The 71,886-nt window shown below is 32.3% G+C and overlaps 8 protein-coding genes and 1 long non-coding RNA gene across 10 annotated transcripts; 2 read left to right on the top strand and 7 right to left on the bottom strand.

Moving 5' to 3' along the window:
- Positions 1-8,033: 8,033 nt before the first annotated feature.
- On the top strand, positions 8,034-11,461 carry LOC116033578. Of its 2 annotated transcripts, XM_031276329.1 has the most exons (4): positions 8,034-8,318; positions 10,047-10,121; positions 10,287-10,427; positions 11,070-11,461. In XM_031276329.1, the coding sequence occupies exons 1-4, from the start codon at positions 8,139-8,141 to the stop codon at positions 11,391-11,393; spliced, it is 720 nt and encodes a 239-aa protein (XP_031132189.1). In that variant the 5' UTR covers positions 8,034-8,138; the 3' UTR covers positions 11,394-11,461. The 2 variants fall into 2 exon arrangements, with proteins under 2 accessions (XP_031132189.1, XP_031132190.1); XM_031276330.1 differs by lacking the exon at positions 10,047-10,121.
- Positions 11,462-21,359: 9,898 nt separating this feature from the next.
- LOC116031661 (thioredoxin O2, mitochondrial-like) lies at positions 21,360-25,802 on the bottom strand. The gene is made up of 6 exons (XM_031273923.1): positions 25,493-25,802; positions 24,433-24,498; positions 24,146-24,196; positions 23,877-23,956; positions 22,659-22,703; positions 21,360-21,682 (listed from the first exon to the last, which is right to left on the bottom strand). The coding sequence occupies exons 1-6, from the start codon at positions 25,722-25,724 to the stop codon at positions 21,584-21,586; spliced, it is 573 nt and encodes a 190-aa protein (XP_031129783.1). The 5' UTR covers positions 25,725-25,802; the 3' UTR covers positions 21,360-21,583.
- Positions 25,803-27,583: 1,781 nt separating this feature from the next.
- LOC116032983 lies at positions 27,584-28,439 on the bottom strand. Its single transcript, XM_031275737.1, has one exon. The coding sequence runs from the start codon at positions 28,378-28,380 to the stop codon at positions 27,754-27,756; it is 627 nt and encodes a 208-aa protein (XP_031131597.1). The 5' UTR covers positions 28,381-28,439; the 3' UTR covers positions 27,584-27,753.
- An 8,152-nt stretch (positions 28,440-36,591) lies between these two features.
- Positions 36,592-39,884, bottom strand: LOC116032672 (phosphoribosylformylglycinamidine cyclo-ligase, chloroplastic/mitochondrial-like). Its single transcript, XM_031275348.1, has 9 exons — positions 39,687-39,884; positions 38,369-38,721; positions 38,133-38,227; positions 37,948-38,049; positions 37,790-37,849; positions 37,526-37,698; positions 37,296-37,398; positions 37,052-37,210; positions 36,592-36,955 (listed from the first exon to the last, which is right to left on the bottom strand). The coding sequence occupies exons 2-9, from the start codon at positions 38,703-38,705 to the stop codon at positions 36,785-36,787; spliced, it is 1,200 nt and encodes a 399-aa protein (XP_031131208.1). The 5' UTR covers positions 38,706-38,721; positions 39,687-39,884; the 3' UTR covers positions 36,592-36,784.
- Positions 39,885-45,646: 5,762 nt separating this feature from the next.
- On the top strand, positions 45,647-46,293 carry LOC116033608. The gene has a single exon (XM_031276365.1). The coding sequence runs from the start codon at positions 45,695-45,697 to the stop codon at positions 46,280-46,282; it is 588 nt and encodes a 195-aa protein (XP_031132225.1). The 5' UTR covers positions 45,647-45,694; the 3' UTR covers positions 46,283-46,293.
- Positions 46,294-53,341: 7,048 nt separating this feature from the next.
- LOC116031627 lies at positions 53,342-53,836 on the bottom strand. Its single transcript, XR_004100629.1, has 2 exons — positions 53,599-53,836; positions 53,342-53,502 (listed from the first exon to the last, which is right to left on the bottom strand). It is a non-coding gene; the product is annotated as an uncharacterized LOC116031627 (long non-coding RNA).
- Positions 53,837-53,848: 12 nt separating this feature from the next.
- On the bottom strand, positions 53,849-55,773 carry LOC116033334 (zinc finger BED domain-containing protein RICESLEEPER 2-like). Its single transcript, XM_031276086.1, has 5 exons — positions 55,035-55,773; positions 54,826-54,942; positions 54,445-54,771; positions 53,930-54,359; positions 53,849-53,882 (listed from the first exon to the last, which is right to left on the bottom strand). Exons 1-5 carry the CDS (start codon positions 55,771-55,773, stop codon positions 53,849-53,851), a joined length of 1,647 nt encoding a protein of 548 aa, XP_031131946.1.
- A 2,112-nt stretch (positions 55,774-57,885) lies between these two features.
- LOC116032808 (polygalacturonase QRT3-like) lies at positions 57,886-60,110 on the bottom strand. The gene is made up of 3 exons (XM_031275527.1): positions 59,869-60,110; positions 59,499-59,735; positions 57,886-58,969 (listed from the first exon to the last, which is right to left on the bottom strand). Exons 1-3 carry the CDS (start codon positions 60,094-60,096, stop codon positions 57,953-57,955), a joined length of 1,482 nt encoding a protein of 493 aa, XP_031131387.1. The 5' UTR covers positions 60,097-60,110; the 3' UTR covers positions 57,886-57,952.
- A 4,443-nt stretch (positions 60,111-64,553) lies between these two features.
- On the bottom strand, positions 64,554-68,822 carry LOC116033478 (C-type lectin receptor-like tyrosine-protein kinase At1g52310). Its single transcript, XM_031276219.1, has 5 exons — positions 68,620-68,822; positions 68,397-68,433; positions 66,847-67,272; positions 66,001-66,556; positions 64,554-65,356 (listed from the first exon to the last, which is right to left on the bottom strand). The coding sequence occupies exons 1-5, from the start codon at positions 68,692-68,694 to the stop codon at positions 64,828-64,830; spliced, it is 1,623 nt and encodes a 540-aa protein (XP_031132079.1). The 5' UTR covers positions 68,695-68,822; the 3' UTR covers positions 64,554-64,827.
- Positions 68,823-71,886: the final 3,064 nt, after the last annotated feature.

Here is a 71,886-nt window from a genome sequence, read left to right as displayed (position 1 = left end):
TGATTGGGTTGGGGGCAATGGTTTTTATAAAGCTAATATAATACTCCGTACATATTTTAAATTATATTTTCGACTGTATCAAAAGAAGCATCAATTACTTCATTTATATAGAGTTTAAATACGCACCACTGTGGTACGGTCGTCATTACATAATAATGATGATGAAGATACAAAGTAATAATAATAGCAATAGCAACTTTCAAGTATTGCACCAATAATAGAAGCTCAAAAGTTTAAGTAAAATGGTAAACAAATAGTGTATGAGGGCAAATCATTCTGTGGACCCGGGTCCACCTTGCAAGGTGGACCTAAGTCTAAAAATACACTATTTATATATGCATGTTCATAATTTACCTATTGAATGTTTACAATTTGTATATTGAATATTCACAATTTACATATTGAATGTTTACGATTTATATACTGAATATTTATAATTTATACAATTTACATACTAAATGTTCACAATTTTATATACTCAATATTCACAATTTACATACTGAATTGTGAATTTTTTATTTTTTTTTTTGAAGAGAAAAACGATGCTGATATTAATAAAGGTCCATGTCCAAAGCGCAAACAATGGACGGGAAAGGAAAAGAAAGACAATTCTCACAATCAGACTTGGACAAAGCCTCCCTAGCTAACAAATGGGCGACTTTGTTCGCTAACCGTTTAGTAAACAAAAAGCTAAGTCTAGAAAAACTTTTAGCTATTTCCTTAACATCATTAAGTAAAAGATCAAAGTACGTAGAAAGGGCTTGATGCTTGATGTTGTTGATGATCTTCATGCAGTCTGTTTCAATTTGGACACCATCTATATGATTCTCCTTTAGCCATTTCAGGGCCTCCTTGACACCCATTACCTCTGCTTCATCCGGTTTGAGTGCACCTGACTTGGGAATTTCTTTAGCTGCAATGAATACTCCATGCTCATCTCTCAGCACAAAACCAAACCCCAGTTTCCTGTTAACAATATCTAAGGCAGCATAAATTGTGTATATAAAGTATATAAATACTTTATATGAAATTGTGTATTTTGACTCGAGTTTATCTGGGTCCTTGACATAACTATTGGTGTATGAGAGGTGTCAACCAGCAGGTTGGACCGGCTCAGTCTAGCCCGGCATTGATCAATTTATTTTTTGGACTTAATTCAGTCCAAAAATAAAAATTAAATTCCGACTCAGTGTATAATTCAATTTTAAATAATGATAAATATTAAAAATTATATACTGACTCATTTAAGTTAAGTTTCTGGAGTTCTTGATTTAATTTTTTTTTTTTTTGGCTTTCTCAACTCGCAGTCGCTCTGAGAGCGGCACAGGAGCTGGAGCTAGCTCAGGGGGAATCGTCACTTGGATTCTCTCGAAATTCTTCCCCACAAAGAAAACTCACTTGTCACTTGAGCTACCCTATTGGGTTAAAAGTTCTTGATTCAATATAGTCTTTTTTTCCCTTCAAAAAAAAAAGTTAAGTTTCTTTCTAAATTAGCTTTACATGTTTATATGGTCCTGTTTGGTAAATAATCAGCCTATCAGTCATTTTTGACTTATTTGACGTGTATTAGTTGTTTGGTTAATAAGCTTTTTGTAACTCTAAAATACTAAAATTTAAAAGACTACTCAAAGCAGCCTTTTCAATTAATTTTTTTAAAAAAGAAATTATACCAAATAACTATCAGCTCAATCATTATTGCATGAACCATAAATAAATAAAAAGTGCATTTTAAATATGAATTGTTTATTACAAAACTTATAATTCTGGTCAGTAAAATTTATTAGTTCGGTACCATAAAGGCCCATTTTGCAAAAATCTGACTTTCTGAAAGGTTTACATTGGGCCTAGATATAATGCGCGAACTTCGTACATTCATTTCCGGGCCGTCATGCCTTCTTAATGAAGGAGGCTCTTATGAGTCTTCCCTAAAACATTTTCAATCGTTATATCGTGGATCAGGTACACTATGATTCCTCCTCCAATACACAGTATTTAATTTCATATTACAAATGATTCTTGTTCATAATACATAGACATATAAACACAATATAATAAACATGAATTATGTGCATTATGGACATGAATTTTGTACATTATAATAATGAATTTTATACATTATGAACATGAATTCTGTGTATTATGTGAAGTGTTTAATTCATGTTCATTATATTGCGTATATGTGTATCTGCTTTATGAACATTAATTTTGTGTATTATGAGCATTAGTTTTGTGTATTATGGAGTCAAATTTTGTGTATTAAGTCTTAGAGGGCTTTTGGTAACAATAAAAGTTTAAAATTTTTTGAAAATTTAAAAAATGAGAAATTATTATCACAATATTACGTTTGGTGTAATATTTGACTCAGAAAATTTTAGGTAAATGGGAATGTAATTCATTGATATCAAGAAAAGTAAATCCTATCTAAGGGGATGTGATTTTTTTATTTTTTTATTTTAGAGTAACTGTGAATATACCAAATTTATTCAATTACATATTTTTCACCATTACAAAAAACAATAACACTGTTTGTTGAAGAAATTTGTCTCTCTCATCGCTTTTTATATATGCACTTTTTATATTTTGAAATTCTTATTGCAGGCTTGGTTTTTTTTTTTTACATATAATTTATTAATTTACAAGTGCTTTATTAAACTCTCAATTATTCATTATGTTTTATTTGTCTTTAATATTTTTTTATAGTAAGGATAATATTTGATGCTTAACAAAATTTCCTATGAAAACTTAAACAAACCAAACATTTTAATTAATTTCTAGATAATTTAATTCTTATGTTTTTAGGGCAACACCGAACATGTTAATTAATTTTTCTTGCAAACTTATTCCCATAAAATATATTAGAAATATTTTTTCAAGAATTTAATTCGTAGGAAAGTACCAAACGCATCTTTACCAAAAAAAATTATTATAAAATTTTTTAAAAACCTACCTCATTTAAGCTTATTATTATTATTATTATTATTATTATTATTATTATGTAATATTAGAAAACTTTTTTTTTTTTTGGAATTTCTGGAATAGGGGAGATGGGCAGAGTTGATTCCGGGGTGGCGAGTTATCCCGACAATTGGACAATGTTACAATTTCCCAGATTCTTCATCTTATCTGCAATTGCGCATTGCTGTTACTGTTAGGAGAAAAAACCAATGTAAAACACTGTACATTTTTGTTTTCTTTTTAAAAACAATCTTGAAGGACGATTATAATTGAATTTGACCGACAGATCTATGAATTTATTAAAATTACTAGCTAGTAACAATAGTCTATTTTTCCGTGATTAAAAATCTAATATGAAAATAGCAATTAAATAATTAGTATTATTCAAAGTTCAAACAACAAGATTTATTAGCCAACAATATTAATAATTACTTACTAATGTTTTTAAGAGAACGAGAACACAAGATATATGTGAATAGTATTTTTTTGAAAGAACCAAAATCAATTAATCAGGTGAGAGATATAACGGGGGAACTCCAACCCAACTACAAAACCAGGTGTGAATAGTATTTACAACAACTTTTATGTGTGTTTAAAAAAAAATTACGGTAACAATTTCAAACTTTAGGACTGTATGTGTTAACGAAGATAATGACATTGTTTGGTAACATAGTTAGCTTATCAGTTAATTTTGACTTATTATTTGATCACTATTAACTGTTTGATTTGGTTAAACAATCAATATAAGTGTTTAATTAATTAACTTTTTGTACTAAAACACTAAAATTCAAAAAACTGCTCAAAACAATTTTTTCGATCATCTTTTCGAGAAAGTCATTTTGCATGTAATCCGCTATCAACTAATAGCTAATTTATCAAACATTTTTGTACAATCAACTAATTCTATCAACTAGTCAAACTACTAACACAACTAACTAACAACTATTTACCAAACAGCCCAATAAGAAAGACAAACTTTACAAATGATCGCATGTTATGATTTTTTCCCCTTTAATGTTTTAATTAAAACAAAGAAAATACATGAAATCAGAAAAATTGATTTACAAAACGTATAGTGATTTTTAAGGATTAGATATCAAGTGAAAATATATCTAGTTAGGAAATTAATGTAGTCTGATCTCCAATTTCGTTCAATTGAAAAATATTATAACATTATAGAAACAACAAAACTAAACAATAAATCCATATGTCTACAATTATTCAAAAGCTACTAGACACACTCACTCAGTCACCTTTTTCAGTTGATTATGTTGTGTATGACCTTCTTAATGCGATTTATATTTTATGTGTAGTTTACTGGTTATTAAACATGAACAATTTTTATCTAATATACATATTTAAATAGTGACTGTAAATTTTTATCGTCCTTTAAAAAATACTACTTTTAATAATTTAAATGAAAAGGGGAAAAAGCAGTAAAGGTAAACACACATTTTGACCTTTGTACCATTCTAGTTGCACGTTCTCTTGTACAAATCAACATTATTATCATTATAGAAATTACAGTTCTATGCATAAAAAGTACATCTGAACTAATGCTGGAATTATTATTATTTAAAAAAAAAATTAAACACACTTCCCAAAATTTAAAAAAGGACAAGATTTAAACACAACAATTTGTTGTTTCGATAAAAATGAGGAGGTTGTTTTAGTTTTTCAATGAACTTAAAATTTTTAATATTAGTAAAGTACGTACAAAGTATAAATAAATAATTAATCATTAAAAAATAGTTATATATATATATATATATATATATATATATTAAAGGAAGAAGACAATTTCATTGCATATCTTTGTACTGCTTTTAATTACTTCCATTATCGAGTTCCAAAACTCAAGAAAGGAATATTGTAATTAACAAATTTATTAGCAATGGCAATGCAGAAATATATATTGTTAGCACAATAATGCAAGGTGATGCAATTTTATAAATTTCTGATTGATACATATAAATTGATTACTTGTATTATGAATTAATCAAATTAATTCATGCTTATATATAAAAGTTTGTGCATTTAACATTAATTAATAAAAGAAATATAATTTGTTAAATAAATGATCGGATCATGTTAGATACCCTTAGTCATGTTTTGACGTGTCATTCTTTATTGAAAATATTTCTTATTAATTTATGGTAATATCAGTCAATTTACTAAGTAATTCAAACAGTTAATTTTTTAATTTTTTTTTATCTAGGGGTGGTAATTGTAGATGTGAGAAACATTTTCCATAAATAAATGTGTAATGTTATATATCCCACATTTAGGACGACATTCTATCTTATTTATCTTTATTTGAATGTTTGTAAATTAGTTGAGACACATCACATGATTTACCTCATCTACTTGTACAATCTCCCTGAGAAGAGCGTCGACCAGCTCTTAAATTTGAGCTTCAAACTTATCTTCATTTAATCAATTTTGAATATTTATACAATAGAAAGTTACCTAAGTTATCATGCATTCTATACCCAAGGCTTAATATAATAGTTTTGGATGTTGTGGGGTGATTAAAGCTTCATTTAAGCTTGTAGAACATTTAACAACCTTGGAAATAATATGAAATGACAAAATTGAGGGGATCTTAGATAGGTGCATAGCTGAACATGCATCAATTATGAGATTGGTGAATTAGTAAAAAAAAAAAAAAGATATTTTAATATTGAATTGACCCTGAACCAATTTAAAGTTTATTGATTTTGCAATAGTGCTCAATGCACATTGAAATTGTTCTCAATGTGCTATCATCTTGGATCAACATACCAACTAATTTAGGATATGCTTAATTTTTACACTCATATAAGATTTAGATGGTTTTTATAAGTTAATGATAAACAAATTATTGATTGATGGTAGTCCATCTAGATACAGTGCATTAGTGTTTCAATATAGCTTACATAAATTTATAAATGTAAGTAATGAGTGCATAGTATAACTACATTCCCTAGTTATATTATGGAATATGGTCACATTGCAAGGTGGATCATAGTGTAAAAATTGAAAAAATTACATGTTTTTGTCCTTGAATGTTGTTTATGCTCACTTTTAGTTCCTAAGTTATCATTGTGCCAAGGACCTTGTGGTCCAGTGGCATCAAACCTTTCCCTTTATACGGGAGGTGGTGGGTTCGAGCCTCAGTGGAGGTAATAATACTGATTCTGCATTGTAATAGAGTCAGTTGGTGTTGCACTTTTTGTCCCCGAGTTATACTTAAATTGCAAATTTCGTCCCTAATATTTTATTAGTAAAGGGACGAAAAGTGCAACGTCAATAATAGCTTAGGGACAAAAAGTAAGTATGACCAAGACTTATGGACAAATTCTACAATTACCCTATAACTTTGGGAAGAAACGTGCAATTTTCCCCAAAAGTTTTACCTCATTAATTGTTTCTTTTTCTTTTGTACAAATAATTAATTTTATTTTTTTTACCTCAGCTCATAGTACAATTAATTTTTTTTAAAATTAAAAAAAAATTATTGCCAAGTATATTGTGGTCTGATAGCATCACCATTATCATTCCAAATTAAAGGTTACATGTTTAAGTCTCATAGGTTTAGATTGTACTCACAACAAAAAATAAATAAATTCATAAGTATATAAAGTCATTATTTTAATTATATAAATATGGTTATAAAAATTATTATTGTAAGTACATAAAAGTTAATTATTGTAAATACATAAATTCATTACAATTAATGTTATTTTTATATAGCTATAATATTATTTTTATGTCTTTAGATTGTGAGGTGAATTCGGTGCACAATATAAAGTGCAGTTAGGATTAGAGTGTGAGGTTTCTATTTTTGGTGAGGGAATATATACGGAGTGTTTGAAAAGGGGTGGGGATCGAAAAAAAAAAAAAAAAAAAAGTTGAAAGGAAAACGTCTTTAATTTGCAGTGCAAAGTACCCAGCGGTATCTCCGTATTTGATAGGCTGTCCAATCCCCCAAGGCCCCCATTCTGCCACTGCCTCCTCTCCTATCATTTTTTTTTTTCCTTTCAATTTCTCTATTATTATTATTATTATTATTATTATTATTATTATTATTATTATTATTATTATTATTCATGATATGACTAGTATTGTATTTGCAGAAATTTGCAGAGCTAGATTTCTAGGGTTTCTTTACTAATAATTTAATTTCATTCAAATGGTAGGGGTGATGTATCAATTATCATTTGATTTGTAATTCAAATTCTATTGAAAATTTCTTTTTAAGTAGCGACATAATTGTTTTGAATTGAAGTGTTTTTATTGTATGAAAAATATTAATTAAACGTGTCCATAATTAATTGATACTGATATTATATTATATAGCCATTATTTTAAGAAAATAAATAAATAGATATTGATTTGTAATATAAAGAAGTTGTTGACAGCAAATTACTCTGGCAAAAAATAGGGGAAAATAGAAAAAAATGTAACTATTTAATTAAATTAACAAATTTTTTTTAAGGGTAGGTATTGTGCCCTAAAAGGGAAAGAAATTTATTTACATTTTTTTTATAATTCAAAAATTAGTATAATAAAAAAGGAAAGTCAACTAAACTAGAGTTTAAATTTTGCTTTTCACCCCAAAGCATCGAAAGTAGCTAGTTAGTTTCTATTATGATCTTTAAAAGATGATGAAAAACCACTTTATTCCAAACAAAGTGTATACCTTAAATTAGTTAAAAGATTCATACTCATTATGTTCTCAATCTTAAATTAGAGTTACTCGTTAAAAAAAAAGTGAACACTATAATTAGACACACTAATTATAAGTGTACATAATTAAGTTGTTAGATTATGCTATAATAAAAAACACCAATATATATTATCAGATTTTGATTCTAATAATAAAATTGTCAAAAGATATTTGTTATACTAAAGCAGTAAAGCATTGTCAATATTCACATATTGATTTCTTTTAAACACGATCAATACTCTTTAAATTGTTTTAATTATAGCGTCACGCTATTTGAATATAACATGACAAGATAAGTGTTATATACATATATATGTGTGTAGACAACTTCTTTATGTGCCCAATTAAACAAGCCAAGAGACACAGATAAGGAAGGAGAGAGTTCAATTTCCCATTTGAGAGGCTGCAGTAATCTTTATCTGTTGAGCAGTGTAAGTAAGAAAGAAGAAGAAGAAGAGAGGAGACAGTGGTAATGGAGGGGTGTGTGAAACCTGCATGGCTGGAGCGGCTGATGGCGGAGGAGTCATTCTTTGCCGGCTGTGGGCTCCACCAACAACGTAGGAAGAACGAGAAGAACATTTTTTGCTTACTTTGTTGTCAAAGCTTCTGTCCTCATTGCCTCCCTTCTCACCAATCTCATCCCCTTCTTCAGGTACTGCTAGCTTCAATTCTCACCATCTTCTTCTTCTTTGATTTTTTTTTTTTTTTTTCATTTTCATTCTCTTTCTCTCTCTCTCTCTCTCTCTCTATATATATATATATAGATACATACACGCAGAGAACTGTGTGTTAATTAAATAATCAGGATCTTTAGTTTCAAGTCTAGCTGCAGATATATGAATCTATCTATCCCTCTATATCAAGCTCTCATGTTAATTTTCTTGTTTGTTCTGAAATTTTAAGGATAAATTAGCTGAAATTAATGTTATGGTGTTCTTGAACTTTCGATTTTTGGTCCACCAAAATATGTATGAGTCATATAAGTTCATTAATTAATTCAGGATAAGAATTTCCCATTTTTGGACCATCAAATTGTCCCAATTCAAACAAGTGTGTGTCTATATGTATATAATTTGTGAAAATTAAGGAGTTTTAAGAAGGTTTGGTTAACAGTATTCTCAACCATCTCTCAATATGATACTTAGTTTCTTGAATTCTCCATTGATAAGAGGAGTCTTGGGGTGGGGGGTTCCTACTTTTGGGACTGTTTATTTTTCTATTTTTAGAAGAAAATTTATTTAATTTTCCACCCAAAATTTGCTCCAGCCAAGGTTCCTCAGTAGTTGCTTTCAGAGACAGTTTGACCACCCAATGGTAGTCTATTTTGTCTCTGTTCTCTTTTGTGTATCTATGGACTCAACTACTCATCATTAAATTCATGTTTTTACTCTCCAATAATTCTCACTTCATTTACTAACATTCATTTATTCCTCTTGGCTTCATCTCCTGCAACTCAAAGGTCATGTCTAATCACAATTTTCCAACCTTATCTTCCTCCCCTTCAATTTTTCTTTGCTTATAATTCATCTCCTTAGGGTTATGAAGACTTTAATGTCATGGAGGGTTGAAAAATATAACGAAGAAATAACATGTATTATGTAATGAACCAGCTAGAGAATAAGTCAATGAATTGAGTTGCGTCCAGTTTTAACTAGATAATTTTTATGGGTTAATAGTTTTTAATTTAAAGTGATATAATTTTTATAAAATGAAAATGTACTATCCATGCTTGTTACATCAAGGAGTATAATTGATAGAGTAGAATTTGGGAGTCCCATAGTAGAAATCAATTTTTATTTTTGAAATTGCGAATTTGAATTTTATTGTGTATGAACTATGAATGTTGATTATATAGTTTCTTTATTGATAATTTCATATTTAATCACGTGGGTGGAGGTGTTTATACTTATTAGTAGGAAAATTGTATTGTGGACTTTATGGTGCAAAGAGAATAAGATGCAATTAATAAGTTATTCTATAGACCAATACCATTGTAATTTTAACAAAATAATATCATAATTGCAACAACAACAAAAAAAAAAAGAAAAACAAAAAAAAAGAAAAAAAAAGAAAACAAACATAGTAGGGCTATCCCATTCACTTTGGTAGGGAAATGTGCTGACCAAATGTCAAACTTGGAATAGACCAGTGAATTAGGGTTTTTATAAATTATGCATTAAGTAGAATTACTCGTTTTCTGTTTCTAGATGCATCAATGGTTGAATGTTCAATGGTGAAATTTTAAATTTTAATTTATTTATTTTATGCGTGATTCACTAATCTATCAAAAATAATACAATAAAATAAATTTAATAATTTTAAAGAAAAAATATATATTTTTTAATTTTCAACTAATTTGAATTCTACCTCGATGGGATAGGTGAGAAGGTATGTTTATCAAGATGTGATTAGATTGGATGACCTTGATAAGCTCATAGATTGTTCCTATATTCAGGTATACTAATATATTCTTTATCTTTCAAATCTCAAAAATAGTTATAAAATATGCATTGAGTTTGATTTTAATTTTTTTTTGGGGGTACAATATAAAATATAATGACATTATTATATAATACAGATAATGGTTGCTGAATTTTCAATTTTGTTCCTTGTTTGGCAGCCTTATACAATAAACAGTGCCAAAGTTATATTCTTGAATCAGAGGGCACAGTCCAGGTCTTGCAAGGGCTCTGCCAATTCTTGTTTTACATGTGACAGAATTCTTCAGGTCCCCTTTAGCTTCTGTTCACTTTCATGCAAGGTATCTCTCTCTGACACTAAACCAAAACAAATTTGCCAGCAATATGTTCATTTGGTAAATCTTAAGATTATGGTTACCATTTAAAACAAAATAAATGAGTTTAATACTTCAAGTAGAAACAGTTTAGTTGGGGTTAGTCAAACAATTGGCTTGATAATCATAAGGTTTTAAGTTCTCAATTCTTTGTGGCCTTGTGGGAGTTTCCTATGGAAGATTTATTTCGTGATTTTTGCCAATTAAGGTTACCATGCACCGCCTTTCATATAGTGACTGTAGTCTGTTTTATTGTGCTATTAGAGAGAGATTCTCATTGTCCCCTAATCCCCTCTTGTTTTCTGTCAACTAGGGTCACGCAGTGTTACATTATGCGATTAGATAGATTCTCATTGTCCCCTTACCCTGTCCTGGTTTTCTGTCAATTAGGGTAACCGCGCACTTTTAAGTAATGGTTGTGAACTGTTCCATTATGCTATTAAAGAGAGATTCTCATTATTCCCTTGCGCCGCCCTTTTGAGTAGTAGTTGTGGGCTGTTCCATTGTGCTATTAGAGAGATTCTCATTGTCTTAAAAAAATTAGATGTTCGACAAATTCTTGCAAGACGATCTAAGTAACAATTTGTTTATGTTGTTGATTTTCACCAGGTTGATTTTATGGTGTATCATAATCAAGATTTGTCGAGCATCGTGTACAAGTTTGATGCATCCGACATTCCGGCATCCCAATTCGAGCGGCTGCGGATGGACGGCGACGCCGATGGCCAAATTACTCCAAACTCCATCCTAGAAGATCCATTAGACTACAAGAACTCGTCATCTTGCACCAATAATGACATGGGCATTTCTGCGATTTCGCACGCCTCGGAGACCACGAATAGGAAGAAAAAGGGCGGCGGTTTCCTCCCCGGCATCATGCTCTCCTTGAGCAACCGGCGAAAGGGAGCCCCTTCTAGGTCTCCTCTTTCTTGAGATTAATTAATTTTAAATTGAATTATATTTTAAAAATTGTTACTCATAATATATATATTTATTCTTAATTTTCGCTAAATTTCTTTAATTTAGTTGACCAGAATGCATGGTATCGGGGCAAATCCATTACTGTTTATAGGTGGTGGTTTGAGAATTTGAATGCCAAAATTAAGCTTTCGGCTATCACCGATTTTGTACCTAATGTAATGGAAATTAGACAAATATTAATTAATCTATTTGTTAGTGTAACAATTTTTTTTTTTCCTATTCTCTTCTCATTTTATGTGACTATTTCCTTTTGAACTATTATCTTGTTCATTTTTATTCTCATTCGACACTTGTTATAATCAAATATAATTTAAAAATTTTTTAATTTATCTACTTGATAAATACTCAATACTCTTAAAAGAGGATAAACAAAACTCTTTTTTTTTTTTTTTATAAATATTCTCTCCAACACTTTTTATATGTGGAGTAGGAACTTAAAGTTTTTGAGTGACTCTCCAGTGAGGCACTAGGACGTGTTGGATCAAGATGAAAAGTATAATACTTATATTAAAAAATGTAATACTAATTATTAATAAAGTGTTTGTTTCATATAAGAGAAAATGTAATATTTTTGATGAAAAATGTAATATTTTAAAATCAAAATGTAAAAGTGTTATATATTTTTTTTTCAAAAGCATTGTATTTTTCCTTATAAGTATCAAACACTTTATTGTTGTTAGTATTACATTTTCCAGTATAAATATATTACATTTTCATTTTCGCCTGACCCCTCTTACGAACAAGGATCTGTAGGATAATCCCACACAAATTTTTGCCAAAGTTTTTAAATCTATTTTTATCATGTTTAACTAAACATGTAGGAGGATTCTAAACTTCTGATCAAGTGGGAAGAAACTCATACCATTAGATATAATTGCAGTTCGATTATCGTTCCGAATCGCTAGTTCACGGTTCCAAGAAATGATAAATCGAAACCGGAACCTTAAAGAATTTTTTTTTCCAATTCGAAACTAGAACTGACTAGTCAGTTCCGTTTCCCAATTTAATAAATCAAAACTTATGTTTTCGATTTTGAACCGTTATCGAAATCGTCCCTACGATTGCGGTTTAGTTCAGTTAGAACCGGGGTCATCCCTACATGCCATCTCATTCACCATGAAAGTATGTCATATACTAGGAATATGAACTACGATTTGGGAAATTGATGATGTTGCTATATGAATGGAGTTCTACTATGCATACTCCCGAATTCTACCCCTGATGTGGTAAAGAAGGATATGTTATTTTCATCATGTGTGTCTAAAGAATAATGTCTACATCAAGAACTTGTAAAATGGAGTAAAAGTTTAAGAGTATAAAATATCTATAGTAGTTATTTTACATAAGATGTCTATCCTTTGGGATGTGACTCAAACTTGTGATTTTCTGTTTGAATTGGTAACAAACCCGGATTCTCCCAGAATTCTTCTACACAAAGAGAGCTCGCTTGCCACTTGAGCTACCCCATTGGGTTTGAATTAAATTGGTAACAATGATATCATCAAAGAGGTACTTGGTTATTTATGATATTAATATTAATATTAATAATAAGAATAACAACAGGGTGATATGATGCAAGGTTACACATGCAAAGTTTCAAAGAGATGAACATAAGTGAATTTAGTGTCAATTTTAATTGACAATATATTATTTTGTAAGTGGAAGTGGCATTTTGAATTATAATTTTTTGAAAACAAATGGGACCTAACTATTCTAGATCTCTAGGGTAAATTTTTAGAAAGTGAGAACTAAAGCAACTCTAACGTCAATTTAATCAACGCTAGATCTTTCGTAATCTCACTAAATACTATTTGTTACCATATTAAACATTAATTTTTTTCATTTTTTTAAATCAACACGGAATATATTATTATTATTATTATTATTATTATTATTATAATATGGACAAAGCTTATATATACTCTACTCTTTGCCTCTTTGATTGTTCTATAAATCAATTACCTCAATCAAACATTGGTGCAATTCAAAACAAATATCAACCTACAAACATTCTCATATTGATGGGAAACAAGTTATTACTCCTTTGTTGAATGGATCAACCATTTTTTTTTCTTGTTGTTAAAGTTAGATTGTCAGATCACCATGTTGTCATCATAGCTGCACTTGAGAGTTAAGTCCATACTTTTTGAGGGTTTTTATTCTTTTTTTTTTTTTTTTACTTTGATTAAGTATTTATATCATTTGATCCAAGGATAAATTTTCATACAATTTAATAATTTCTTTAACATGAACTAACAATGTTATGGTTTGAAATATTACAAGAATGAGAATATGAATATAATATAAAAGAAAATTAAATCAATATATATAGAATGATCAAAGTGTCATAATATAATATTTTTGATTCAAATATTTCATATGAATTACTTAGTAAATGTTATAAAAGAAACTTAAAAGATTTAAGAATCGTAAGATATCATCTATGATAGGTTATGATTATTAGAGATTGTTACACATATATACATATATATATGTATGTGTAGTACTATACAACGCCGAGGCGTAAGTTTATTACCATACTATTAATTAATGTGTCAAAATATATTACTAACAAAAGGGTTGTCCTTGGAGAAGGGGGGGGGGGGGCGAGAGTACCATATATTGTTGGAAAGTTAATTTGAAAAGCTAAAGAGTGATGTATGTCTCAAAAAGTCGGATGTGACAAGGTTAGTATAATTTGCTTAATTTCAACTATGGGGCAAAAGATAGGTAATATGAAAATAAAAAAAATAGAAAAATGAGAAATGTAGAAACGCAAGATACAAATGTAAGAAAAGAACATACAAGTGTATGGTTATAATTTTTTTAAAAAAAATGCATAAATATTAATTGTTTTTTCAGAAAATACATTTTTAATTTTTTTAACATTTGGGAAACAATCCCAAAATGCTTAGAATGAAGTTTGGGCCGCATTTACTTATTTTTTCCTATTTGTCATTTTCCATAATTTGTCTTCAAATTTTAGAAATGCTTAAATAAATGTATTTTTGAAATTTTTTTTAAATAGAGCATATAAATGGATTGTTGATGAGTGATGAGTTGATCTCTGAGGGAGAAACAGTTAAGTGACAAGAGGAAGTGCTTCAATGGCTGCAAATGGGTGTTTGGACTCTTGGATATAAGCCACGTGTCAACGCATCTTTGGTCTATAGCATTGTGATCAAAATGGCACCTTGTTGTACGAGCTGAGTTGAATGATGGGACAAGTAGAGAGCGTTTCTGAGCGTCTGATTGAGGGCACATGTTAACTTACCTGCGGCCTATATCACTAGGAGCTCCAAGCCGCCGAGTGCGGCCAACCAATCTGTACTCACCTCTGCTCTCACGTGCTCGCTCACGTTTCCATGTTTATCATTTTCTTTAACTAATATTTTCTTTCAATAAATATTATTATTATTATTATTATTATTATTTTCCCTGCTAAATTTCTTTTGATATGTAACTTATATTTATTGGGTATAAATTGGCTCCATTTTTTTATAGGATTAAATACTAAAAAATTTAATCAGGAGGAACAATTTAAATTATATGACATTACTCTAAAAAAATTATATATAATTGTACTTTTTTACATTATAGTTATCATAAAAGTTTAATAGTGAAAAAGTTGACAAATTTTTACTGATAAAATACAAATAAAATAAAATCCCACTACTTTTACATAGTATGTTTACAAAAAATAAGATCAATTATTTTAAATAGAAGAACATATATTTTAAATATAGATATATATCTAATCCTGAAGCACTATTGACTCTGTTACAATGTCGTATCTGTCAATTTGTCTCCACTAAGATTCGAACCTACTCCCTCTCATGTGAGAGTGCAACCGGACGTCACTAGACCACAAGGTCTTTGACACTATTAACATTTTTATTTAACTGACATATTCAAAATAACATACGAATTAAATTGATGAATTTAATATAGTACAATGATCAAATTATTTTTTTGGTGAGCAAAGGGGACCAACAGGTCCCCAGAGAAGAAAAGGGGGAAAAAAAAATTAGCGATATCTGCCACTGGCCACGCCCAAGGCGTCCCGCAAAAGAAGATCGTTTAAGCCTTTAGGGGGTTGTTCCACAATGATCAAATTATACATTTTACCGACGATATTATTAAACTCACTATATATATGTGCATTTTTTTTAATTTATCTTTTTATGTCAACATTTGATTTGACCATCAATTAAAAATCCAATATTAAAGAGTTGATTTATTGTTCAAATTTAATAATATAAATCAACTACCCACCTCTAAGTCAAGGTTGGGAGTAGAATTGTAAGCAAGCACTGATTTTGTTAAATTGTAAGAGTAGTGTGTTAAGTGATTAATATTATCGATCCACGATAAATCACTCATCACTATTTGTAATAAATCGTATTTGTAAAATTATAAAGAATTAAATGTATTTTTTTATACATCAAAATTCAACATTACTCACAAAACTTATAGAGTTACATATAAAGGAAGACAAACCCAAACTAAAACTTTACCCTTAAAATACTCCACCTTTGAAGCATATATTTAATGTCAATTAATGCATAATGTTATCCAACAGATGATTAAAAATTATATTGTCATCATAACTAAAAAAGAAAAAATTATCTTGTCATAGTCACATATACATATGTCTATAATGGCCAAGTAATCAAAACATTTATTCTCTCATGATCTTATAATTCAAATCACACTCAAACACAATTCAGTTAACATCTTATAAATTACAAAAAAAAAAAAAAAAGGAGTAAATGTAAACATCCTTCAATTTATAAAGTAAATAAATAAAATAAATGGGTAAATAGTAGTAATATAATAAGCTTCTGATTTGAAAGCATGAAGAACAATTCAAATTAACAAACCCTATGCATTCACATGACATGTTGCTGCTTCTCTGAACAAAATAATGAACAAGAAAAAAAAAAAAGGAAATGTTGAAATGAAAGATTATTATTAGAGATCAATCAAAATCTGAAGAAGGTTCTACAATTCATATGCAATGGGACCTTACTTGGTACAACAACGTTAACTCTAAACAGTTTTTCTCTTCAATGTTGACAATATGTGGGGTGTGTGTGTCCTAGGGGTTGAGAGTGGTGGGGATGGGGGGCAATTTTTAGATAGACAGTCTTTGTTGGTATTGTAAAACGTAATTAATTTTATGAATGATTTATTGACTATTGATAATTTTATCAATTTTTATCATTCGACTTTTAATTAGACTATAAAATAGTTCATTGACTATCGTTCTTTACCAATTTTCGTGCTCGACTTTTAATTTGACCATAAGTGGTCAGTTGACTATTGATTTTGTTCTAAATTTGGTCATTCAGTTAAATATCCATTTAATAAACATTAAATTTAAGAATAATAATGTAAAAATTAGTTTGTTGTTCATCAGATGGACAAATTGAGTTGTAAATCTAATACATTGAGTTCATCATTGTGAAGAACTAAAATTTTTACATTATTACCCTAAAATTTAATATTTATTAAAATGATATTTAACTAGATGACCAAATTTGAAATAAAATAAATAGTCAAAGGGACCATTTATGGTTAGATTGAAAGTCGAGGACAAAAATCGGTAAAGATCAATAGTCAAGAGACCATTTATGGTCCAATTGAAAGTTGAAGGATAAAAATTAGTAAATGACAATAGTTAGGAGTTAGGACCATTCCTGGGAATTAACTCTTTAAATAATTTTTAACTTTAAAATTGATTTAACATATTAGAAAATTGAATCCCAAACTTAAGAGTCTTTCACTATTTTTACCTTGAAAACTGGTGGATAATGTAAATTGTGAGAAGTGTCTTAACTACCCTATAAGTTTCTAAATGCCACACAACAAAATCAATTTCATACTTTTTTTTTGAAAAAATTTTATACCTTCATCGTGCAGTTATGTAACATATTATTATTGATTCATATGAGGTGTATATGTAGTTATTATTATTGTTGTTGTTGTTGTTGTTGGGTGTGACAAAAGAACCCTACAAAAAGGGCACTCATTACATCCTTACCCTTTACAAGTTGCTTCGCTAGTGCCATCTAAAAGAAGAAGAATCTCTAATAGAGTGTTTGGTACACATGAATTGAAATTTCATTCCTTTGCAATTTCACAACAACCAAAATTTCATTGTTTGGTTGGAGAAATTGTAATTATTTCCAACCATGGAATTGAAATTCCCATGACCCCCTCTGGAATTGGAACTCCCATGCAATTCCATACCTCATGAAAAAGGGAAAAAAAAAGTGTATTAATAAATTTTCCCTCAATTCAAACCTTCCATCATCATTGGACCTTTTTCCCATTCATGTTTCCCGCCGCCTCTAGTCGTGATCATTAAGTCAGGCAACGAACTAGCTATGCTAAGTCCTAGCGGCTTCTTTTGTTGATTTTGTCATTCTAGATGGTATTATTTCAAGCATACTCTGCTACTTCAAATTTATATTTCTATTTTATCCCTATGAAAATATGAAATAATGTAGATGTAATACTTTATGTAAGATCAATAATATTACACTTACCTTTGTTTTTTAATCACCTTTTTTTTTTTGTTAACCTCTAGTTAAACTAGCATGGACCGATCAATTTTTTAAAAAGTGCGTAGTAATTTTTTTCCTTTTTTTTTTCTTCAAGATTAGGATGTGTAGAACTCAAAGGGTGTAAGCGTGTCAATTTATTTGTGAGCTATCCGAGTTTGATTTGGTAAATGCCTGAATTTAATTATATTATTATCATGCCGTGATTAAACTCAGACTAGTTTGAGTAACAAATCAATCTGAATTTAAAAATCACAATGCTCAATTTGTAAGCCTAATTGAGTCTCACACACACACACACACACACATATATATATATACATAACAAATTAGCTATAATATATATGGTCATAATTGATCCATAATATTGAGCTTTGTTACTATCTTTGGTTAAAAAAAAATGCTTATATTAGATTATTAACACAATTTTTGTGTACAAAATTAACAAAAAGAAAGAAAAAATCTTAATTGAACATGTTCTAGCTAGTTGAATTGGAATAATTCGTGTTTGAGTAAAGTGAAGCTCAAACACAAAAAATCATTGTTTGATTGAATTGGAGCTTTGATTTTTGAAACCAAATGGTGGTTTAAACTTGGATTGTTTGACATGAGCTCCCAATGTGAATGTGGAAAGAGTAGTGGGAGAGAAGTAATAAGAAAGTTGATTTAGCAGAGGAAATGATATGATGCTTTAAGTATTGGGGACAGAATGGAAAGGTGTTGGGAGTTAGGGGAGTAGTGTGAAGGGAGTTGGTAAAATATGAAGCAACCAAAGGTGTGGTTGTTCAAGTTCCCAATGATTGAAATGTTTGATAGAACAGCATTAAAGCCACATCTCTATTTTACCTGCAAACCTCGCAGATTCTGCCATTGCAATTGGGACCATATATAATAAGGGTAGGGCTCCCCCTGGACATGTCCCTTTCCACCTCATTCCATCATTTCATCACTCTAGTAAATTAAGTACCACAAGAAAATAAATTAATTTAGATTATCATAGCTGACCGATTCAAATCAAGCGTAGATAAAGGATCACAATGATCTAAACTAGTTTGATTTGTATATAGCTGACTGCTTCAAACCAAAAAGACCAACACATAGCTTCCAATAGAAAGTTAGACTTGAAATCTTGTAGTTACCAAACAAACTGTCCAACCAACTTAGTTAGGGTTTTAGTCACTATATGAAAATGTGCACTGGGTAAATCCCGCCTTGTAACATTAGTGAGCGAAAGACTACAAAGAAGTAAACCAGTTTAAGTTGTCCATAATTAACTGGCTAAAACCAAGAAAGCCAATAAACAATTCCCACATGAGTTAAACTTGAAATCTTGTGGTTATAAAGATGATCGTCTGGTAAAATTTATTAGGGTTTTTACCTTTTCTTTTGACTTATTGATGGTATGTTTAAGAGATTACAATTACTTTTCAAAAAAAAAAAAAGAGATTAAAATTAGGATTTTCCTATAAACAAAATTATAAAAATTGAGAGAGAGAGAGAGAGAGAGAGAGAGAGAGAGAGAGAGAGAGAGAGAGAGAGAGAGAGAGAGAGAGAGAGAGAGAGAGAGAGAGAGAGAGAGGTCTTGTATCATCAATCTTTGTCACCAATCCAGATAGCAGGCAGGCTTTTTCAAACTGCAGCTGGCAATTTGGAAAGGCATTTTCCTCTCCTCGTTATATCTCTCAGTCTCTACTGCTTTATTCATGTGCAATTAGGGCCTTTATGTTTGACTTTTTGGTCACCTCAAGGTGCACCATCTTCATGCAATCTAATTAGTTTGGACTTTAACTTTGCAGATAATCAATGTAGTTCTAATTCACAGTTAGTATAAACTTCAGTTAGTTAGTTGTTTAGGACAACCACAGAAACACTAGTGAATGGATCTCATAAAAACTTGAAATTATGCTACAAATATGCTAAAGTCATTTTCTTTCAATCTAAGCCTAAGGTATAACTATATCTTGATAAACGTAAACTAAAACTACAAAATTGATGAGCTCTAGTTAAGATGGTTAGAAAAAGACACCGATGACATTGTAAGTCATCAGTTCAAATTAAACTTCATTGAAAGAGACACAATACTCTATTTGGTGTTAAATACTTGTAATTTTGTTTTAAAAAACTTATAATTTTATTAATTTGAAAAAGAAAAAAAAAGAATGAAATCATAACTATTTATAATATAGTATTCCTAGCTTGGTAGCCCAACCCCAAACTTAAGTGGCAAAGCTAATCTCCAGGTTGTCTATGGTGGAGTTCAAATCCATCTTGCCGTTGAAAGAGAGTTTCAAGTACAGCTGTTCAATCACTAGATTATTGTCTTAGGGGCAAATGAAATCATAACTAGATATGCTTCTATAGAGTAAAGTTTTGTTAATAATCATCAAATCCCTTACACAGTAAAAGATTCATCCCTGACCAATGATGTGAGTAAGGAGCTAGGAAAGAATTTGAATTCAAACAAGATATTTGAAAATGGGTTTATCTGTGAGTTAAAAATAGAGTGGTGGGTAATGATGGCAGATGAAAGATAGCAACACAAGAGTAGGTCCACAGATGGCTTTGTTTTTAGCTGATCTGGTACTGGTAGATATAGATGTAGTGGTTATCTTATATTGCTACATTGTATGAAAATAGGTGGACATCCTTTGTGTTGCAGACCCTCTGCAACTCTCCTCAAAGAGCTAAAACATCAGAAGGATTCAGACCCCATTATTGTCCCAATCCATTTGACCATTTGCTTCTGTTCCCTTCCCCAATCCTCACTCATTGACCCTCTAAATCTATTGGAGGCTATCCTTACTTTTGCTCCGCTCAAGCCCTATTTATAACGGTATCAAAAAAAGATGTCTCCAATTTAATTCAATTGGACTCTGTGCTATAGAAGGTTGAAAAAATAGTTATGAACGGATATTACATTGTAACAGAGTTCATAATACTCAAAAAATAGTAATTGAGTAGTGTATTGAAGCATATCTCATAACTTATCTCGATTTCAAAACAATGGCAGGTGAGAACACTCGAGATTGAGATGTAATTGTTTAAGAAATGATAAAAAGAAAGATTCAAACAAGCATTAAGTGAGTAAAAGTCTAATTTTGAGAAATTTAATATTAAAACAGATGACCTTGAAAATGAAAATCACATTACTTTTACCAAATAAGGAACTATTAACCCCAAAACCCTTACAATAGAAATTCATTCCAAAGTACTCATGCATCTGCTAGCATGAGTTGTGCTGTCTGCTGTGATGTGATGTTAAACCCGGCCCCCATCCATGCATCTGCTGCTACCATTTCAAGCAAGTGAAGCCAAAACAAAGAGAGATATGAAAACAAAACCCTCAAACTAAGTTAAATTAGCAATATTTATTTAGTCAAATAATGAAGGGCAAAAATACTGAGTGACAGTATCCAAATCACTCTGGAAATTGGATATAAAACTAAGATCCCACTTTACAAACATTGGGTTTCATTAAAATGCACTCAAACTGAAGCATAACACAACACTCGGTTACTATAATTCTATAAATTTTCTAGAAAGCCTAGATCGCACTGCTGCTCCTGTGCTTAATCATTTGTAGAGTGCCTCCATTGTGTCTTTCAACTTTTGAACATCAGCGCCAATAACTTCAGAAGCTTTTTTTCCATTCTGAAAGAAGTGCAATGTGGGCTGCAGAGATATGTTAACAATTGTAAAAGAAAATGAGCCTTGGAAGAATGTATAACTTGGCAGAAGTTTATAGTAAAAAAACATAGTTTGGTGCTCGCTAAACGTCTAAATCATTGCATCATGGAATTCATAACTTCATATTAATACAAGCTAGAAGTATCTATGATGCAACATAGTGATCTTAGACACAACTATATTTGCAAAATTAAACTCAAAGAGTTGATGCAATGTTGTATTGTTATTGGTATAGTCAGATTCTTATTTTCATTTTTAATTTCTTCCTTGTACAATATCTAAAGAGTTAATGCCTAAAATGGTCCCTTGACTATTTCATAATTCTCAAATTGGTCCTCAACTATCAATTCACTCAAACTGGTCCTTCGGCTATGCAAAATTTTACTCATTTTAGTCCTTTGTTATTTACACCAACTAAATTGAGTAAATTTTTTCATAGTTGAGGGACCATTTTAGGTGAATCGGTAGTCGAGGACTATTTTGAAAATTATGACATAGCTGAGTGACTATTTTGGATATTATCTCATATCTAAAGTTCAAGTCCAACAACTAGATATAAACATTAAGAATATGGAAATGAAAAGAAGACAGTAGGCACCTTAAGTCCTCAACTATATGAAGTCAAGCTAGCAGTACAGTAAAAACTAAAGAAGTCTTTTCCCCAGCATATGTTATGCATTGTTTAAATTTATGCCATTGTGAACCTTGTAATGCTATTCCAAATGATTTTGTGCCTTATCCTAAAACATGCATCATCTGTAGAAGATAGTTTCAACTTTCCACCTATGTCCATATCTTTCAATTTTCAAATAATAATTTTTTATTCCAAAACAAATAATCTTGATGTTACAGAAAGGCAGAAAGCACTATGTAGACTAAAGAGAACTTCAGCACTGTATTTCATTAAGGAGTATTATTATTAGCCTAATAAACTTCACTCCTAAAAAGATTGATGTTTTACCACTGAATGAATGTTTAATTTGCTCAATGCACTTGCAAGCCCCTCCTGCACATTCAAAAAATGTATTCAATTCACAAATGGTTGAAAATACAGCACCAAAAAGTAAGAAAATATTTTGCAGGTGATTATACTGGGAAAAAAATCACAAATACTACAAATACAAAATAAAATGACTCACTAATATTCTATGAGGGCTGCTATCATCTCAGAATCTGATGCAAAGTTCAAGTTCTAGATGCCAACTAGTAACAACAGCCAAATATTTTAATATAAAATGGGAGATAGAAGCTTTTATAGTTGGATGTTTCAATTATCAACAAGAAGTCTTTCTATGCTATACAATCTGGTATACCAATTATATTTCTGATCACTTTTTTTGGGGGGGAGATGATGGCTCATTGGGGGAAGTAAAACATGTAGCACAAGTGTGTTGTAGTTCCAATTTCTGATACTAAAAGCAGGCATCACCTACATTGAAAAGTTTTCTAACACCCAGGTATTTAACCATTGAGCCAGCAGATTCATTTAGGCCCTGTTTGGTAAATAATCAGCCTATCAATCAATTTTGGCTTATTTGACCACTATTAGTTGTTTGGTTAATAAGTTTTTTGTAATTCCAAAATGCTAAAATTCAAAAGGCTACTCAAAGCAGCCTTTTCAATTAGCTTTTTGAGAAAAGAAATTATACCAAACAGCTATCAGCTAACAACTAATTTATCAAACAACTTTCTACAATCAGCTAATATTATCAACAAATCATTCATTTTAACTCAAACAGCCAACCCAATCAGCCAACAACCATTTACCAAACAGGGCCTTAATGTATCTTAAAACTACTCAAAGTCCACTGATACAACTCCACAAACTTTTTATTCACAAAAACAGAAAAAGGCAGCTATGCCTCTTATTTAGCTAGCACATTAATCAGAATACCAATGCCATGAAATTATATCCAAAAGACTTTATCAAAGTGCATAATAAAAACGTGTAGCACACTGCATCAACATAGTGTGTTAGGGTAAAAAGTAAACACATGGGCTCAATACAAGCAAGGAATGTGGTTAGGCTGTTGCATAAGGTCTCCACAGTGGAGAATGAAAAGAGAACATTAAGCAAGTAGGCATGATTGACAGGGAAAAATGAGCTCTTAGAGGTGACAGTATAGCCTCTCAACCACCACAAAGACGAAATCATAAAGAGTAATATGCTATCTCTTACCTTATCAATGTCAACTTTATATGTTGTAACATGAGGATACTTCTCAGATAATTGCCCAATTATAGGAGATAACAATCTACCTGCATACACAACAATAATAATTAAAGAGAATGTATTTTCCTGCCTTTGCTGGAAAACTTAGAAAGGAAATACATCTTCATTGATATTCTAGTCAAAGTCTAAAAACAATGTATGTGTGTGCGCGTGAGCACAAATCCTTCCACCATCAAAAGAAAATATAAGTAAATAGAAATATAGAATTATCTTACATGGCCCACACCAGACAGCAGTGAAGTAGAATATTGCTGGCAAGGATTCATCTGGCCAGAGATTCAAATCCATTATACGCAAGCACAAAACTTAAACTGTATGTAGATTAAAGCAATTTGGAATAAAGCACAAAAAGAAAAAAATAATATAAAGATCTCCATCCAAAGGGAAACAGGGAAAAGGGAGTTCTCTATACGTATCCAATCACAATGAGAAAACAGGTGAATTACTTCCAGCTTGTTTTTAAGCTGTGGTAACTTTCAAACTTGTGCAGTCAATAACTTACCTTGAACCTTGCAAAGTGAAGTATTAAACTGTTCTTCGGACTCAATTGAAACAATATTTGATGGACCTGTGAGAAGAGACAAGATCGTGTTATTTCATTTTAACCAATACACCCAGAATGGTCACAAACAAATATGAAATGAAATTTTATATAAAAAAGATATTATGTTCAACATACATTCATGATTCACCTCAGGTGTACCCAACAAAAGAAAGAAACTCAAGGGCAACCATGAATTTCCCATATATTATAATATTAAATTTACTTAGGGTGCATAAAAAATGTCCCCAATAACTTTCTAACCATATTATACCCAATCCTTCTCCTTCTTCAATAGTTTTTTTTCTCTTCAGAAGCCAGACATATTACTTTCTAAAATTTCAAGCAATGAAATAGTGTGAGGCATCCTGCAAATATCTAAGTTCATTATCAATTTAGTGTCTAATAACTTGGCATAAGCAACTACATTTTTCATACTAAATCTCTGAAGATTTAAGAACAATTACTGTGAATTCATCCAAAGCCCGCCAATGCTAATAGAATTAGGAGTGTTTGGTAAATTAGATGTTAGCTTATAGTTGATGCAAAATGACTTTGTCAAAAAGCTTATCGAAAAAGCTGTTTTGAGTAACTTTTTGAATTTTAGCATTTTGGAGTAATAAGTTGTTACAAAAAACTAATTAATCAAACACTCATTGATTGTTTAACCAAGTCAAAGAGTTAATAGTGGTTAAATAAGTTAAAATTGACTGGTAAGATAACTATGTTACCAAACATGACCTAAGTCATTAACAGGTGTTATAGGAATTAGAAAGAAATTTCAACTTTTGTGGATTAGCAAACAACCACCTAATAAGTTACAGGCTTACAGCAAACTGGCCGACATAAATGTGTAAAGTACTAAAGCAAGAGAGATATACATTCAAATGATTCAATGCTATAGCATTTTAAAACAGACTTTACATACCAACAAATTTTCCAAAATTCATTGAAACAATTGGAAGCATTCACCAATTAACAACACCAAAATACTGTGTGAGCATAGCATTTGAGAACAGACCTGAGGAAGATGGAGACGAAAAGTTACGGGAATGATTGAAGGCGTGAGGCGATCGGAAATTGAGAAATACGGTGGGGGCGATTGTGGAATTGAAAAGTGGTTGGGGCATATCGGAGAGAGCCACGGTGGCTGCCGAGGACACTATTAGAGTTTCGCCGAGTGAAGAGGAGCGACCACCAAAACACGGTCTCCGGCGAATTAAACATCGTAGCATTGCTGAAGCTCCTCTCATCTCGTCGATTTCTTCCCCCAAAGCGCCGCTACTCCCTCTAGATTGCTTTTATTTTTTCCTTTTAATCTTAGTATCTGTTCTTACTTGTTTCGTTATCATGTTTAATACTCCGTATTTTTACAGCAAAATAAAAAAAATGAAAACGCATTTTTGGCCCAATATTTTTTTTTAAGGTGGCCCATTCTTTTAAGTGTTAGCCCAAATTAAATAATGACTTGGTACTCCAGCTTTATTTATTATTATAATATTTTTAATAATGAAATAATTACTGTAATATTTATGCATTTTTAAAAATATTATTTTTGACGGTAATAATGTGTTACCGGTATATTTTGTATTATGAAGCTCAATATAAGAGTACAGTAGTGTGTCAGAGTACAAATGAGTTCAGTATGTGTTTTTGTCTCAGTTCTAGTGTCGTCCCTCTGCAAGTGTTGTGAGCGTCCTTTATATTCCTGAGCGCAACGTTCCATCTTCAATGCACAATAAATGGAGCATCAATGCTGAGCGCAGTAAATGGAGTATCAATGCTGATGAGCCGTTAGAGTGCCGTTGGAGTGTTGATGAGCCGTTGGAGTGAATGCTGAACAGCTAGTTTGAACGTCCACTCATTGTCTTGGGTCTGCTTGCCTGATTACTCTATCAATTTTATATTTACACACTTTTTAAAATAGTTCGTTTTCAACTCGGGCTTGGTTTGAGAACCCAAATATTCCGTAGTTCTCTTACGCGCATAATTATTTATTTATTTTCACTAATAATTTAAATTTGAAAATCTAAACAACAAGTCTAGAATGCACACTTCAACTTTCTCAATTAACTAACCTCTTCACCTACATTTGCCGTCCGAAACAACAATTGATGATTTTGTATGTATGTGTGTATATATATCATTTGATTTTTTAGTTCGATTCGATTTTTAATTGAAATGAACTAAAATCATTTGACTTATAAAATATAGAATCGATCAATTTTTAATAATATACCAAAACTTTAATCTTTTGGTTTGAGTTACCCAAATTGAAATATCTACTCCTTTTTTTTCCTATTTACGGAGTATATATTAAATCTAGTATATAATGTAATATAAGCATTTTCTTTGTTTAACAAAAAAATTTAAGCTAGCTTGTGATCATCTCAGAAAGCCTGCCATGCATGGGGAGGCATATTATGCTATGGACCCGTGTCCACCTTGCAAGGTAGATCCAAGTCCACCTTGCAAGGTAGACCCAAGTCCATGTTCACAACTCTATGTTTATAATTTCAGAACTCTATGTTCACAATTTTGTTATATAGGTTCAAAATTTTTAAACTCTATATTCACAATTTTGTTATATATGTTCAAAAATTGTGTTATACTATGAATATAGAGTTATGAAATTGTGAACATAGGGTTATGAAATTGTGAACATAGAGTTCAAAAATTATAAATATAGAGTTCTAAAATTCTGTACATGGACCTGGACACAAGGTAAACTCGAGTCTATGGCATAACAACGGGCATGGGGAGGTTAGGGCCAAAGAAGTTTGGGCCGCACGCCAACCTGCCAATGCCAATCAAATTTCTAGTTTGTTGCGGGACGAGTTGAGACACATTGATATCCCTAAATCAAAAGATCCAAATTTCCTATATTTATTATAAGAAAAAAAAAAAAACATTTGCGCGCTATAAACAAAGGTGTAACATTTGTGTTTAACCTTTTGGGAATAACTATAAGAAAGGTGTAACATTTGTGTTTAACCTTTTGGGAATAACTATAAGAAAAATTTTACTTGCACTTATTAGGAGAAAAAAATAGAAATATATCATTTAATCAATACATTTTTTTTTTAGAACATTTAATCAATACATTAAAATACACAAATTTGTTTTTGGTATAAGAGTCAAACTTTGTTGATGTGATTTTTGGAGTGAAGCTAGGGAGCATATAATAAATATATGGAGTGCCAAATATACATAATGATACACTTCACACTCCAAATTAATTAAAACAAAGGAAGCCAATTTGAGCATATATGTTATAAGGTATTACCATTCATAATCATCCACGCTAAGCATACTACAACTACGATCATTATCAACACCCGAAATATAACTATCATGAGAACTGTTATCACATGAAACCCCACGCTGCTGTTGTTGCTGTCCTAATCCTTGTCGGAACTCCTCTTCCTGCAGATTCTGCAGACACCGATCCTCGTCGGAGTAACATCTCGGCCGGCTAGAATCCGACACCTTCCGGTCAGTAGGCCGTCCTCCAAAGCTTAAAATAACCGGACCCCTACGGTTCTTGAACGACGCCGGCGACGCGAGACGCCGGCACCCAGTGTATTGCTGCACGACGGCGCGGAAATTGGCGATGCTAGTGCTTAGGAGAGTGGTGGGGGCTTTCTTGGATGCCCTCGACCGCCTTCGAGCCGCCGCGGCAGCCGTACTAGGTTTCGCGCTTTTCTCGCCGATGTTTCCGGTCTCCCGGCTCAGAGTGGTCTGCTCAGTCGCAGCTGTGAAGCTCGGAGAAAACGAGGTTTGATAAGGTGCGGTGGGATCGAAAGGATTATCGTATGGATTAATAATGTTTTGGAATGATCCGCAGGTTGTCTGTGGATAATAGGGCGTCTGATCCCACAAAGGAGAAGATGGGAAGGTTTCGTTCATGGTTTTGGTTCTTGGGAGTGGGTAGTAGTGGGAACAGGTAGCTAATAACTAATACAGCACTACAGAATACGAAACCGTATTAAATATTGTGTGGTAGTTTTTTGAAGCTAAATATATAGGGTTTAAGGGAGTAGAAAATAAAGAACAATTTTGACTTGGCCTGGCATGCATTGTTTGGATGATGCATGTCTGTTTGTCTTCCTTTTCAGCCAAGAAATTAAAGACAGTTCAATATTTTTGACCATTCAAATGTAGAAGAAGAATGATGTGGAATGCCAATGGCACCCTCCCACACCACTTGAAAGAAAAAATTTGCGCATATCCACTTTTTTTTTTCGGTTCACAAATAGATGCCTCCCTCCATCGAGGCTCGAACCCACTCCCTTCCATATGGGAGTGTACACCTGATGCCGCTTGACCACAAGGTCTTTGGCTGCGCATGTCCACTTAATAAGTTAGTCATGTTATAATTTTACAAGTTTGACTCATAACTGGAACAATCTATTATCTTTTTAATTTGAGTCTAGTAGACTATCAGTTATAGGCAACTAGATTACAGAATATTTTATAATTTTTTATCAATTAGATCACAAGACTGAATTTAGTCAATAAAGACACCCCTATAGTGACTGTAGATTTTTCTCCTCCACTCAAAAAAAAAAAAAAAAAAGTTGCTTGCAAGGGGGAATTCTTACAAATATATAATCCGATCCGTGGGTGGTGCGTGTTACGTTGCTTCCGGGAAACTCAGTATTAAAATGTATGGAATCTTTATTCTATGGTTTTCCCCAAACAAATCTTGTCCCATTCTAAGTCAAGCCTCAGGATAATCCAAGAAACATTATTGACAATATTTTTATTGTACACACACATATATATATAGCCATATACTAACCTCAGTAAATTTCCATGCCAGTGTCAGTGTTCACAACTGCGGCGAGTAATTGTTTAGTTTGCATACACGCTTTTACTTTTCCCTTATAGCTATCAAGTAAATTGTGAGACTAATTAACATAGTTAAATTTTGTTGAGCATATAATAAATAAATATAAATGTATAGTTCAACTATTAACTTAGAGTTTTAGTTGCGGTAGAACACATACTTCAATTTACTATAACCAACTTGCACACGTGAGGGGGCAAACATAAATGTGCACTTCAACTCTGATATAATATATAAAAAATTTGATGGATTATGTTGACCGGGTAGCTGGATTTAAATAATTCAATAATTAAAAGATAATGTATAAAGATAAAGGTAACAAATAAAGACACAAATATTGGTCATGGAGACAATGTTGTATTAAAATTTATGTAATGTTATTACAAGAGAGTGAATGATGATGTATTAATGAGACAAAGAGGAGTGCTTTTATACTTAAGTTGGGCTCGAACCACTCCCAGGTAATTTGGACCTCCTTGACCATGTCTAATGCCTCCACTATATATACCCGCTTCAAATCATCCATGAAGCCACGGAGGCCGAGCCCAAGGCTCCAAGCTCAGGGCTCTGCGTGGGACCTCCAAGGCACCGATCCGAGCTCATGTTTCGGCGCCGCGCCCAAGTTTCGATCCCAAGGTGCGAAGCATCAGGCTCAACCCTTGGGGCTTCAAGATTGGTCAGATCCACTCTACCGAGTTAATTTGTTCCGGGTCCATTTATAATATATCTATCGGTGTCTACATGTGAATGTGCTTGAATTGTCGTTGTTGGTAGCGCATGCATGCATGGAGTAAGTTTTGTGTTTTGTCAGTTTCTGCGTTTGTGGCGGGCTTTGAATGGATTATTTGGTTGAATTGACGTAGGTTGAGGTCAAGTTGTCTTGCATCACAATTTTGGATTCTGGTGTGGACGTACTGGAAGCCGGTCTAGATCTAATATCTCTGAACATTCTTGGAAATTCTTCAATTCCATGAACCTTTAAATGGATAAACAGTAGTCTTGTAAACCAATTTTAATAAATTTAAAATTTATAATAGGTATAAATATTAATTTAATTATAATAAAATATTTAAATAAATTATTTTTTAACTTGTTGTAACTCATTATAATAAAATAATTTTAAACTAAAAGAAATTAAAGAAGAAAATATTCTTTTTTGTATATGGGTGTAGCCAGACAATATCTTTTTTATTATTTGGTTTAGCTTGATGGGCTCATATCTAATCATGTATTGATAAATGTAATAACTCTAAACTAAAGAAATAATTGAAAAGAACAACAATTATCATTTTTTTTAAATGGGTTGTGTATCGTCATACTAATATTTTTTATTATTGGATCCATCTCAACTCAATCTATATTTTAATCGATCATTGATAAATATAATAAGTCTAAATTAAAGAAATTGATTTTTTTTTTAATATTTTGGGATATGGATTGGGCGGGTCTTTTTTGGCGTTTCAAACGGATCCTTAGTGAGAGTAAGAATGAACAATCTCTCTTTGGTACAAGGTTCTTAAACCATTTAGGACCCGTTAAGCTTAACATTAGATATAATATTTAGATGTTATATTTTCATTTTATGAATATTATGGTATGTTAGGAATTAAATATTTTTATTATTTTATTAGATTTTTTTGGTGGCTCAATTTGAGAGACACAGAAGGAGAATTGTCACATGTGGGAATCAAATCCGGAGTTCTTCCTCACAAAGAAGCTCATTTGCCACTTAAGCTATCCATTTGAGTTACTATTTTATTGGATTTAATGGTAGATTTTTTTTTTAAAATGTTTTTTTTTTAAAAAATAATATTGTAGGTGGCAAATTAATTTTCATGTGGACCATGGTCTACATAGTTGTGTAGACCATGAATGTAATCTACATTTTTAATATACTAAAAGTACATTATTTGTGAATTGAATATACATTAATAATCGATAATATATATAAAAAAATCATATATTTTCAAATAATGTACTTTTAGTATATTAAAATATGTACTTTTAATTTATTTATGGTTCACATAAATGTGTGGACCATGATCCATGGAATAATAATTGATTATAGGTTTACACATGTTAATGATTTATTGTGTCATGTGGACTTGAAACATATTATCTAAACATGTTTATCATATCAATCCATTAAACCACTTAAAAATTAAATTAAATCATGTTGGTGTTTAGACTTCTAACATGTTAACCTTAATGAGTTGCATTCGTATTTAGATTACTTATTTTGTTTGTGTCATAACCGTGATAATCGTTAATGAACCTATTTACATGAATAACAAAGTCTAGCTATATAGAATTGAGAATGTGCATAATTATATATAATATATTTTATGAATAATGTTTTTTGACCCAAAGGAGGGAGAACGACAAATTATTGCATGGACCATGATCCACACAGCTGTGTGGACCAAAAATAAAAAGTACATTATTTTTGTATTGAAAATACATTATTTTTGTACTGTAGGTACATATTTGATATCTTAAAATAATGTACCTACAGTACAAAAACAATGTACCTTCAGTACAAAAATAATGTACTTTTTATTTTTGGTCCACACAGCTGTGTGGACCATGGTCCATGCAATAATGATTGAGGGAGAACCATTCTTGATATAAACCTGTCAATCAAACACACCTTTAGTGTTGTATTAGAACTTCCAACTCCTATCCAATATTCCAATGTTTATGCCTCCCCCAGTAATCAAATCAGCACTACAAATAAGTAAAGACACAACCAAACAAATATCCAATCAAAAATATACAAACGATATCTAAAAATTAAAATAAATCCAATGAGGTCTTAACCTCTCATAGTTTCACAGCCTAATTAATAAACATCAATCCAATATAACAACAATGTAGTCCATCGACACTCATAAAGTTTGAATTGAATGAGATAGACATTCTTTTCCCCAGTTTAATCATAAATCCAAACAATTAATTGACTGAGTAATAAGATGGTATTTGATTGAGGACTTTTGCACCCTAGCTACTACTATACGTTTTGATACCTATTACCATGTTTATTTGCCTACTTTTGTTAAACTACTATATATTGGAATGAAATCTTTTAATAATTACAAAACTCAATTTATTCTACTTTTGAATAATATAATGGAATAAAAAATAAGGGAGAAAAGAATGAATAAAATGAAAAGGTCATTGTCTATGGATTAAATATGAAATTTTAATATACACACATAAGTATGTGTATACATTTGTATTATATATTTTTATTTATTCTAATTAATAATTAATTAATTATTTATTTATTTTGATTCCAATTCTTATTTACTATGTATCAAACAAAGTGACTCATTTTACTTAAACTTATTAGTATTACTAAGTATTTGATTCCAATTATTATTTCGATTCCAATGTTTAAACCAGACAGACCCTAAAACTTATTGTAATACGCAAAAAAAAAAAAAAAAGTCATTGACTTTGTCAAACCCACTAAATATTAACACAAACAACTTGTTGACACTTATATTTACAACACCTATAAAAAACAATTGATGATATATTTTTTTACAAATAATAAAAGAGATCAGAGGCCTAAATCACATAACAGGCGAAGAAATATATTGTGGTTTTTTTTTTTTTTTTTTAAATATGAATGTTGGGCGAAAGTTTAGAGGATCAAGCTCAGCTCAACATTTAATCTATCCAAACAATTTTTGATATAGTGATAAGATTCTAACAACTAGTATCAGAGCAAGTCGAATGATGAGTTAATAGACTTTAAGAATGAGCTTAATTGGAGAGCTTGAAGGGTCAAGTCAAATATCTCTTACGGAGTACAAGAAAATAAAATTACATCTTCACTATTAATTATAATTTTTTACTTATAAAAATCGAATTAAGTATTCAATCCAAACATTGAATTAGTGCGGTTGGTTGTACGTCGCTATCGAGGCACACCTTGAAAGCCATCCTTAAATCAAACGTCATGATGTATTCTTATCTGACCAAACTTCATCCTAATAAAAATAAATTAAATTAGCAACCTTAATTTACTCACTTGGATGACTTCATTTATATATGCAGGTCGGTCTGTGGGTGTATAATAACACTAGCAATGTAATTTGTTTGATTATACACTACGTGTCTACATACACAGATGGTAACAATACGGTATTGAACAATTTAATTATTTTCAAGTATGAATACATTTAGAACTGTTCTAACTTATCTTGAACTTGAATGTATATAATATGTATTCGTCTTTGCTTATTTAAAATTGTCTTATTAGGGTTTGAGAAAGTCATGTATCCAATATTTATTGACCCGCATTCTATTATATATTGTGGTACTGAGGCGACGTTGATGCACAATCAAGACGGGTTCTAATTACCTTAATTAACTACCTAGCCACAATTTAATTACCATGTCAATGCCATTATGAAATTGTTGAATATAATTATATTGGGAGTTCACTTTCATCTTCCATGATGCAAACTACTCTCATGGGTTGTTCATGCTCCTACAAAAATAGGTGTGTCAAAACGGCATGATTTGGGACTTCCTAACCACTTGATTAAGGGTTTAATCTCCATTTATTCATAGAATGTTTGTAATAATTGATGTTGTTAAAAGTATTCGTTGATATATTGTAATGTTGTGGCGCATTTCCATATATATCCAAAAAAAATGTTTTCAATAAATAAAAATTATTATTATTATTGAAGAGTTATATGAGACTCTTATTAACTCAGTAATCTTAATAGAAAAATCTTATGGATCGGAGCTAGTCCAAATGCGACATGTGGGAACCTACCCAACCCACTAGAGAGGCTCATGCATGCTGACGGTAAAATAGATGATTACTATTATAACATGATGGGCGTGCAATACGCGAGACATAACAACCAAGTGGATTGACTAGTCGCCTCCCCATCTAGGGAGAAAGTAGCTCGTTGACCCCACTTATCATGGGTTATTGTGTCATTGGGCTAGGTCTATAGTATAAGAGGTTCTAGCTGCTTGTTAGTTGAATGATCATCTTCAACACTGTCATTCACTTACACTCTCGTAGTAATTAGTTGAACTTCTTTGATCCGCATCGAACCAGTTGATTGACTTTATATTCATTCATGCTTGTTATACTAGACATTCATATATTATATCACCTAATCATAAAAATACCAACCCACATTATACCGACCGACGGATTTGATATTCGCCCAATCAATATATATACACTCGTCTATTTGTCTAACTCTATAGTTGCCTAGTTGGATATGCTCCTATTAGAAATGGTCTATTCATACTAAATGGCACCTAAACAATTAACTTCCTTCGCATGTTTAAAATATTAAATTATCCAACTTTTTCCATGGTTTATTATCTTTTTAATAGAGATAATACTATTTCTCTTTCTTTCTTAATATTCATCATCTTCTAACCTAACAACAAACTTCTTTATTATCATAAATGAATTGATCCATTTTCATTTAAAATAAATAAATAAATCTAGTCCTTAATACTTTTTTTTAAAAAAAAGTCAATCATCGATCCTCCTTTTCAATATTTAGAAATAAAATTTCAAAGAAAATATAACATCGATCCTCCTTTTCAGTATGTGTCGCCTTAACCTTGTCAATTCTTAATTATTAGGTAATTTTGAAACAATAAAAAAACAAAAGCATGAATTAGCAGCATATATGATTAAATAATAAATTGAAAATTTTGCCAAAACTTGGTTGATTACCAATTTTTCTTGATTGGCATACAAACAAAAGTAGAATAGCTTGACTTAGTCTTCATGTCATGCATTTACTCATTCAAGAAAAAAAAAAAAAAACACAAACAAACAAATTGGTCTAGCCGAGTTGCAGTCAAGTTTAATGCGAGAAATTTAGAAAACAGTTCTTCCAAGAGCGTTATTGCATGCACATAAATTTAAATTCTTGACCACATGTTTAGCATCTCAAACTCGCCAACACATTTTGATAAAGGAACCATCAATTTTATTTATTTTGTTTTGGTATTTTTAATTTATGTATATTACTAGTATAAAATTATATTTGAGATTTTAAAACAATATCTAATATATACACAAAATTATTGTCTTTTGTATTTGTATGAACTCAATTTGGCTGAGTCAATGTATTCCCTTCAGGGTTCAGCTCCAACTGAGAGTGAAGTGATGGAAATCAAAATTGGATGACTTTTGTTTATCATTCTGCAAATGCAAATAAAATAAAAATAATAAAAAACAAAAAGCATTTGACTGACTCTTTCACATATAGCCTCTTCTACATCCACGTATACAGAACACATGCATTATCACAGGTAATATAATCTTACTTTTATGAAACATTTTATAACGCCGTGCAGTGGTACCAGAAGGCCACGATGTTGTACTATAAGGTGTACTGTTTAGCAATTTAGCTGATAAGTTAATTAATACGGAGTAATTGATTATTTTAATCATTTAATAGTATTTGTGGTTAAAAATATTTTATAAATTAATTGCTTACCGTATTAGTAAATTAACTGTTTACAATTAGCATTACACATAAAATCACTTATAAAAATAATTTTTAAATTATTTTTAATTGTAAATAATAATTATTAATATTAATATTGTTATTGTTGATGTTGTTTTAACTGTTTTTTATTATTATTATTATTATCAATAACAATAATGATAATAATAATAAAATAGTTAATAATACAAATTCAATATTAAAAATATAAATTAAAAATTAGAATAACTACATATTTGGCAAGCTCGTTGAACAATACTATTAATTTTTGTTTTTTTGTTTTAAAGTAAAAAGCATCTGAACTAGATTACTGCAAAAGCGAAGAAATAAAGTCAGGAAGGACAGAGTCCCAGTACAACGAACTAGCCTGATACAACTACAAGGCTTTGGATGCTAAAGCCTGAGCAACTAAGTTTGACTGTTGATACGAGGCTTTTGTAGAGTTATGCTAATATTTTAAATTGTAAATCCAATAAACTGATTAAAAACAATGGGTGTTTCAAGTTCCAACTAAACTAAACTTCCCTCAAAAGCTAAACTTGATCAAACTAACGGTTGATTTTCCAAAATACCCCACAAAACATTATTGTAAAATTTCTGTTATTTATATCTATTATAAGCATATACATAAAGGACAATATATAAGTAATAAATGTATAAGACTTTTATATATTGCGGGATGGAAAATAGTAAAATTTTTAATCGGAACTACTAGATCAACATGAACTACTTTCCCCAGCTTTTCTGGTGTTCAACAAGTTGGATGAAAAGACCATTATATATATTTTTTCAAATGGCAAGTATATTTCTATCAATTGGTAAATTATTCATGAGTAACAAGATACATTCCACAACACTCACTTGCATGAGCATGAACATAAGATGAACAAAAGTAGCTGGGAAAAATATTCAAAACAACTTGTATCAGTACAAATCATCTTCTATTTATGCACTAATGGTAACTTACTCCATCTCCTTTTACTACTTCACCGATGCAGAAAGCTTTGCTCGACTCGCACACATCCCCAAGGATTCTAAGAGCGGTGTCTGGGCTCACAACTAGGACCATCCCGATTCCCATATTGAAAGTACGCCTCATTTCAGCATCTTCAATTTTACCCGCCTTGACGATGTTATATGAAAAAGAATGCAGAATTAGAGCTTATGTAACAATAGAAAAAGATTCTTCAGACCATGGAAGTCGTGAAAAGGGTGTCACCTCTTGAATCCATTTGAATAAGGGAGGAACTACCCAGGAATCGTTATGAATGATAGCTCCCAAGCCTTTAGGAAACACTCGAGGTATATTATCAGTAAAACCGCCTCCCGTGATGTGAGCTACCCCTTTAACCCCACCTTTACTAATGATGTCAAGTACCTTAAGTTGAATTACAAGGAAAAAGACCATTATCATCTTATCCAAAAACAATGCATTAAAAAGCATACAGCATTTATAGTTTTACCTGCTTGACATATATGACAGTTGGGGCCATCAAAGCTTCACCTAAGGTAATAGGGCTGCCAGGAAGCTGGTCTTTCAAAGAAAGGCCACTTTGCGTAATTACCCTGAAAGTATAGTACTGTTTTTAGTGTTACGGGTAGCAGGAATGGGGTTTTGGTCACACAGTTAAACGAAGTCTTTCAAGTCTATACCAAGAAGCAGAATTGGAAAGAAAAATCATGTAATTCCAACCTTCTAACAAGGGAAAATCCATTTGAATGGACACCACTAGATGGAAGTCCAATGAGAACATCTCCAGGAACAATGTTTTTCCCATCTATAACTGAATCCTTTTTTACAATGCCAACAGCAAAACCACTAAGATCATACTCCCCATTTGCATAGAAATCTGGCATTTCTGCAGTCTGGAAAATTAACTTCATCCATTTAACACAACCAGAAATATTATATTTCTTCAAGCATATTTTATATTTATATAATGAGAATGACAGGTACCTCTCCACCCAAAAGTGCACAATCAGATTGTTTGCAACCATCTACAATACCTTTTATCACCTAGTAGCAAAATAAAGAAAAAATTAAATAAATTCATAAGAATTATATTAAACTACATAACCTACTTAAATGCTTAAAAGGGGTATCAGTGCATATACCTTTTCTGCAAGATCAACATCAAGTTTGCTTGTTGCAAAGTAATCAAGGAAAAATAAAGGTTTTGCTCCAGAGGTGACAATATCATTAACGCTCATTGCAACCTGATAAGTAAATGTCTTGTTAACTTTCGTGTTGCATATGCTGACATCTAAAGTAATAGTAAAAATTGTATCAGAAAACTTACCAGGTCAATCCCTATAGTCTCGTGAATTCCTGTTTCAAATGCAAGTTTTAGTTTTGTCCCCACTCCATCCGTGCCAGCCACAAGGTATGAATCCCCTGATAATTGATTATGCTATTAGTATAATAGGCTCAATAACAAAAAGAAAAGGCAAAAAGCCCACTTTGAGATGGTGCAAATGAAGAAGGTTCCTATAAGTATTCACTAGAACAGACTAATGAATGGCAATAAACCAATACCCAAAGGAAAGAGGCCTCCAAAGCCCCCAATTCCAGGTGTCATCTTGGCAATTCTCCTGACAAGTTCTGAGCCTGCATCAATGTCAACCCCAGCATCCTTATATGTAAGACCGCCAACCTTATCCTCTGAACTGTTAATTTGGTTGCTGCACATGATGCTAGTGTTTCTCTTGCTTGAAGGATGCATTTTCAGAGATAATTGTGGAAGAGTATTTGAGAAGCATCGAGATTCAGGAAAACATAAACTGGAGCCACAAACATATGATTTTTGGCATGGAATCATCGACTTTGTAATGCACCCCGATACCTCTAGATTTGCTTGGAAAGATGTTGCCATTGCAAGCCAAGAATCACTCTGGATTTTCAATAAGAGGAATTATTTAAGATGTTATATATAATAAGAATAAAAGATGACGCCTTCACAGATTCACTATTCAGCACTGTATACCCATAGATATACCCTAGGCAGTATGGAAATGGGAAATGAAGACATAAGGAAATGGCAATTTCCAAAAGATATGATACAAAACACAGGGAAACATGCAAATGTAAAAATACTATCAAAAAATTTGTCACCCCTTCAATATGAACACAAGATATATGCATAAGTTATAAATATAAGTATATAACAAAATAAGAGCCACCCAAAAGCTGATTAGTTGAACATAAACAGCCACGAATTTACCCAAAAAACATCCAATCATATGAAATCAGTACCCATTTGTTCAAAATTAGTACTTCGGCAGCTAAATCTAAAATGCAAAGGAAAAATGCCACTTTTTAACACAAAATAGAATCTGGATTCAAAAATGCAAACTTGCACTGAAAATTTTGGTAATATTCAAAGTGATGATATATGGAACCAAAGCATTTCTGCATAGCACTTTATTTTTAAATTCATACTCCAAGATAGTCATATATGAGAAGCAAATAAATGTCAATTTATGAATGGAAACAGAGGTGCCTTTCTAAGGATTGATTTTTTTAATTTTAATTTTTTCTTTTTGAAAAGGTTTCTGAGGACTTAATATCTAACTGTTATAAATTGGGTTGTGCTGTTAATTGGTAGAGGCTCTTTGCACCATTATTTACCAGTTTTTCTTGGACTACTTTGTTCAAATTTTGGTATTCTAAATTTCTCACATTGGACTTTGGTTAGAAACACACAATCACTTTGGTAGCAAATTCCAAATATATTCTCCCTCAATGACCACACAATTGAATGTAAGGACCATTCAAAGTTTCAGGCATCCTTTTTTAAAAACAAGAATTATAAATTGAAAGAAAATGGTATATATCTCGAGACTCAAGAGAATACCTCAGCGAAAATGAAGGATTTGTGTTGAGAGGTTGCAGGCTTGCGGCGCTACGTTCCTGAATCTCAGCCCTCGGCGGATATGGCAGGTTGTGGCTGCCGGAGACGAAGACTATGGCGTCGCAGTGACTGCCTGACTGGTGAGAAGGGTTAGCGCGGAGTGAATGAAAGAGCGGGAAAGAGATGTAGCCGGTAGGGTTGAGTCGAGTCTAGTTCTAGCTCAATCGAACTTAAAAGTTAAAAGAAAAAAATTAGAGTTCGAGCTCAGCTCGTTAGGCTTGAGTGTTCAAACTCGAGCTGGAGCTGAAATTCAACTAGAAATGGTTCAAAAATGAACAAGTTTGAACCCGAGATGGCTCAAGTTAGGGTGTAACCCGACCTAATGATGAAGATGACCAACCCGAGAAAAGACAGATTCAACCAAACAAGGCCAATCTCAAGGTCGGCCCAAGGTAGTTTGACCCGAGGCTGAAGGGTCAGGTCTACCCCATGAGGTCGGTCCAAGCAAGCCTTGTGACGCGGTCAATTGACGTTGTAACCACCCGTCCTAAATGGGTAACACCCAATTTGTATGGGCGATTACTCTGAAGTTATGTATAAATTGCATTAAATTTATCTTGTTAGGACATCGAATGTATCACATTAAAACATCATAATACAATTACAAGACCTTCTTATCTCCTTCAATTAATCGAGTTAATATGTTCGGACTACCCTGGTTAATTTTCTCTATATAAACACAACAAAAAACATGTGAGTCTTCGCAAATATTTGGAGTACCAAGAAAGAATTTGAATGAAAGAAACTTGTAAATTAATGTTATTATGCAGCAACTATTTCAGTAAAAGTAATAAAATTACATATTTCTATTAGTTTAATTTGGACAGAACTCAGCTTAATTAAACATCAACACGACAATGACGTTGATGTGCATACCTGTTCTAATTACCTAGCAATCAAGTACCTTGTCAATTTCACACTGAAATTATATTGTTGAGATTTCACTGTCAGTTCTCATAATCCATATGTAAACCTCTTGCTGGTTGTTCACACTACAATAAATTTTTGAGCATATAATATAATACTCCGTATATAAATATAAATATACAGTCCAATTATCAATTTAAAATTTTAATTAAGACGGATTAGAACACATCATTCAATTCGTATAGAAAGATGTCACTACAAAAAATTAGCAAAGAGGTCGGAAATTCACTAACAAGCTATGAGGGTACATTATGCGAAGTTAATCAATTAGTGTCACCCAATGAATATAAGTCACATCATAAAATAATATTAAGGAAAATTTATAAGGAGAAAATATCATTTTCCTTATAGTAAAAATACTTATTTTCTATTTATTTAGGGAAGTTATAATAATTCATATTTTCTTTGAGTAGACTCTATTACAATGTAATATTTGTTCATAACTATTTTCTCAATCTATTGAAGCACAAATTAAAAGTATATTTTGATATATCATGATGTTGTGATGTGATTATCTTATTAAAATATGTGTTAAAGAAATAAAAGTTATTATTGTTAGAAAGAGTATGGTCAAACCACGGAAGTAATTTAAATAGCATATATACAACTTTCTGGGCAAGTTAACAAATGATGACATTATTCAACTTCCTTTGCGTTTCAATGTCTTCTCAATATTATGCAATCACCTTAACCTTATCAATTCTTAATTTTATTGGGTAATTAAGATAACAACAAAACAAAAGTCAAAAAAACCAAAGCATGATTGAGTGAATATATAATAATTTTTTATTTATTTAGAACACATTACTAAATCATGTTGCATAATTTGTTATCTATTTGCATAGTATTCTTTGTTGTATAGGTAGGGAATACAATTATTTGTTCATCCTCCAAAGTCTAATCCATTTCTCTTTAGCTGATTTTGTGGTGCAATAGTGTGGGATTTGTTGGGCAGGGATTGTGCTGACGAAGATATTATACACTACAAAAAATGCGTAAATAGCGACGGATCGATTCCGTCACTAAATAGCGAAAATTCGCTAAACAGTTTAGCGACGGAATTTGTCCGTTGCTAAAAAGCGCGTCGCTAGAACTTAGGCCTCAACTGCATAGATTAAAACATTCCTATTAAGTCCGACAACTCCAAACCCATTATGGCTTAATCAACATTATGATTTAATCACATTTCCACTCAAATGTCCAATCTTTTTTTTTTTTTTTTTTTTAACATTGTTTACTTAGTCTTCAAATGCATTTACTCATTCAAAACGTTAGGGTAATGTTTTTCAAAATGTAACTTAATCATGATGGAATGGAATAATTCCACATTCCCACACCACTAAATTGTATTGAAACAATGAAACATGCATCAATCTATTACATACGGTAATTGACTTCACTTTATAATTTCATCAACAACTTAAAATGCAATGACTACTTCAAATCTTCTAACTTGTTGGCCAATGGGATGTACCAATGGATGTTTATGAGTTATGACGACTGCTATACATTGTAAAATACTTGCTGTTGCATTAGTGAGAAATGTCTTTCTTGCTTTAAGGAAGAAATTGCCCATAGAATTGGTAAGCAATCAACACATCATGTCTAGAAAATTATACTCACTTTCTATAAATTTTTAATAATGTAGCTAGAATTCTTCAAGGATTTTTTTTTAGAATGAATTTATTACTAGCACATTGAAGAAAACAAAAACATGACAAAGACCAAAGAAAGGGCACAAATTCAATTCACAAGAAAATCAACTAATTAAAAACAAAAATTTCTTTTGCCCTTCTTCTTTCTTGACTAAACAAAAAATTAAAGAAGGCTTTCTAACATTTCACATAAGATAATTCCATACATGGCACCCTCCAATGTTATCATACATGCCATCAAAACCTACTCCAATCTCCATCTTTTTTTAGAAATTCGTAGTCACTACCCGATGGTGTGTATGTACTAGGCAAACTTTGCCTTATGACCTTAGCTAACAAAGGACTACAAAGAAGTAAACCAATCTAGATTGCCCACATCTAAGATCGACTCAAATTAAGAAAACCAATAGGTCGCTCTTGTTCAAACCAATCTTCCACTTTTTAAATGAGGAAAATTTTGAATTCTCCAATGATATTAACTAAAGCTTTTGACCAAGTGATATGTAATATATTCTACTATTCTAGCACATGAAACATTATATATATATATATGAGATCATATAAGAACCAACCTCTTTATGAGTTCATGAGAATCAATCTACAATATGCAAGATCAATAGATAATATGCAAGATCAATAGATAAGATTAATTGGAGAAATTAAAAACGCGTATGTATAGTATATCGGCCATTTGAAATGATTTCTGCTATATGTTGACAAGGGATTCAAATACTCATTCTACTTGTTGGGACGATAATAATTTATTAATTAGCACTTTTAAAATATGTTTTGAAATGTGCATAAAGCCAAATGTCAAACCAGGGAGAAATTGGCGGTCCAAATACATGCACCAAACCACATCTTCACTCAGTTCGGATTCAGAAAGAGTAGGAAAATGATAAAATAAATAAATAAAGGAAATATAAATATATTAATTATATTGTTAGGTAAATCGATGATCTCTGATCTCTTTTTTGCATTAGTTAAGGAAACAATTCAATTTGAAAATGGCTTGTGCTTTTTGCTAACTTAGTCTTTGTCATTGAAGGAATGTTTTACTGATTAAGATTGATTTTTTACGGTAGGTTATTTTTTCTGTTATTAAAATTACTATTTAATATTCACATTGTAACGCAATATTATTTATAAGAAAACTCAATTTTATTTTAATTTGAAAAGAAAAAAATAGCATTATTCTTTTTATCAGATCATATTCAAAAATTCTCCTGAAGACATTGCAAGATCAAGAATGAGTTTCGACGACTAATTGACACTTGACAGTGCATTCTTGTCACTTTATATTGTATAATTGTGTTTAATTATAGTGTAGCAAATTCCATAAGAATCATAACACAAAAAAATGAAGATTAACTTAATTTACCTCTTCATGGGTATATATATATATATGTGTGTGTGTGGATGTGTTTATGGGTCCACGATATAATTGTGTGAAGTCCAAAACTTAGGTTTGGGAAAAAAAATGAAAATGAAAAAGATTGGCGGGCAATATATTGAGTCAACCCTCTGAATAATGAAATGAAAGATCAGAAATCAAAATTGGAGGAATTAATTTATGATTTTCCTATGGCAAGAAGAAACATATCATTTGACTACTTCACACTACGTGACCCCTAGGCGCACATGCCTCTTTCGCAACACTCTCTTCCACCTCCACGTATGCCACAACACGTTAAGGATCATAACACCCTAATTTACAACCTTAAACAATAACAAATCAATCAATTTACATCGTAAAATTTAATTTTCAATTATCATGTAGTGCGATGACATCTCGGTTTCCATTATAAATGAATAGTCATAGGCCCGGCCCCTTTGGCAAAGTGTAGAATAGATAATTTTTATTTTATTTATTTTTTTTTTTGTGAAAGGAGATCTGGAGATCTTGATGATTAATGTCTTCTACTTGTTGCCACGTTATGAGAGTCGCGATCCAGCATCTCCCTTAACCCATCCGGCTGGTTGTCCAAAACGATAGTGCCCCAGGATGATACTTGACCCAATCATGAATAGATACTACCTTTTAAATAATCATGAATATTTCAAAAAAAAAAAAACAAATTCATACCATCTACATTAATTTTAATGAAATTCTAAAAATGACTTGGAGTAATTAAATAAAGGGTGACTCCACACAACTTCACATAATTTAAGGCAAATTTTTTCTATCAATCATGGTCCATATAGTTGTGTGGATCACGAATTAGAGATACATTTTTAATATATTAAAAGTACATTAAATAATGCAATTGCAGAACTTAAATAACGTATCTTTTATTAATTTATAATTTACACAGATGTGTGGACAATAATTTATGAAATAATGGTTGACATCTATAGGAATAGTCCAAGTACTGTAGCATGTCGATTGTAGTTGGATCAACCCATGCCATGTAGACCCACATTATTACCATCTAAGCATATATTATATCCTAGTCTTGATCGACATCTATTAAGAGGAATCCTTATACAAGTTTATTTTTAATATATTATATGTATTATATTTTTATATATATTCATTTTTAATACATTGTAGATTATTTTTTGAATCATGACCCATTTTGTAAGATGTATATAATATCAGAATATAATTTAATTTGCTATTACCATCTCCAAAAGTAACGTTGTTAAGAAAGTTTCTTTAAATAAGTTGTACTAAAAAAATGTTGTACTAAAATTGAGTTGAATTAGTCATATCTGTTCACAAAGTGTAGTACAGTGTGAAAAGGAGTTATTAAATTTGGATTTTAATTGTGAAGGTCAAGTTATCTTCCTTGGAAACAAAGCCTCCAAGAATAACTTAATCAAAGATTTGATTCTCTGCTCATAAGATAAGCAATGTCGTTTCCGGGAAACCACCTTCATTTTGGCCTCAATCATCTCTCCCAAATAATAATAATAATAATAATAATAGCAATAATAATAATAATAATAATAAGAATAATAATAATAATTATTATTATTATTATTATATATTATTAAATGAGATAATTATTATTGTCAAGATCTTGTGATCTAATGACACTCAGTTACATTCTCAAATGGAAGGGATGTGTTTGAACTTCAGTAGAGGTAATATTAACTTTTTGTGCTTCGATAGATTGAGAAAGTAGTTATAAATAGATATGCATAGACTAAAAGAGTCAGTAGTACTAAAAAAAAAAATGAGATAATTATAAAGGTTTATCAGTCAACGCAACATCTCGTTGCTTACAATTGATTCATTTGACTAATTGTCTGAAAACAACTCTATATATATATACATACAGTTATAACTGAGCAAACGAATAAATAAGGAATAACAGTACCTGAAAACCCTAGTTTATGCAGTAGATTGGAGTGGCTCTATAAATGATGATCACTTCAACTAAATCATCAGCTTCCTCCATTAATGGTGTCAATGCTGCCGCTGTACTGAGCAGCACTAGCCCTAGCAGTTCCGGCAGCGAGTTAAGCCCAAGAAACGGCGGCGTAGGGAAACCGGTGCGGAGGCGGTCCAGAGCCTCGAAGAAAACTCCGACCACTCATCTTAACGCCGACGCGGCGAGCTTCCGGGCCGTGGTGCAACAGTTCACCGGCTGCCACACTGCGGCCACGTTCTCCGGGGCGCATAAGGGCCCCATCAACTTGAACTTCGGAGTTCAGGAGGACGACGACGTTTTCGATGCGGTTTCCGAGATGAGATATGGCGGTTACGATTCCGGGTTTCGCGGTGACCGTTGCCGGAAAGAGCGGAGGTGGGTTAAGAAGGTGGAAGAAGAAGAAGAAGGGGAAAGAAACAATGAAGTTGAGGATCGTCGAGGTTTGGCATCATCAACGGTCAGTAGTGACGCAGCGTTGACTTTGGACGATCTTGATTTGGACAACATTCCTTTCCATGATTTCATTGAAGATTTCTCGTTGATGAGTGAAGATTGGAATCACTCCTCATTGTTCTAACATTATCTAAAGGAAGCATCTTAAATTATTATTATTATTATTATTATTATTATTTCTTGTTCTATTATCTCTCTAGTCTCTACTTACACTTTAAAGATCGAGGTTGAAACCATCTAGTTGTCTCACTGTATGGGAGTGTAGAGCTGTTTGGGCAATGGGATTTTGTTTTTTTTTTTTTTTTTTTTGGTAAGATGAGAATCAAAATCACATGATCAGATTCCTAGGATTATGTCTTATATCAGAAGTTAGTTGTTCATGATTGAACATGGTATTCTGTAAATTATTTAGATAATTTTTCGGAAATATTAGCTGGGCTGTGGCGTTAATTATATGAATGAACGTGTATTATTTTATTTATGTGTTCTTATTGAGTTTAACGTTGCTATTCGGATCGGAATACTACTTTTTTTGAAAGTAAGACAAAACTTCATTAAAGCATCAACAACTCTGAAATACAATCAGGAGGGATAGACACCCACGAACCTAGGCCAGACGAAGAACCAGTTGCTCGTGCAAACACATGAGCCACTTGATTCACTAACCTCTTGACATGTTGAACTGAAAATTTCCCAATGTCATTTGCCAAGGAATGACAATGTTTAACTAAACAACCAACATAAGAAAAGTCCACAGAACGAGAATAAAATGCATGAACAAAGTTTAAACAGTCGGATTCAATAATAACGTTAGTATGCTCCAAATCTTTAATCCACGAAAGGGCTTCCTTGACCGCTAATGCTTCTGCTAGAAAAGGGTCGTGAACCGTCAAGAGCCGATCAGATCGGAATACTACTTACTATAGCGTATATAAGTAATAAACTCATTCAATTATAGTTCGTGTTTACATATATTTTTATTATGTTCAACTAGTTATAAATGGCTATTCTATAGTAAAAATATATCTAGGATCTACTTCCGAATACAATCCGACATGTATTCCGTATAAATGGGTATTTATACTATTAACCACCAGTCCACCACCACTACTACCACTACCATCAACACCACAACCACCACAACCACCATCATCACCCTATATTATTATTATTATTATTATTATTATTATTATTATTATTATTATACTCCGTAACAAATAATATGTTCTTTATTAGAAAAATGAACCAAACATAAAAAAAATTGCAATTTCTTAATTTTCGGCCAAACAGAAAAATATATATTTTTTTGACATTCAGCCAAATATAAAAAAAGTTAAAATATTTTTCAAAAAATTAGTCATTTTTTAAGTTTCCAAACGGACCCTTAATGACATTTATTTTACTAACAAATTTTTAATTACACTTAATGACTAACGTAAAAATAAAGGTCAAAACGAAAAATGGAAAGGATAAAATTGAAAATAAATTATAAGGCAAAAACTTGTGTGAGACCGTCTCACCATGAGACGAGTCGGGTCAAGATGCAAATGCAACACTTATATGCACAAATGTCATACTTATATGCTCAAATGTAACACTAATCCGGAATAAAATTTTTGTTACTTATAATGGTAAATGTAATACTTTTACGGGAAAATACAATACTTTTATATTTCGATTTAAAAGTATTACATTTTTCCACAAAAGTATTATATTTGCTCTTATAAGTAAGGGGCACTTGTCAACATTACTTATTATGAAAAATGTATTACTTTTTCTCTAATAAGTAACAAAAATTGTATTCTTGATTAGTGTTATATTTGAGCATAAAAGTATGACATTTGCATAGTGCATTGACCCGACCCGACCCGACCCGTCTCACGAATAGGAATCCGTGAGACCGTATCACGGATCCTTATTCGTGAGATGGGTCGGGTCGGGTCAAAGCACCACCATGCAAATGTCATACTTATATGTGCAAATGTCATACTTATATGCGCAAATGTCATACTTATATGCTCAAATATAACACTAATTAAGAATATAATTTTTGTTACTTATAAGAGAAAAAGTAATACATTTTTCATAATAAGTAATGTTGACAAGTGCCCCTTACTTATAAGTGCAAATATAATACTTTTGAGGAAAAATGTAATACTTTTAAATCGAAATATGAAAGTATTGTATTTTTCCTTAAAAGTATTACATTTACCCTTATAAGTAATAAAAATTTTATTCTTAATTAGTATTGCATTTGATCATATAAGTATGACATTTGTGCATATAAGTGTTACAGTTGCATATTGACCCGACTCGTCTCATGGTGAGACGATCTCACACAAATTTTTGCCAATTATAAAAGAACCAAACAAATGACACAAAGAACAAACATTTGATATAACTTATACTACAACACAAATTTCAATCTTGTTAAAGACTAGCATTATTGATTTTTATAATATTTTATTTATAGATATTAATATATAAACAATTTAAAGAATAAAATTATAGTATGCATTTCAATGGATATTTTGGAAGATCGTGTATACTATGTTGTTGTTGTTGTTTTTTTTTTTTTCCTGCACATTTATTTTATCCTTAACTTTTACATAGAACTATAGGAGGAGTCAACATGTTTTTTTTTACCCCTTTCATATGAAGGAGAAAGAATACAATTACATGAATCTTGTCCACGTAATATCTACTAAGTTTACAAGAAGAAGAGGATAAATCATACTAAGTGAAGAATCAAAAAGTTGTAGACTAATTAAGCTGATGGCTTTGAAGTTTTGATGTCAGTCAATTAGGCATATATTAATTTCCTTCTAAACATGTCTGACATGACAAATCCAAATCCTAGATAGTTACTTGGTCGTAAGCAAGTTCGAATAAGATAATTAACATCCAAGTCCAACTCACTGCAAAATTATCTATTAACTTTTTTGATTTGAGCTGATCAACTATAAATAATTACTTTCTTATAGTTCATTACCGGGAATAGAATTACAATGTTAGGTTTTATAATTCATAGCGCAATATTTTAATATCAACTACACATTACAATATGAGGTTTTATCCATAGCTTAATTTTTTAATAGCAACTATTAAATTTCTCTTAAATAAAAAAATATATAATTAACGAACTAACCAAGGCCCATCAAATAAAGTTTTTTTTTTTTTTGAAAGAAAATCAAATAAAGCTTAAATAGTGCTTAAGCTCGTGAACTGACTATCACTTTTTCTATGCAATATTACAAGCCCACTAATAACTGATTTAGGGCCTCAACTAAAACAAGATAAGCTCACTTCTCAAGTCTTCAAAAGTTCATCCAATATACTAATATGGGCCGGCCCATATTTTGATTTGTATGTAAGGGTGTGTTTGGAAGCCCGGAAAATGATTTCCGGAAATCATTTTCCGGGCTTTGAGTGTTTGGCAACCAATGGAAAACCCAGTCAACGGAAAATGATTTCCGTTGACTGGGGAAAATCAGCCCCATATGGCGGAAAATGACTTCCGCCAAATTTGGGCGGAAGTCATTTTCTGCCGATTACACAACGCACACACAGCAACGTTCCCGTATGGTTTCCGCCGGAGCTTTGGTTTTCGGCGAGAAACCAAAGCAAAGTGCTCTGGTTTCTCGCCGGAAACCGGAGCACTGTGCTCTGGTTCCGCAGCGAGGAACCAGAGCTCCGGCGGAAACCAAACACTGGAAATGAAACCATTTCCCGGTTTTAATTTATTATTATTATAAATTATTAATATTATTTTTAATATTATTATAAATATTTTACTATTATAAATAAAATAATTAAAATATATAATTATACATTTCTATCCATTTTTCGGAAAATGAACCAAACACACAAAGACAGTTTTTCAGAATGCAACCAAACACTGGAAATGAAACCATTTTCCGGCAAATGACTCATTTTCCAGAAAACATTTTCCAGAAGTCATTTTCCTGCTTTCCAAACACACCCTAAATGACAAAACTCTTGATCATATATTCATATGATTTATATCACACATCTAATCTGATTTAAAATTTTCAAGAAAAAAAAGTATATAACAGTCAATAATGTGAAAGTAATAAGAAAAATAAAAAATATATTAGTATAATCTCTTGCAATTCTTTCTTATTTTACCATGTAACTTAGTAACGTGGTTAAATGTAATAATTTGTGTATTGTACTATTTCTATTGTATACTTACAGATCTCTTTTGATTATACATTTTATTCTTTATTTTTTATGTGTTGATTATATTTATTGTCTTTAACTATTTGTAATTTTATTATTTTTTCTCATTTAAATGCAAACTTACATGGGTTTGCTTCGATTGGACGGCGTGTATGGACTTTGATTAAAAACATAATGTTATATGTTTTTAATTAACTTCTAGAAACCTAACTACACATGTTCAAGGTATATTGAAGGGTTAAACACAACGTAGCACAACTTTATAGTTTTTTAATTTGTATTTTTCGGTGCGTTTTGAGGTCTCTTTCTTGACCGTTTCGTTTCTCTTTCGACTTTCGTACTATTCGTACGTTCATGCGCGCATGCATGTGTTATGTGTATGTAGACGTCATGAAGATACTTAAAAATTTAGTAGATGAAAAAAAACGCAAAAAAAAAAAATGTTAAAGAAAAAGGAAAGATAAAAAAATGTAACAATAATATTAATTTATATAAATTTAAGTTTGATGATTTTATCGAGATAATCAGTATACGGCCCCGTTTGGTAAATAATCAGCCTATCATCCAATTTTGGCTTATTTGATCACTATTAGTTGTTTGGTTAATAAGTTTTTTGTAACTTTAAAATACTAAAATTCAAAAGGCTACTCAAAGCAGTCTTTTCAATTAGCTTTTTAAGAAAAAAAAATTATACCAAACAGCTATCAGCTAACAGCCAATCTATCAAACAACTTTTTACAATCAGCTAATGTTATTAACAAATCATACCTTTTAACTCAAACAACCAACCCAATAAGCCAACAACCATTTACCAAACAGGGCTTACTATAAATTAGGTATGAATGTGCAAAATAGGGTGTAAAATGTACATGAGTATTGTGACGCTCACACAAGTCATATCTAGGAGAGAGACAAGCTGTCCATTTTATAATGCAGAGGACCATTCCATTGGTTTCCAAGTGTATAATCTTTCATGCTTACCATCATGTGTCCATGCATTGTCGCATGTCTCCAGCTTCTCGCCTTCATTTTTATTTAGTGTGCAAATTTCAGTGAAAGTTTGGTTAACCGATCGAACGAGTTAATACCACAAATGGTCCTCTGACTATTAGGCTAGTACTCTTTTTAGTCCTTGACTTTCAATTTGACCACAAATGGTCCTCTGACTTTCATTTTTTACCACAAATAGTCCTCTGTTAAAATTTCTGTTAAATAGGTGTTAAATCTAGGGGTAATATCGTTAAATTGATTAATATTATTATGATTACTTCTTTTTTAGAATTATATGACAACACAATTAATTTCAAACATTAAGTTAATAAATATAAAAATAAAATGGACATGAGAAATTATATAAATGAACAAATTAAATAAAAATCCATGATTAATGTTCGCAATTTATACTTGATTAATTATATTAATTCAACGGTAGCAGCCTTCAGTTATGTCCCAAACAAAATGTTTGATCGATTAATGAAAAGTAAAAATTATTAATCGACCATGTATGAACAACCATGAAAATGATGAAAGCAAGGTTTTTTTAAAAAAAATCTTCCATTTTAATCTGTTGGTTAAATTAAAATAGATAGCTCTAATATTAAATCTTAATTTTGTACGCATAATTACGAGAATAAAGCGTATTGTCTTTTTATTTAGGAGTATTTATATTTGTTAATTGTTTCAGTTATGCTTGTTGGTGAAAAATTCTAAACATTTTTATTTTATGAACATTATATATATCAATTTGAATTTTCAAAAATATATATCAATTTGACGATAATACCCCTAGATTTAACACCTATTTAACAGAAATTTTAACAAAAGGACTATTTGTGGTCATAAATGAAAGTCAGAGGACCATTTATGGTCGAATTGAAAGTCGAGGACTAAAAGGAGTACTACCCCAATAGTCAGAGCACCATTTGTGGTATTAACTCCGATCGAACTAAAGAACTTTAGTTAACTGTTTTTTAACTGAAGTATTTCGGCCCAATAAATTGTTAGAGATTTTGTAAAATTTTGATTAACGATTAATTCGATTCGAAACTATTAATTAACCAAAAGTTTATATATATATATATATATATATATATATATATATATATATATATAATGTAAAATTCGTAAAAATAAAATGTAATCCCTATGGACTATGGTTGTTTGGAGTTTGGATATTGGATCGAAGTTATGATTTTATTATTATATGTATTGAAGTAATCGGATTTATTATTATAGGTATTATTTTTAAGGATTTAAAAATGTAACTAAAAATTTTTCAGTTAATCGGTTAACCAACTGAATAATTGATATATATATTTTTAATTTGATAAAACAAAATTCAGTTCGATTAACAGTTAAAGTTTAAAAAATTTATGTTCAAAAGGTTTGATTAACGGAACTCACGCCCATATTCTCTACCACCTTATCCCTCTGTCATACTCCCTAACGCCAAGCGAACTGCATGACCCCGCTGTCAAGGGCGATGGAGGAGATTGACCCCGCTGGCCACACTGTGGGCTCACCCTACTGTCCATGCACCGACTGGCATAACTCCTATCATTTCACCATGCTCACCCCTCTTCTCTCCCCCTTATTCCCATATACGCATGCTTGCACCCCGCCAATTAGGGTGAGCAACGATCTGTCAAAGCCGTTCTCATCTCATCCGCATAGGGCTGTTAACGAACCGAACATAAACGAACAGGGGTTGTTCGTGTTTGTTTGTTAATAATTTTATAGTGTTCGTGTTCGGGATCGTTTGTTAAGGATTTTGAAAATGCTGTTCGAGATCGTTTGTTAGTGTTCGTTAATGTTCGCGAACACGTTCGTTAAGATTAACGAACATGTTCGCGAACATATTTGTTCGTGAACACATTCGTTAACCTTAACAAACATGTTCGCGAACACATTCGTTAACCTTAACAAACATGTTCGCGAACGTGTTTGTTAACCATTAAAATAAACAACATAACTATAAAAATAACAAAAACAAGATAAAAAAAAATACAAACAAACTGTTTGTTATCCTTACAAGTTACAAGCCAAAAACATTAAAATGTAACTGATTTTGCATGGAACATCCAAAAAAGCTTCTTCAACTCCAAGTCATTCTAGTGATATAGTCTTCACATCTTCAGTACACTACATTAAATGATACATATGTATATATTGTTATATTAAATATTATTATTGAAGATAAAATGAGATATATTAAATATAAGAATTGAAAATACTTACTTTTACTTTCCTTTTCAGATTGTATAAGTTACGCAACCAATCACTTCCACAAAGTAGCATCTGAACAGTATTTGTCCCTAGAGATGCCCGATATGTGTCAATAACTCTACCACCAGCACTAAATGTTGACTCTGAAGCAACCGTAGTAATTGGAATTGATAAGATTTCACATGCCATCTTTGATAACACTCTAAACTTTAGATTGTTTGACTTCCACCAATCCAATGCATTAAATTTGGTAGAATCTCCTTCACAAATAAACACACCATCCTGTAAATAAGTATCTAGTTCAGACTTCACATTTTGGACAGTTTCAACATTCCTCACAAACTTCTCAAACTTTGATCTCCCTGTTTCAACAACTAGCCCCTTCCCTTTCCATGTAGTAGTAGCAACACAATTTTCAGAAGTATCCATTGCCTGAAAATCATTTTCCTTTGAAGTTGCTGCATATTTATCCAAATATATCTTGTATAACTCATACAAAGAATCATGAACAATAGCAATTTGTCTAGTAGCTTCATACTCAGAATAAATGACTGGAAAAGAAAATTCAATAAATGTCATTTTATTCCTAGGATCTAAAACAGCAGCAATAGAAAGCAATAGATTGCTACTACCCCAATATTTGTCAAACTTCTGCTGCATTCTTTGGGCCATGTTTTTCATCCAAGGTTCTACACTTACAGACTTTTGACATAAGATTTCTTTGATGTTATATAGTTCAGGAAGGAACAAATTTGATGTTGGATATTCAGAACCTATATTTAAAAAAAATAGTTAAGTTATATAACACTTATATATGATAGTAATAATATAAATAAATTTAATTGTATAGCAATGTACCTGAGATAATTTGTGTAACTTCATTGAAATGCACCAATAAAGAGCATATCTCCTCAACTCTTTGCCAATCATCATCAAAAGGCAAGCAATTATAATTCGGATCTCGAAGTTGATATCGGGGGAATACTTGCTTAAAATCCAAAGCACAGGACAACATAACAAATGTTGCATTCCACCTAGTGCAGCAATCTAAAATCAACTTCTTGCTAGGCACTTGAAGCTGTTTGCAAATCTCATTAAAACTATGCAATCGGTGAGGTGAGGCACTAATGTACTTGACACTATCTCTCACATTTTCAATGATAGACTTAATCTCAGAAAGACCATCTTGCACAAGAATGTTCAATATGTGTGCACAACAACGAATATGAAATAACTTACCATCAAGTGGCAAATTTGTATGGAAAGAAAGAGAGTCATGTAACAACCTCACAGCTGAATCATTATATGAGGCATTATCCACCGTGATTGTCCACACTTTCTCTTCAATACTCCATTCTTGCAAGCATTTGTATATTGCATCACAAACACATGTACCAGTATGTGGAGGAAGAACTTCAACAAAGTTCAAAACTCTTTCTGCAACTTACTATCCAAGTCTACAAAATGATCAGTTATCACCATGTATTGGATGTTCTGGTTTGATGTCCATATGTCAGTTGTGATGCTAATTTTGTCAACTAATTTCAACAATCCTTGTACTCGTTTCTTCTCTATCTCATAAGTTGACCAACAATCTTTTGTGGTTGTTGTTCGACTAATTCGCTCATAATATGGACTTGCAGTTTGCATGACTATGTTGAAGAGGTCATACTCAACAAAGGAAAATCGCAATTCATGAACCATGATCATGTGAGATATAACTTCCCTTATCCTCGCTTGATCATACTTCCAACTTTGAACACCATTAACACTTTCTGATTTTTGTGTTGATGGAAGTACACAAATGTTCCTTTGCCCATATAGATTTATCTTGCGTTTTATGCAACAATCTAAATGTCTTTTGTATTGTGTGGTTGTCCCATCCTTTTGCTTTTTCAATTTGTAGTTGCAGTGATTGCATTGCACTTTTTCCTCACCATTCTCAAGTTTGACCAATGTCATTTCCTGCCAAATAATTGAAGATTTTTTCCTTTGCTTTTTTTTATATGGTTCACAGTCCCCTTCCACTTCTTCAACTTCCTTAGTAACATCCTTTCCAGCATCACATTCTAACCCAATTAGGTCTACATTTGCTTCATTTCCTTCTGCCATATCTATTGGTAAGTCTGAAGAACCAACACTTGGACTTGAATATTGATCAACTGTGTTGTAACTTGCATAAGACATTGCTATTATACATAATACAAACAAGTAATTAAAAATATATACAATATTCACACTATAATTAAAAAAATAAATAAGATTATATAAAATTAATAAGATTATTGAATACTACCACATTGACACAGTACAATATGTTACATTGTTCTTCTTCATCTTGTCCAAATGTCCAACAAGCTTAACAAGAAAATTCAAAGAACAAATAAACACACAAATACAATGTCAAAGTGGCATACTAGCATCAACCATAATTACTAATTAATATAAAATAAAGCTAAACTCAAATAGTAAAAATAAAACAAAAATAAAGAATACCATAAGAAATTATTGTTGGTGACTTTCTGGGTTGTTGCTTGCTGCCTGAGATTCTGTTATTAATGATAATACATATAAATTAATAAATTAAGGAAGTAATGAAGAGCAAATTAATGAAGTGTAAATGTGTGATATGTTATATCATATATGCGAATGTATCTCAGTAAAGGACAAACATAGATACATGTTGCATTAAATAAATTAATGAAGAGTTTCATGGCTTTTTTTTTCAAAACATCAGAAAAAGACAAACATAGATACATCATACATGCTGCATTCAGCATTTCCAAAACATCAGATGATGTTTTTGATCATTTCTTTTAAGAAATAGACTTAGTGGCACACCCACTAACATAACTTTTAGCTTTTAGATAATCAGATCTAAGCAAATAAACAAAACATGGTGTCAATAGGATAGTTAGATGCAAGAATAGAAAGCAAAAGTTAGCATGGTTTTTTTTTTCCTTAACAGTTCAGAGAGACAAAGAATATAAATAGAGATACGTACAGCCGTACAGAGGTCGGAGGTGGCTACGACGTCAACAGACGGTGGCGACGGGACAGCGAAATAGAGATGGAGGTGATGGTGGCGACGTTGCGACGCGATGGCGAAACAGCAGTGACTAGTGATGGAGAAAACCGGCGGTGGCTGCCGACGTGAGAGTGGCTGCACTAGCTAGCGACTGGCGAAGTAGCGGACTGGCGGCTGAACAAGTGAAGAGGAATTGATTTCTGAGGAGTGAAGAGGAAAACGTGGAACCCTAATGAAAGTGGCTTGCACAGTAGTTCCACTAGACTTTGTATAATTATATATATATATATGTTCACGAACATGTTCGCGAACATTACTTAACGAACATAAACGAGCTTGTTCACGAACAACACTAACGAACACAAACGAGCTTGTTCACGATCTCTTAGCAAACGAGCTCCCAACTGTTCAAGCTCTGTTCGTTTATTAACCGAGCTCAAAATTTTGTTTGTTAATGTTCGTTTAGCTTAATAAACGAACATAAACGAACGCTTACCGAACACGAACACGAGTAGTTTGTCGAAAGCTCTGTTCGCTAACACCCCTACATCCGCATCAACTTAAAGTGGATGAGATGTGAATTCATTTAATGGAAATTCATACCTAGTAGATTGAATGCGGATGTGACTTCTCAAAATCTACTATATTCAATTTGCTTCACTAATCTGCTATATATATATATATATATATATATATATATATATATATATATATATATATATATATATATANGAGGCTGTATATATATATATATATATATATATATATATATATATATATATATATATATATATATATATATATATATATAAGTGAGAATATTTGTATTCAAAAAAAAAAAAAAAGTGAGAATCTTTTGACAAAGTGAAAAAAGATGATAAGGTGATACAAAGAAAGGAAACCTAAAAAATTGTAATAATAATTTATACGAATTTAAGTTTGATTATGAGCACAAAAGTAAGAACATGCAACTTTAACTCAAAATCTAAAACGCCTATTTACATATGCATTATATGTGAAATATGTCTTGTAATTTTAACCCGTAAATGATGATAATGAATTAAACCTATCTAGTTTTTTCAACATGGGAAAAGAAAATTTAAGGACAAATCTAACATCCCTTTTCCATTAATATTGTGACTTTTATTCACATGCATGCACTACACATGATATTTCCTTTTTTGACAAATGATGGAAATAATGTTTGGAAAAAGAATACATTAGAAAAATGTGGTAAAGCAACCCCCCAGCCCCCTCACCCACCCCGCCTATTCACAGTTCTCCTGCAAGTCGGTGGTGAAGTCTAAACCTATGCCAATAATTTATATATGTTGAGAATCAATACGACTTTCCCTGGTCAACCATGACGAAGACACTGGCCGGAATTTCCACATCCGACACGACCACTACCTCGTTATTCGACACATTTCTCAAGGCGTGATTGGCGAAAGAATTCCCAGTCGCCGGACTAAACGTGTATTGCACGTATTTGATGAAGTTCGGGAAGAGAAGAACGGAGTTGAGATCAACGGTCCAGGAGCTCCCATTTCCTTGGACACTCCCTCTTGCAATCGTCGATTTAAGGTTCATTCCGTTAACGTTGTTTCTATCGACCATTACTTGGTCGATTTTCTTGAAGGCCCCACCGGATTCGTCCAGCTGGACAATATCCACCCCCTTATTCCCGCCGCTGAACATGTTGTCCACGACGTTGACTCCGTTGACCACCCCGTTGACCGATTTGAAGAGAATGAAAGCATCTCCGAGGAAAAAGCTGCCGGAGATGTGAAGCTGGACGGGGTCCTCGGCGACTATCCCGGTGTAATCCAAGTAGGAATTCACTATCCTGGTTTGTGTTAACCCAGGGACTTTTAGGTAAATTCCGGTGCCGCCGAAACCCGTGGCCTTATTGTAACAATGTACCCCGGTCAATATGTTGGCTTGCCCGGAAACCATGATTCCGATGTTGGCCGAGAAAATAACGACGTCGGTCACGGCGTTATCGTTGCCGTTCAAATGTATTGCCGTCCCGGAGAAATTCCGTTCTCCGGCGTCGTTGCCGGCGGTAATGTGCTGGCCGAGGAACGAGTTTCTGATGTAGGCTTCGTGACCGCCTTGGACTAAAATCCCATTAGTGGAGAAATGAGTAATGTAGCAATTGTCGATATTGACCCTTAGGGAGTTCACCACTTGAATCCCTCCTCCCCTGAAATTGGAATTCACCATCAGGTCTCTTAGCGTTATGTACTCAAAATTGTAATCTGAGCCGCTGCCGTTGCCGGCCGGAGCTGATAAGTCGATCACATATCCGTCCGTCGGAAAATCATCCGAAGCCTTCAATGTTCCTCCGTGAATCTATTATATTCCAACGAAGTAATAACATTAGAAATTCAATCATAAAATATTTTTACTAACAATTAATGTACATTTTTTATTGACCATATGATATGATATATGTCAACTGGTTTACAAGAAAAAGTTTACTTATATATTTTTCTTCTAGAAGAGCCTATTTTGCCGGCATCATTGGGTTACTTATTAGTCTTTGGAAAATTCCAAAATGATATTTCTACAAAATTGGATGTTATATTATGACTTTATATTGCATTATTATTATTATTTTAAATAAAGAGAGAAGCTAAAGATCTTGTGGTCAAGTGTATGAACTGACTCTCCTAAATGAGGACACATTAGACTTCAATATGGCGATAAAGTATATTGACACGTTTATTTGAGATATGAAATAAAAAAAAAAATAAGAATACATGTGTGTAATATTACTTATTCAATAAAAGACCATGCTAGAACCCTACATTACTATAATTTATAGGAATAAAAATTTAATTAATATATTTGTAGGTTGATTAATTTAAGAATGGCTTACCACGAGATTACCACGTCCGGCCACCGGGAACTGCAACGGCCGGGTGACTACATAAGTCCCGCCGTCGAGATCCACCCGCGCGCCGCCGAGGTTCTTTATTCCGTTAAACAAGAACCCATCACTCGGACCTTGAAGGGCGTCTGTAATTGCTTTCAGAATCGCGTCCGTGCTGTCTTCCTTGCCGTTCGGGTCCGCGCCGTATGATGTCACGTGGTACACCCGCGGACTCGCCGTCGCCTGCGCCGCCATTAAAACCAAACTAAAATCAAAACAAAGAAAGAAAGAAAAAAAAAAAGAAAAAAAAAAAAAAGGAAAGAAGAAGAAGAAGAAAGAATGCGGATTAAATTAAAGATGCAAAATGAACAGTTACAGATGAATCGCGGCGCACGATGGAGGCCCGAATCGACTGCATTCGATGATTACGATGATGAGTGTCGTCTCCGCCATGAACGGTTACAGTGAAGGGGAAGAGACAGGTGGTTAAAAGTGTGAGGAAGAAGAAAGGGAGAGGCTTTGTGGTTATTACTCCCATTATTATTTCTCCTCCCTGAAATCTGTTGTTTGGGGAATGAGAATATAATGGGAATGATGAAAGCATATAAGGTAGATATAATGGGGGGAAAAGGGGGGAGGAAAATAATAAAAGGGAAAGAGAAAGCATGCAGAAAAAAGATTCGATACCTTCATCTACAATATATGGTTAAATCTTAGGAACAGCACTTCAAGTGTATGACCGTGGGCTCTCTTTTGGTGTTTGTCATTTTCGTTAAGATTTGTTTTTTTTATTAATGGGTTTGAGAAAAATACTAAATTAGTGAAATAAAGATGTTAGACTTTTGTTTACTGTGTACAAGAAGTCTTTCTTTATTTTGAGAGGTTGATCTTACCCCACTTGTATTACACAATCGTAAACAGTGACTAATCCTTTCATTTGGGAACAAATTGTTGACAATTTTGAATTGTTGAAGAGTTCAAAAAAGAAATATGGTGCGAACATCATGGGCAATAACGTCTTTGGAGGCAAGTACTATTTTTTCAACAGTTTTAAGTCTCTAACCTACTTAATCAATTAAGGACTGATATTAAACAAATTTATATATTGTGTTTGATTATTATGGTATATCTTGAATTGTTGTTACCATAGGGGCACGATTTTATACCTACTACGGAGTACGTAGCTAGCTTCAAGGCAAATAAACAATGATGCTCTTTTTTTTTTTTTTTTTTTTTTTTTTAAGTAAAGATAAAAATTCACAGTTATTATTTATTATTAATACTCAAAAGTGTATATTAAATATACTTCAATTTTATGTAATAATTTGTAATTTTGTAAATCACATAAAAAATATATCAAGAAGAATTAAATAACTCAAGAATCATACTTCATTCACTGAGCTGGTGTTGGAGCTAATCAATGATGCCTTTGCTGATTCGTATCCTTTGGCATATTAGATTATTATGGTTTCTTTGAGATTAGACGGCGTTGGTCTGATTTGAGCTGCAAATTAAAGTCTAGAAAGATTACTTACTACTGAAGTTTTCCTCGAATCCTCCATCCTCAATGATTTGTTCACACCTGATTCATTAACTTTTTTTTTTATCCCCAAATGATATTTGTCTACATAAAAGTATCTTATTAACAAATAAAAGACGATAATATATATAACTATAATTGTAGTAAATTATGTAAATATGTATTACTTTTTAATTTTTATATACAATATTAAGAAAAAAGGAAAATTAAACACCTCAATTATAACTTATAAGGTAAAATGGTCAAATAGATCAGACCCTCCAACATTATTACTTACAAAGTTAATTAGATACCTAAACTTTTTAAAGTAGCAATTAAATCCATTAACATTGTATTTTGGTGCAATGAAGTCTACAAATTAATTAGTAACTTGCTATCACATGTCATTAAGGTTCCGCCAACCTTCGGCGATATTTCTAATGATAAAAATAACTGGCGACTGGTGAACCGGCGCCATAGAAACCGAGAAAGAAGACGACTTTGGTTGCTTTCTCGACAAATGTTTCTAGGTTGTTCCAAATCATTTACGTAAAAACTTGAAAGTTTATGGAGTGATATCAGCATGGAGAAAAGTTGATGGTGTTAGGTTAGAAATTGTTGTCCAACATCTGCAATATGTTGTCATGACTCCTCGGACTTTTCAACACACAACTATAGTCTATAGGGTAAAAAAAAAAATGAAATCCCACATAATATATATTTTGGATCGGAGTTGGTGATTCATTTTCATGCTCATAAGCAAGATCGCCATTTGTAAACTGCTCCTAGGTTTGCTTTGTATAGTCAGCATATTGTGAATGTTCTTTGTATAGAAGTTAGCGGTAGCGGATTGTGTTAGCGGTTATCAAATAACGGATTGTATTAGCGGGTCTGACTAACGGATTGTATTAGCGGTTTGTAAAAAAATGTTTGGTTAAATTAGTTGTTTAGATTAGCGGTTAATATATAAAATGACCTAAAAGGACATTCATATTATTATTATTATTATTATAATATAATAAAATAAAATTTACAATAATAATAATAATAATATAATAATAATAATAATATTACAAAACAAAAATAAATTATAACAAAAAAAAAAAAAAAAAGACAAAGGGAGCCACGTGGGGTGGCTCCCATTGTAAATGACGTGGGATTTTTATCCCACATCGATATTATATGGAAGAGGAGCACTTGAGCTCCTCTATAGTGCTCCTCCTCTTAAGGGAAAAGCCCATCAGGCTTCTCGCAAGGAAGCCGTAGCGCCTTTCGGCGTTACACAGTTAATTTTTTAATTTTTTTCTCCAAAACGCCAAGCTCAAATGCTGCTTATAGCAGCGTTAGAGTTTTTAGCGGTTTGGAGTAATTTGCTGCTCCAAATTGTTGCCAACCAAACATTTTACTTTGGCGTTTTGACCAGTTTTCAACGGTTTCGAGTAATCCGCTGCTCCAAATTGCTGTCAACCAAATACTTGACTTTGGCGTTTTGACTTGGTCAAAATGCTAAAGTTGGCGTATCCACTATAATTTAGCGGATTTGCCACTAACCAAACAAGCCCTAAATGTTCATGTCATGCATATTTGGATAATGTTTATTATGTACTCTTTTTATCCATGTTAAACTTGTAGTACCATATAATCCGTACAACTCATGATAACTTATTTTTATATTATTTGTTTTTTTAAAAGAAAAAAAAACTCAATAAATAAATAACTAAATAAATAGGAATAATTTTTTTTCTATATAATGAAATTAAAACATACTTAGGAGCAACCACCAACTAAGTTGGTCAAAAAGTTAGGCTGGTTCCAAATTTGATTTCTCGTGAGAGTTATCTATTTGCATTATTAGTTTGGGTCAGTCAATTATGGGCAATTTAAACTAAGTTACTTCATATCGATCTATTATACACAATCTAAGCTCGTTTACTTACTGCGCACCATTGGATATATAGTTGCTATACTCTTTTGTTGCAACTCAAAAGTTACCAGATAAAAAGAGTGCATGACCTTCATTATCCCAAATGGTGGTTGCTATTCATGATTTGTTAAATGGATATTGAGATTGCACGATTAAACACATTTATAGGGAAGCAAATATGTGTGCAAATTGAATGGCCGTCTGACTCTTGCTCCTCTTAACTTGGGTTGCAAGTCATTGAAGAACTCCTAAGGGAATCCGCTCACCATTTGGTTGTTGATACTATAGATTGAAATTGTCTGGTCTAGATTTATGCATTTTTTTATTTTCTTTATATATATATATATATATATATATATAATACTGTAATAAGCTAGGATTGACTTGTTTATGATATCATTTTTGGGACCTCAAACTCCAATAACTTTATAAACCCTTTTTGGACATTTGATGGATATGAAGCAATTTAGTTAGTGAGTTTGTTAGTAGGTAAGCCAAAATGGCCAAGTAAGCTACCAACCGTTTACATTAGCAAATATAAGCCTAAAAAAGGTGACTTCAAAAAGAAAAAGTAGGCATATATAGGAATTGGAAAAGATAGGTAAAACAGTTTTGAGATGTTTTCAATCCCTGGAAGGAAGAACTGATAAAAATGAAGAAAAAAACATTATGATTGGTTTGGTTGCGTAACAAGAAATACATTAAGAAAAGTGAAAAGGAAGCAATTATCCTAGTTGATAATTGCTAATGTAGTTGGATGTGGTTGGGTTGTTGGGCTGTTCCAATTCCCAAGACCCCCAACTGCATCTTCATCATTAAATTAGCTAATTAAAATATAGAAGCTAAAAATGAAAAGCTAAAAATATAGTTGAATGTCGATGCGGCCATTGATAAGGATAGAGCAAAGATGGGTTTTGGATGCGTAATTCGCGATAGCTCCGGAGCATTCGTGGCAGCAAGAGGAATGGCAACTTCACACCAAGAGAGGCAGAAGCTGTAGCGGTGCGTGAGGCCGGCCTTGAGCTGGATCAAAGAACTCCGATGGGATAATGTCCATGTTGAGACTGATGCGTTGAAGGTGGTTCAAAGCTTGCCTCATAATATGGGAGACTCAGCCTTCAATTTGATTATTGGTGATATTAAAAACCTATTCACTACTTTTTCTCATGTGTTTTTAGCTTTTACTAAACGATCAGCGAATCGAGCTGCTCACACTATTGCTAAGCAGTCCGTTTCTATGTCTGGTTGTTCGGAGTGGTTTTCCAACCCTCCATCCTATCTTTGTAATGTGTTATCTGCTGACGTTGATTAATATATCCTACTTGTGTTGGTTTCATAAAATAAAAAATAAAAAAAATGTATCTTTCATGGTCCACACAATAATTTGCCTTGTTTAGTGATTATTTAAATTGATTTCACTAATAATTTATTAATTATTTTGTATAGATATAACTAATCCATTTTTATGAACAGATACTACATTGTAACCGAGTCAGTAGAACTAAAAAAAAAAAAAAAAAAAAAACTAATCCATTTTAAAATGAATACTGTACTTCTCACAAAAAATTATGTAACTAAATAATTAGTGTTTTTATCTTTTGACCCTTAAAAAATTATATTAAGCTGGGGTATAAAGTTTAGTTCTGAAATTGGTATAAAATCAGAAGTTGATTCCCAGAAATACAAAAGATTAGACAGACAACAGTTCATCATGCATTCAACCCTACAACTAGCTAAACATTGAGACTGCTATTTTTAGTTTTTGTTATTCCCCTCTATTTTACCTGACATTTAGAAAACTAGAGCTAATAGGGGTAGAGAAAAACACCCACCCACATGTGTCCTCTAAATATGAATTACAATCTAGCTAGCTAGGCAACTACAAATTTAACTTACTTTACAATGGGGGGCTGGGCCAACTGCTGCAGTTGGTGGACAATGTGCGACATTCTGGGCCGCATGGATGGTACATGTTGTGTGCAAGAGTATACGAGGTCGACTACTTTCTGAACTACTCCAACTTCGGGAATTTGTGAAGAGGAAGACGAGGATATAAGAGGATCCAAGAGCTCCACATAGCGGTGAGCTTGAACCAGAGGTGTAGCCCACTCGAATATACTTTGCCAACCGACTGAGTCAACAGCTTGTGCTGGCCTGCGTCCGCTGACAATTTCAAGCAAGAGTACTCCAAAGCTATAGACATCGCTCTTTGTAGTAAGCTCGTTTCTATAAACAAATTCTGGAGCAAGATATCCATATGTCCCGCCTGCCATGACCCTCCTCTCATGCATTACTTCCCATGGAACAAATTTAGAGAGACCAACACCCATGAGATGAGCACCAAAGTCCTCATCAAGGAGCACATTACTTGCACGAATATCTCGATGCACTACTTGTGGCTTCACCTTGTCATGGAGGAACCTATTGAATTGCAATTTATGAAATAAATAAGACAGGCTTATGGGGAGCTAGACAAAGAAGCTATGGCAAAGAATACTTGTTAAATCAATCCTTGATAACCACCAGAACTAGAGGAAAAAAGAATGGTTTATCACATAGAAAGAACTAGAGAAGGCTCATTGCAAGATAGTAGGAGATACAAGTTAACTTTATGTTATAGTTGAGGCCATCACAATGAATTTGTTAAAAAATCTACAACTTCAAGGTTCTTGGAAATAATATCAAAATTGGGGAGGCAAAAGAAATGATAGACATTGAAGTATTTTTTTTTTTGTTAGACCACGAGGTGTCCTGAGCAGGCCCTAACTATAGGAGACACCTTTAAGCCTATACCATACTTAGACTAATCCATGTTCACACCGGCCCGGCCCAATTAAGGGGCAAAGTGCTGGTCAGATTGGGTTTTTTCATACGAGAGGGGATTTGAACTCCCGACCTCTCTTAAGAGATGAGAGTGCACGGCCACTCACGCCAAACAAGCTGGTTTAGACATTGAAGTATAGTCTCTTGGTGAAAGTTTGAACATTATCTTCTATTTATTAGGTTTCTTCTGAATTTTGTTATGTTGCAAATATGACCCCTAAACAAAGGAGAAAAGTACTTACGCAATTCCTTGAGCAAGAGTTGTGGCAATTTTCATCCTCATGGTCCAGTCCAAACACCTGCCCCCTCTAGGAATATGGTGCAGCCATCTATCCAAGGGTCCATTTGCTACAAATTCGTACACTATGTAGCGATCACTATGATGGTAACAGCATCCCTTGATTGCAACAAGGTTTGGATGATGAAGTCTTGCCACCCTTCCAATTTCAGAATAGAACTCCTTTTTTCTCTGAAACCCAGACCTTTTCAGCCTTTTAACAGCCACCCTTGATCCATCAGGTAAAACTCCACTATACGTACCGCCTGTTTTGGCATCCCCAATGAGACGATTTCCTTCACTGAAATTCTTTGTAATAGACTTTATTTCCTCACGGGTAAAGATTTTCCATGATGGAGGAACTAATGCTAATGCTGCACGTGATCTCTTACGTCTTTTACTTCGTTTATAGATGAGAAGCCATATTACAACAGCCATAGTACTGCAGAGGATTAAACCACTCACAACAGCAAGAATAATCAGATATTCCCTGTGACAGCGCATATTGTGACATTTGCTCCCTGACATTCCACAAGTATGAAAGTTAGTACCAAGCACCACATACAAAAGTTGGAACTTATAATGACAATTCAGCAAAGATGCTGCCACACATAATCATAACAAGAACAAAGAAATGAACTCTAAAATTTGTATTTCAATTTATAAAGTAATAGATATAAAACAAGAGTTCAAATCATATAGTTATAAGTAATAGTAATGCAGTTAACAAGATTGTATATTGCACTATCTGAATGATAAATCCATCTTCTTAAACAAATGCAAACCACCACAATTTATAAATTAAGCATACCAGCATTAACCATGCATATGAATGCATGAGACACATTGCATCTCTCAGCTATGAGTACTGAAGTTCCATTTGTCACTAGTGTGCAGATGTCCACCGCACTATCAATGTTGCATGTGAAATTCTGGCAACTTGAGTTGTTAGTCACCTTAGGACTGAGATTCACATTCCAATTAGATGTGCCATCAGACCATTTCCAACCCAGACCACCAGTGTTATTGCTGCTCCTTCCTCCAACCCAGCATCCCTTTGTGACTTCAACACAAAGCTTCTGAACAAAAGTAAGTTCTTCCAGGGATGTTATAGCTGCTAGTGTTCCTCCAGAATTTGTGCAGTTAGTCTCAGAGTCATCCCATGAGTCTGAGTTTGAAATATACTTGTAACACTTTGTCCCACTTGGGCCACTAGACCAACCAGGATCACATGATTCTATATGCAAAAAGAACAGTCTTTTCAGAATGAGCTAGGCAAATGGATAGAATACATACCCTTAAACAATTGTAATATAATTTTCAGGCACATCAAATATTTAATCCCAATGAGAGAAATATTTGAAGATATTAAACACAAAAGTTACTCCACAGCTTTTTGGTGCCATATCCTCTCGCAGACAATCAAGACTAGAATGTTGTCAGAGAAAAAGGCATTCACTATCCATTCTGGTTTTCAGAAAAATTGCACCTACAGTTGTGACAAAAGGGGCCTATTCCAGCACATTGGATTCCTCAAATGTTTGAATTAAATTTTATTAATAATTCCTTGTTGTAAAGATAAGAAATTTGCTATGCTTTCCAAAGAAAAACATTATTTAAAAGGTATATTGATTGTTGAGCATTGTGGCTTATATCCTATATAAGACCTATCATCACCAAAGCCCTGGAGTTAGTAATGTACACCACTTGAAGACAAATTTTAATCAATTCTTGCTCAAATTGTCCTCACACAACTGCACATCTATCAAGACTCTTGCTTCAGCTATCAGATGTGTTGGTATTTTGTAATTATGTATTTGTGTTCTTATTTGCTTGAAGACTATTTGTATTTTGTATTTGGCATTTTGGTTGTCGTTGAGAATTCGAAGAAATTTGAAGTATTTTAAGATTAAAAACTTAATATTTTGAATTTTTCTTTACATAAATATTAAGAATTGTACTAGTTTAACTAGAGGTTGACCGAGGGTGGAGATTTTCCTGTCCCAGAAAATTCCCTGCAGGGATGGGGATGGGAAAGATTTCCATTCTCTGGCAGGAACTGGGCGGTGTTTGGGGACAGGTAGTGTACTCCCTGCCCCACCCTGTTACCATCCCTATTCTCCATAAGCACATATATCAGAAACAGAGAAAGAAGCAATATAAACAGATAACTTGATTCCCTTAGAATCTTTCCCATACTTTCTTTAACCATTCCACTCACTTGCATACACAAAGATAATATTTTGTTAAACTTAAATCGCTTTGTGTCACAGACACAATCAAGTTCTCAAATTATCTCAACAAGCAGCAGAAAATAAAATTTTGTAGCACTCAAAATAAATAAATAAATAAAAATCTTACCTTTAACTTGAGCTAGGTTTTGAGAGGAGTTAGAAACCTGAAAAAGGGAAACTTATGATAAGTAAAACTGAAAAATCCTCTAAAATTACTTCAATTACACATCGAACCTAACGTACATACACAAAAGTATACCCTTTTTCCCCAATTTCACTGCAAAATTAAAAACAAAAACAAAAAGAAAGAGTAAGAAATTGAACAGTGAACGAGTATGGCATTGACTCACAGAGTATGAAGCCCCGGATCGAAGCAGAAAGCAGGAGATTGCGAGGAGCAGAGAGAGCAGGAAACAGTTGAGCATTTCGGAGAGCAGAAAAGAAGAAAATGGGGGTTAGGGTTTTGTGATTAGCTTCAGAATTTCACATTTCAAGGTTGAGTCTATTGGTAGGAAGACTTTGGTAGGTCTTTTGCGTTCTGACAAGGGTAGTTATTTCTCAACTCCCCTTGTCTCCTCATTCAACTGTTTCTTCTCTCCCTTTTTCCTCCTATTTTCTTTATATTATAAATTATAAATTATCATTATATATATATTTTTAGAACAAGAGTCAAATAGTCAAATAATTATTATTTTTAATTTTTAATACTAGTCAAATAATTATTAAACTATACACAAAAATATAATTTAATTAGTTATTCAATCCAAAAATTGTAATTTATTTTTTAAATAATTTAATTCCTACAATTAAATCAAAAGTAGTATGTACTTTCATTTCCTATACCAATACACACACACACTGTTGGTTCTTTGTTGTCATGACGATCAATCTTTGAAATTTTAATTTTATAAAAAAATTATTTTAACAACATTAACACTTGGTCTCTCGCCATAAACAAAGGAGTTGATTTTTTCTTTTCTTTTATTTTATTTAAAATTATTAAAATGAATTTATTTAAAGTTTAATTATCACGTCATAACGAATTTGGCTTGTTTAATAAGATAATTGTATTTTTTTTATTTGGATAACAGAATTCTATTTTTATGTGTAGTTCAATACTTCAATGCATATTTTGACTCATTATATTTTTTAGCTAACAAAATCAAAATTAAAAATCAACTCTACTTTAGTGTTATATCTTATAAGATTTTATATATATTATTTTGAGAATGTGAGAATTTACTCTCTCTAAATTCTTACAAGACCCCCTAATAGCACCAATCAATATATATATTCTTTCATAAGCCCAAGTCAAGGTAGAATAATTTCTATATATTTTTCTGTATTGTGATTGAAAGTTGAAACCAGGGAGCTGAATACTAGAATGAGGTCATGTTAGCAATAGTCAATGAAAGCGGGAGGAAACTGGTTAGACTTTATCGATAAAGAATATGACATAATAATAAACAAACAAACAAATAAATAAATAAATAAATAATAGCCCCAATAAACCCTCGAATTATTTATAAAAAAAATCTTTATTACACTCCCAAATTTATAATTAAAAAAAACTTTATATTACATGTTATTGCTGCATGTTATGTTATCATGACTTTCAGGTATAATTTTCGTTGTATACGTTGATGACTTGATGCCATTTGAAAATCACGTCAACAGAACTTGTACTTTTATTTAATTTTATTTAAATAAATTAAAATAGTCTATATAGCATTTATGCATATAAAGAAAATTACACATGAAAGTCATGTCAACGTATATAATTTGTAAGAACATGTACTCCGTAATCTATAAGTAAAATAAATGTTCTAATTGCACTTGTTTAAGTGTTTGAGAGTTGATATAAATTTTTTTATAGTTCAATAATGTAACCGACTTTTTTTAAATAGTTGAAAATTTTATTCTACTAATTTTTTTTATATAAAAAATTAACAAACCAAATTAATAAATGAGGCAGTGGCGCTGTATAATAATAACAATATTATTATTATTATTATTATAATAGACTATATAGAAGTTGAAATTCAACTAATGAAATATAACCGTTCACACTATGAAATACTAGTATTCAAATCCCAAATGTCGTGTTTAGACCACTAGCTAAGATGGTGATATTTAAGTCATGCATGAATTAAAAAAAATATTTAAACCGTAAACAATTGATATCTAAATTATGATCGAATTACAAAAGCTCATATTCATGTGCTGCTTAATCCATTGAAGCTATGATTTGCATAAGGTTTGGGTGGGTGATAAGTGAATAAGTGATGAGAATATAACTGTTATCATATTGTGGTTTAAGTATGTAGTCCGTCTGTGAGGGGATTTTTGTGGACCGTTCCTTTCTTGCTGCCTTTGTGCTAAGCCTAAACCCTCGGCGTTTGAGAGGACAAATGCAAGGCGGATGCGGTGGAGGTTTGGGAAGTTTTGAGTTGGATCAAGCTAAGGGGTTATAGGTGGAGGGTGTGTTGATGTGATGGAAATGGACGCACAATAAGTGATGTATATTATTCGTGGTGATTATGGGAATGGTGTGTTAAGTTTGAATGTATGAATGTATCGTGTAGTGGATGCATGGTGTTAAAGAAATTGCAGGTACGATTGCTAGTTTGAATTTTTCTTTTGTTAAGTGGTATGTGAATCATGTTATGTTGGAAAAATAGCACTAAAATGGCATTTTAAGTGGCCATTTTGTGGTATAAATATATGTAGGGTCCACATCCGATTTGGGTCGGGTCAAAGTGGATTCGGATTCTTCGTAGTGAGACGAAGAGATCGATATATTATACGCTCAAAATGGATAATGGGTGAATGAGAAATTGGTTCTCAAAGTAGACCCATTTGAGATGGAATTTTAAGTGAGGAAAAGCTTATTAGCTTTGTCCCACATTGGTTGGGAATGAAGATTTGCCCCACTATAAATACAAGAGCCTTTTTAAGGCTAATTGACTTGTATGGCATAGAGGCTCTCTCTCGCGCGTAGGGGGGGTTGTGCAAATCAAATCCCAAAATGAGTTCGGAAAGGCTTGAACTTGTGTGTGCGGGCACGAATGTCGTTCGGAAAAGTGGCCTTGCGGGCATAAGTTATGCCAAAATTCCGAACGAGTTTTCCACCTTGAACTGACCTCGAGAGGTAGTTCGACATCAAATGCCAAAATTCCGAACGAGTTTTCCACCTCGAACTGACCTCGAGAGGTAGTTCAACGTCAAATGAGCTAACCTCGAGAGGTAGTTCGACGTCTCGAAGCTCAGCGGAATCGACCTCTCGAAGGTCGTGCGATGTCGCGCGGCCCGGGCTGGCGCGCGCGTCCAATGTCTCGCTACCGGCATGATGTCTCGAAGCTTGCACTTCTCGACGTCTCGCGGCACGGCGATGTCTCGATGGTTCACAGTCTGAACCATGTCTCGCACTGCGACTCCAGTAACCCTCGAACGCGACGTTTCACCTACTGTGTCCGTTCAGAAATGACTCTTGATATTACGGAATTAATTTGATTAATTCTAATCATTATTTTCAGAGTTATTTCGTGAATAATGGACTTAGTAGTGGGTGTAAATGTGTGCTAATGACAGAATTAAGTATTCTGCTAGTGGGAGGA

Source organism: Ipomoea triloba, chromosome 10 (assembly GCF_003576645.1).
Source record: "Ipomoea triloba cultivar NCNSP0323 chromosome 10, ASM357664v1".
Classification (NCBI taxonomy): domain Eukaryota; kingdom Viridiplantae; phylum Streptophyta; class Magnoliopsida; order Solanales; family Convolvulaceae; genus Ipomoea; species Ipomoea triloba.
This window is presented reverse-complemented; position numbering and strand designations above follow the sequence as displayed.

Coding starts and splice junctions, on each gene's coding strand:
- LOC116033578 (XM_031276329.1), top strand. CDS start 8,139: ATGGAGGGGTGTGTGAAACCTGCATGGCTGGAGCGGCTGATGGCGGAG. Junction 10,122..10,286: donor TAGATTGTTCCTATATTCAG/GTATACTAATAT, acceptor CTTGTTTGGCAG/CCTTATACAATAAACAGTGC. Junction 10,428..11,069: donor TCTGTTCACTTTCATGCAAG/GTATCTCTCTCT, acceptor GATTTTCACCAG/GTTGATTTTATGGTGTATCA.
- LOC116031661 (XM_031273923.1), bottom strand. CDS start 25,724: ATGAGAGGAGCTTCAGCAATGCTACGATGTTTAATTCGCCGGAGACCG. Junction 24,197..24,432: donor TTCACTTTGCAAGGTTCAAG/GTAAGTTATTGA, acceptor ATCTCTGGCCAG/ATGAATCCTTGCCAGCAATA. Junction 22,704..23,876: donor ATAAAGTTGACATTGATAAG/GTAAGAGATAGC, acceptor TTGAATGTGCAG/GAGGGGCTTGCAAGTGCATT.
- LOC116033478 (XM_031276219.1), bottom strand. CDS start 68,694: ATGCTCAACTGTTTCCTGCTCTCTCTGCTCCTCGCAATCTCCTGCTTT. Junction 68,434..68,619: donor GATCCGGGGCTTCATACTCT/GTGAGTCAATGC, acceptor TCCCTTTTTCAG/GTTTCTAACTCCTCTCAAAA. Junction 66,557..66,846: donor CATATGCATGGTTAATGCTG/GTATGCTTAATT, acceptor GTGGAATGTCAG/GGAGCAAATGTCACAATATG.
- LOC116032983 (XM_031275737.1), bottom strand. CDS start 28,380: ATGAACGAAACCTTCCCATCTTCTCCTTTGTGGGATCAGACGCCCTAT.
- LOC116033334 (XM_031276086.1), bottom strand. CDS start 55,773: ATGTCTTATGCAAGTTACAACACAGTTGATCAATATTCAAGTCCAAGT. Junction 54,360..54,444: donor AGTTACACAAATTATCTCAG/GTACATTGCTAT, acceptor TTTTAAATATAG/GTTCTGAATATCCAACATCA. Junction 53,883..53,929: donor GGGAGATCAAAGTTTGAGAA/GTTTGTGAGGAA, acceptor AGTCTGAACTAG/ATACTTATTTACAGGATGGT.
- LOC116033608 (XM_031276365.1), top strand. CDS start 45,695: ATGATGATCACTTCAACTAAATCATCAGCTTCCTCCATTAATGGTGTC.
- LOC116032672 (XM_031275348.1), bottom strand. CDS start 38,705: ATGGCAACATCTTTCCAAGCAAATCTAGAGGTATCGGGGTGCATTACA. Junction 38,050..38,132: donor AGACTATAGGGATTGACCTG/GTAAGTTTTCTG, acceptor TTTACTTATCAG/GTTGCAATGAGCGTTAATGA. Junction 37,399..37,525: donor GGATTTTCCCTTGTTAGAAG/GTTGGAATTACA, acceptor CTATACTTTCAG/GGTAATTACGCAAAGTGGCC.
- LOC116032808 (XM_031275527.1), bottom strand. CDS start 60,096: ATGCTTTCATCATTCCCATTATATTCTCATTCCCCAAACAACAGATTT. Junction 59,736..59,868: donor TCGTGCGCCGCGATTCATCT/GTAACTGTTCAT, acceptor ATGGCGGCGCAG/GCGACGGCGAGTCCGCGGGT. Junction 58,970..59,498: donor CCGGACGTGGTAATCTCGTG/GTAAGCCATTCT, acceptor GGAATATAATAG/ATTCACGGAGGAACATTGAA.